Below are 72,089 nucleotides of genomic sequence, written 5' to 3'. Positions count from 1 at the left end.
GATAACCCCTGAGTAAGCGAACGTTTAACACTTTTTTTAATGGTACCCGCATCTGAAACAGTTGATGTTGATTCGCTTTTATGACAAATATCCAAAAACCTCAAACAAGAATCAACACACTTTTGACCAATACATTAGCAGCTTTTTGGCAAAATAACTTTATCTCCATTTAACGAATAGGAACCAGGTTCATGAGTAAAACCAATATATTAAGAATTTTTTCGCAAATTAACTTCATCCACACCTCCATTCAAACCATGAAACCAACATCTCTCGGTAAATTAATTTCCTCCACACCTCCATTCAATTCAGATTAACTTTATACTTCTCGGTAAATTAAAGATAGTGAGTTGTCTAGTTTGCCGATCATTAAATAAGGAATTCTAATTAATTATTGTAGTTGCTATATTAATTATGATTCCAATTTTAAAAAGCATATAAATATAGAAACTTAGGTATTATTTTGAGTAAAAGATATTAGCTAGCTCCGTCGCAACCTCCGTTGCATAACATGTGTTTAAAATTATATCTTGGGTTTTACCATATCAAATATCCATTTTGTGTTTCTAAAGCAATAAAAAGAGATTTTGGTGAAGAAAGATCATATTTGACTGGTGAAAACTAAAGTTAATGAAAATTCTGTAAATTAAAAGTAAACACTTATAATGAGATGGTGATACAAATTATTTATAGGACGGACTATAAAATGTCAAATTCATATTTAGTTGCACAAAACTTACATATATATAGTTAAATATATTAAAATACTAGCCTTTAAGAGCCTGTGCGTTGCACGGTGACCCTAATAAGACTAAGTATAAAATCAATACGAACTTATCAACATTATCGAAGCCACATAAATATAAGACATCATACTTGATAATAAAACAAACAATGTTTTTCATTCAACTAATGCATTTAAGTTTTAGTAAGGATTGTGCTAAACATTTATATAGATAGAAAGCACGTTCATTAAAGTTGCTTGAAAGACGATGAGGGTTATATGCATTACAAAATTTAAAACAGTCACAAATCATAGTATCATGTTATCATATACATAGATACATACACATGTCACAGTTTTTAGACATATACTAAGATATATAGTGAAATTGTGATCTGGAGTATCACCAAGCAAATCACATGAATGATTTATTGTGAAAGTTGGAATGATTTTATGAGGAAAACAGTAACCATAATAGAAATTTCATTAATAATTAGCAACCAGGCTATATAGTTAGTTAACAGACAGATTTTGAACAGAACTTAAAAAGCACATTATGAAGCAAATTTGAAAACAAAATCGATCGATAAAGGAACACTAAGAATTTATTAAGTAGATTCCGCCACTGATAACCAAGCTATCATGAACTTTATTATTATCCATTCCTCAACCAAAATAGAGGATTTCATTTATCATCATGAACTTTATTATTATCCATTCTCTTATGTGTAAATAATTTTACGTTTACTCTCACTTATTCCAAGAGCATAAAAAATATTACTTCATAAACCTTCGGTAGATCCGTAGATCACCCCTTTGATTAAGGTGATCCCATTAGACTAAATTGGCTTCTCTTTTCTTTTAATGCAAGCAAATTAATTGCTTTCTTAAACCCTAGGTTGATCACAAACGTGTAGATCGATTTTCTTCATGTGACTTTAGAGAAAGTATATCCATCTAGTGAAGCAAGGGATATTTAAGCAATACATACACATAACAATCAAGCAGAGCAATGAGCAAAGATAGAAACAAACATACATACTCTATATGCTTTAAGCAACCCCAAAAACAATATTATTAACAAAACCAAAACCTGACGCTTCAGACTTGTTGGCATGACGCAACAGCCCAATTAATTGCAATACCAACATCTATCGATTCAACTTAACCACCACAAGCGTCGACCCCCACCAGCCAACGCTTGATAAAAACAAAAACATTCCATAAAAAACGGGACAATATTCACCAACATTATCATTATTTAATTTTAATTTTCACAAGACGTGTATGTTTATGGTCTTCAACGTAGTCTGGTTGAACATAAGCCCGATAAGTCAACATAGTTTTAATTGCGAAACTTACGGATGCCTTCTGATCGCCAGGAAAAATATTTCTAACTCACCAATCAATAAGTGAACAATCTTGAATGATGTTGGATTTATTGATTCTGTTAATGACAGTTATGTGCATATTTAAAAAGAGACCACATAAATATGATAAATCTTACAAATAGGATCTTAGAGTATTTGATGGTTACCAGCATCAAAGTTAATAGTCATCACCAACTCATCAAGAAACACTTCAATAGGCCAAAAAATAATGTTAATCCAATGACGTATTGTAATTAGAAGGGACATGGAAATGGGAGATTGACTTTATAGCACCAAGAGCAAAGAAGAGGCATGATAATCTGAAACAACAATACGACAATGAGAGTTAAAAAAAATAATCACCCCCACTCATATGCCGAGACCACCTAATCATTACCAAAGGTGACAATTTTGACCCATTTTCTCATAGAAGGATCAATTTGGGTTTCCTTTTATCTCTAACAGTTGATCAGCCAAAAGAGGACCATGCTGAAAGTTGGCTGAAGTCTATTTTATCTATAACGCTTTAAACATTTATTCTAAGATTCATATAGCATTAATTTATATAATGAAAAATATTAATAATATGTATTGTTGGATCAAATTGCTTAAAACCCTAATTCATAAAATTCTGAAGCTTTACATTTTGCACCATAAACTTTTTTGTGCAAACCCATTAACGTAACTCATTACCTATCCTTAAGGATAGTAGCAACAATCTAAGGACCATTAATTGGTGGATTTGAGTACATGGGCCTTATCACAAGATGAGGTATCAAATAACTCAATATCATCTAAAACCCACCTGATATGCAATATCAAAAAAGGTAAGTCTTTTGGATCTAATTAAACTATAGTGTGTAAAGCATGAATCAAAAACTATGGTAGCTGATATTTAATATCATATATACACAAATATATTTCCAAATCAATGTTACCTGTTGACAATATTGTTTGCAGAGTTATTGTCACTTTGATCTTTTCTTATACTGTCATTAGGCTTCGTCTCCTTATCGTCACTCTCCTGAACCACCTAAGTTACTGACGAAAAATAATTAGGATGAAATACACATTTTCAAAGTTGAAAAACATACAACAAAAATCGAGCCAGACAAATAATAAATAAGAAATAAATAATAATAGTCAAACAGCAACAAAATGTCTTACCTATAAAATTCTGGAAGCCCTTCATGCTTTAGTAGGCTTTTAAGCGACTGGTATGCTCCAATTGAACTAAAGCCCTGAGTTCGTGTCTGAACAATCTAAAATTACAGTGTATTGGATTTGAAACTATATAACTTGAACATTTAAACTCATAAAAAAAGATTAAGTTTCAATCAGCAATATAACCTTAAGAAGATTATGATAGCACCATTTTAGTGAGTGTTCTTCTTTGTGCTTCTTCATGTTGATAAGCTTTTCACTATAATACATATCGTACTGCAAAATGATCGAAAATATCAATATCACTGAATAGAGAATAAGGAAACAATGAAATAAAAAAATCAAAAAAACAGACATGTCTAGAATCATTTTGACACTACTTGCCAAAAATTTCAGAAAATAGTTGATAACTGTTTTTTCATATCTGACTTTTCGGAATGACCCAAAATCATTCCACAGCAGCGAAATAACATTCTAAAACAATTGGTAAGTTCAATTTCCCAAAAGTTACTCAAATATGTCAAAATGTACAACACTATCTAATTTAAATGGGTCAAAATTACTCCTTTAACCGATATAAACCCACAACTCCTTTTCAAAGAACTAAACCTGAAAATATTCTTAATATGACATAGCTGATGTGTAAAAAGTGATCGTTCCCCAGTTTGAGACCAAACGGGTCAAATGGTCAAAATGAACAATTTTAAGTCACTAATTATATAATCATCAAACGGCAACTATTTCATGTCAAAAGGAATTGTACCAAACTACAACATTTCATGTTACCGAATCATTGTCAAAGAAAGTACCGTTTATTGATGGCTTGTTATTTATAAGTGACTCCTTTTCAAACGATGACAACTGTATGGTAGGGGGTCGGCCTCATCTTTAAGAAGGAACAACAGCAGCTGTATGGTACTGACTTAATGAATCAGTTTACTCCAAACAAAAAACGGGAATGAAATCATTAAAAGTAACGTATAATTTACCAAAAATTAAAAAAAATAAAAAAATAAAAAAAAAACTGGTGAAATTAAGCTTAATATATTAATCAACATCAGTGATATCAACATATCGGAATACATCTAGAAATCATTTAACGAAATTCAAGGAACACCTATAAAAATAACACTGATCCAATTGTAATGCAGGATCGTTTTTGGTCATTAATATAAAACTTTCGTACCTGGTATGCTACCGCAAGGGATCGTAAACCACGCTCAGCAAATTTATCTATCACATGATGAACTCTACGCTCAATGTCTGATTTATTATGTGCAAGGTTCAAAATCTGACCACCATAAACCACATGCAACAGGTCAGTCACTTATTATGACATAAAACTGTATGCACAACGCACTCCACTTGATTTACCTGTTCAGGGGCACCCTTACTGACACGATGCATTTTATTTTCACCATCGATATACGTCAATGCAGTCCTCTTATCAGTAGGGTTGAATGGAAGGAAATGGATCTCATGAATGCCAGACCTTGCCTATATGCAACATATGATATTACTTGACACCAGATTAATATAACCCTTAATTAATATTAATATATATATATATAGTTTAAAGTGACACATTAATTAATGACTCAAGATATAAAACTCCTACCTCCTTTGGATCAGCCAATTCCCTTACAATTGCAGCATCTAAATACACAGCAACAAATGAACTAAGAGAATCTAGTTAAAAAGAAAATATAGTTTTTGTTGTTGCTTACCTTCCACTCTTTGTTCATAAGAATTTTTTCACGCATCAAAAGAGTAGCAGCTTATCCATTAAACAGCTCTGAAGCATTTGGGTACAACAAAAGTTGTCGAAGGATCATCTCAAACACGTTCACCAAGTCTATAAACGTATAACAACGACATATCACTTACTTTTGCTTCAGAAATAAGAATTCCATGTTCAAAAAAAAGAATATAATTATGTATTACCGAACATTGGCTCCCCATCTGATTGATCACATCCAAGCAAACTGAACCAGTCTTGACAATGAAAACTTGTGAGATATACGTGATAAGATAAAAAATTATTTGGGTTTTTTTTTTCAGCTAACCGGTTCAAGATCATACACTTAAACTCACATTTCATCCACATTTGGGTGGTAAAGTTTATTAAAGAAATTGATAGTTGGAGATTTATAAGGGTATGCATCTTGAAGTACTACTCTTAGCTTCCACATACCTCCATCGTACACACCTGCATCATAAATAAATCTTACCAAGTTCATATGTGAATCTATCTAAGAAACACCAAACGTGACAAAAGAAAAATTTGGAAATAAAAAAAAATAAAACTTAAAAACCATGTTCCAAGAATTAGACAAAGTTAAAATCTCATATCTATCTAAGAAACACCAAACGTCACAAAAGAAAAATTTGGAAAAAAAATAAATAAATAAGACTTAAAAGCCATGTTCCAAGAATTAGACAGTTAAAATCTCATAATATCATCTTCAAATCAGTAAGATAACCATCAAAAGGTTAAAGAAAGTTAAAGATCATATAAACAAAAATCAGTATAAAAATAATTATAGATATGATGAACAAAATAACTAAGATAACTTACTGTGAGCGGGTCCATGAAAACGTACATAAAATTTATGCATCTCAGCGTTGATCATCTCTACTTTGTAATCACCCATCATCCTAATCAATTCATCTTCCAAGCACGATCCTGTAGTTGAGTGATACTATGAGACAAATATATCAGAATGTATCAAAGTTCAAAATTTTGGTATTATGTGGGTACTATACTAACTTGAAAGTTAATTGCATAATATTAAAACCTGAAACCAACCTTGGTCACATCCATAAATCCCCTTAAAATGTATGAATTAGAAAGGCTACAGTTAACTAATTTTCAAACTCACCAAAGCCATTTTATAAACATCTTTATCTCTGTCCGATTGTAGCATCATGTTTTATGCATGTTCCCAACCATAATATATAATCAGACTCCTGCATATTTGAATCACTTTAGCTAATTTCCAACTTATAATATTGCAAAACACAATGACTTTTGAGCATATCATCAAGAAGTTGTGAAACATAAAACATAAAAGCTAAAGCAAAAAAACCTTATATGAACGCGAAATCACGAATACCGCAATAAATTAGGTTTTATCAAACATAAAACTGATTTTTTTTATAAACAATCGAATTCAAAAAATAAAATCTAAAACTTAAGATTACAGAAAGAATGAAGAACGAATACTTACACTGTTAATCGGTTCATAACGCAGAAGATATTATCCGTCATAAATGTAAACAATTTGTAATGGGATCCCAAAATATTGGAAACCCTAATTGTAGATTAAGCCATAAACGATTATTTGATCGTGATATTGGAAAACATAATTGAATTGTTGAAACAACTATTAAAGTTTCGATTTCGTTTTGATTATTGGAGTATGAAATCAGAACCCTAATTGAGTTGAAGAAGGTGAGCGTATGAATGACAGATTACGAAATCAGAACCCTATTTTTAACAATTTATCGACTGAAGAAATCGCTTGAATAAATCGATTAACAAAACGATTGAACACATCGATTACTGAAACGATTAAGAAAAGAGAATCAGTTAACAAATCGATTGATGATTACAATCAGAGGGTGATTTAGGGTTGTAAATGAACTAGATGACTGAATCGAAAATAGCGGATTGTAGTTAGGGTTGTAACGTAAAGGATGTAGAAGACAGATCGATCGGTTTTAAGTTTTTATTGGATTTGACCAATAATGAAGCGACAAATGTCGCGATGTCAGACCCTGCTGACACATTTTGAATAGCCAATCACGGTGTGACACGTGGATTGATTGGTTGGACGGAAGTAGGAGCTGTTGACACGTGGACGTGACCCTTGTGCTTTATACTATGTAATAGATAGATAGATAGATAGATAGATAGAAATGTGAATCATAGATTTCCTTTTCCAAAAACATATGTTTCGGCAGGGATATGCAAGCCCTGTGTTGACATTTGTCAACCCATCCAGCGGTCCCCCGTAGCCCCCTGGAGCCTAGCAAAACACCATCACCATAAACCCCTACAGCTTGCCAGAACTCGGATTCGAGCCTGCATGGTTTTCCTTTTCCATCTTTGCAAACGTGGGGCCTAGGATCATATGGGCCGAGTTGCTTCGTTGGTGAATCATAGATTTAATGAAGATTTTGATGGCCTAAATATTTAATTTATCATCCTCATATAGTAGACTTTGATTATAAAATGTAATAGTCAACTTTGCAGTTAAAGCATCCTAATCTCTCCAGCTAATTGCATACCAATTAGATCTACAGTAACATTTTATAATTCATAGCCTCACATATACACAGCGTGTTCCAGCTCTAATTTCAAAATTTCTATCTTCACATATCAACTTAATCAATTTATTACTCCAGTAAGATTACAATTTAATTTATTAATTAACTGGTAAGATTAGTAGTTAGTATTATATATGAATGTAAGCACTTATAATAATACAAAATCAATTAACTAGGATATTGATATATATGAGTGAGGTGGCTCGTATCTAATCTTCACATTCATTTGTAATCCAATTTTAATAGTTTCTTTTGAAAAAGCAGAAACTTGAAATATATCCTGAGTTTTGTACTTCTCTTTCATTTGACAAATAGAAATATGGAATCAACAATTATGAAGTTTAGTCACTTACAAATCCCACTGAAAGACGTACTAGAAGCAACCAACAACTTTGATGATAAAAATATAATCGGGCGTGGTGGATTAGGCAAGGTTTATAGAGGTCGGCTCTCTCTGTTGGGGAAGAGGGTGAAGATTGCTGCGAGAAGATTAGACAGTAAACATAAACGAGGCATCGAGTTCTGGACAGAGATTTCGGCACTTTCTAGTCTCAAGCATGAAAATATAGTCTCCCTCATCGGGTTTTGTGATGAACAAAACGAGAAGGTCATCATAAACAAGCATGAGGCCAAGGGAAGTCTCGTGATGTATCTGGGCAGCCCGAAGCTTACGTGGATTCATAGGCTGAAGATAAGTGTTGGTATTGCGAGTGCTTTAAATTACATCCATAATGAGGACGGACGCAATTATTCTGTAATACATCGTAATATCAGCAGCTCGACGATATTATTAGATAATAAGTGTGAGCCCAAGTTATCCGGTTTTGAATATTCCATCAACCATTCTGTACTTCGAATGGACGATGTTCAATTTTCAGAAGCTATCGGAACAAGAGGGTATATGGACCCAGAAGTTGTGAAGACTAGTGGTGTAACCCACAAATCGGACATCTACTCATTTGGTGTTGTTTTATTAGAGATATTTTGCGGGAGGAAAGCGTTTATACCAAATGAGGTTGATAGGTTTCTAGTTTCACTAGCCAAAATCAAATATGAAACTCAAGATATTATGGATTTAATCCTACCTAGCCTACGTTATCAAGTAGGTCGTGAATCAAAAGAAATCTTCACATCAGTAGCAGTCCTTTGCGAAAAAGATGAGCGTTTACAGCGACCAGATATGAAGTATATTGTGGGTGAACTTAAGAAAGCATTGGAACTTCAGCTGCCATATCAATGTATTATAATTGTAAGACCCGGCCTACTCTTTCTTGTTTTCTTATCATTAATCATCATTTTCTCTATTAATTACTCAGATCCGTCCCCGTCCCCGTCAAAGTGTTCAATTTGACTTATCATAATTAGGATTTCTCACTAACTTAATTTATTCTGCGCACCATTAGAATCTCTTTTGTATCAACTAAATGTCTATTTCAATGGAACAATCCAAAATAATAATGTGGACATTATATACTTTATCGTCTCAATTTAATAGTCATGTTTTTTTTCTTTTTGAGATATCTCAAATTAATAGTTCACTTTCAAAAATAAATAAAATTAATGAGTTTAATTACTTTTATGCCCTTACTTTTGCATGTAAAACAAAAATGTGATAAAATTGTAAAATAAATAATAACTACAATGTTATGATATTTCTTAAAATGTGTGTTTTTTTGTCTAGGGACTATCAAATTGAGATGGATGAAGTATTATATACCAATAATTATTTTTACCATTGTTAAATTGTGTCTAAACAAATTAATTTCAGACAGTCATTTTAGGGGCTTTTTCTTTCTTATGACCCAATCTTGTTTCAAGCGAAAGACTTTAGTTTTTCCCTCCTTGTTTACAGAGAGCCAGCTTAGAAGACTTGACGTCACAACTCAATCACCTGAAGATTAGGCTTGATGATATAATTTTGGCCACAAATAACTTTTCTGACACGTACCACATAATGAGAAATCAGTTCTATAACATATACAGAGCAGAAAGTAATGTCTTTGTAGAAGACAAGAATAAAAGTGAATGTCCCAAGAGACACATCACCACTGTCTTTATAAAACGCATGCGGCCTATGGAAGAGAATATTAGAGAAGAAGTATTCCGTACAGATATTGAAATGCTTACAACTTGTAAGCATCGCAGCATAGTCACTCTACTTGGAATTTGTAATGAAGATCTCGAAAAGATCCTTATCGTTGAGGATGTTTCTAACAGTTACCTTGTTTATTATTTGGATAATTACGAAACGTCTGAATATATGTCTTGATGTTGCATATGGATTAAGGTACCTACACCATGAGATGGAAGACCAAAAGACGGTGATATATCGTTTTTTCTCTACAATATCAATTGCGTTAGATGAGAATTTTGGGGCAAAGATTGTCGACTTTGGAAAATCGATCTTCCTTCCACCAAACCACGATATTCATTATTTCGGTACAATTTTTGGCTCTACAATGTACACTGATCCAGAATATCTTTTCTATGGTACATTAAAAAGAGAATCAGATGTATATGCTTTTGGAGTAGTTTTGTTCGAAATTTTCTGTGGAAGGCTAGCTATCGATAAAATGTACTTGTCGGATGTTGGACTGGCATATGTGGCACGTCGATGCTTCCGCAAAGGAACGATAATGGAAATGATAGATCCTCGAATTAAGGAAGAAGGACCCAACAAAGATTCTATAGACACATTTTTGAAAATTGCATATTGGTGTTTAGCTGAAACCCAAGACCAACGTCCAACAATGAAAGACGTCGTTAAAGAGCTTGAGAAAGCATTCCCACTTCAAGTAAGTCAATAATATTCGGTTTTGTCTTCAATTTGTTGAGTAACAATACCGATTCTTATCATTTTAGGAATGTAAAGTTCTTGTTTTTGTTATTTTAATATGCATGAATCACAATTTGTGAGTTTTATACGTGTCTTAGTATATAAAAATGTGCAAACCTGATAAATAATACATATGAAAATCAAGCAAGTCCTCTCAGTTAGTTTCGTTATTTATCTTGAAAAAAAGAGTGCAAGGAATTCATATTTTTAAGGGATTTTTCCAAATTTTGGTGTGAATCAAACTCTTCTTTTGACTATGATTTAGCCCTATAGTGGTAGAACCTGGTAAACCGGGCGTGCTACTTTTAAACCTTTTGTGAACTTTTCTTCTCTTATTGTTGTTGCTGCTTTGTTTAGTTTAGTGATTAATATATTATAAAAGAACGTTCCTAGGTTTTCTTTTAAAAAAAAGGAAATTCTATACTTAAGCAGATGAAAGTACAACTGACTCATTTGTGTTTTACAAACTCTTAAAGAGAGGCAGACCACTATCATATGAACTATAACACAAGTTAGGTACACTAAATTTTAGATAGAGAATTATGAATAACACCTAGTAAACTATAGTTGATGTGAGGTACGAATTCGATCAATGATTCATGGTTTTTTTATTTTTAACATGATGATTTTTGAACTGTATTCCATCCTTTTAATCATATCAATTGTTTTAGCTTTCTTCAACTATTTAAATCTGAACGTAAACATTACAACATAATTCGGACGCATAGGGTGTGTGCATGTAATAAGGTGTGCTCTGTGTGTAATTTTGACAAAGGTTAACAAAAGGTTACTTTTTTTTAATTGCAAGGGAGCCAGGGAGGAGGGTAGTATATATAGCCATATACAATTTGATATAAACATCACTACACACCATTTTCTAATGTTGATATTTTCCCCTTCAGCGTGGGTTGCGAATGTATATCTTCGATCTTCTTGGTTCTTTGCTTAGAGGACTTGAATTTAAACTGGATCACTGAGCAGTGAGCACGGTCTTGGTCTTCAGAGTTTGAATGTTAAAAAAACAAAAAACTTTGAAGCTCGGGTGTTGATTTAAAACTTCTAACATTCTCCCCTTAGATTTAGATCTTGATAAATCGAGAAAAAGTTTTCTCGGTAAAATGTGATGCCGAGAAAAAACACCAAACACACTAGTTTCCCAAGAAATTTCGGATCAAACAAGTTCTATACCAAAATGAAATAAACGCCAAGAACAAACAATGAACACGAAGAACAAAATTCCTTATTTCAGTCAAAACTTCGAATAAATTGAAATACACCGTTAAATCTCTTCTCTAAACACTTACAGAATCAATGGAAATCTAAATCAATCACTAAATCACGGAGAACAGAACGAGGAACACCAAAACTTATCTCTTCGATTTTGTTCAGTTTCAGCTTAATACTAACTGAATTCAGCCTGCAGATTAGTTCTAAATCAAAAACCAAAGCTATTGATTCTAATTCATCAACTAATTCACCTAATCACATTAAAAGTCAACTCACATAAAATATCAAACCAGAACTGAATTTTCAACTTTAAGCTCTAAACAGTGAATCTAATAGCACCTAGCAAAATAGAGTTAAAAGACTACAAATTGAAGTTTAATATCGAAGCGTATGTCTTGCAACTATGAAAAATATAACCTTGAGATTTTGCTGATTACTAATCTATAAATATGGGAGGAGATTTCATTTAAGTTGTGTAAGGTGTGAGAGTTGTGAGGAAGTAGAGAAGAAGTAAGGTGAAGAAGTAAAAGAAGAGTGTGAGTTAGTTCATAATATTGTAATTGTTTCTTTGTAATTATAAAAGCGTTCTTCGTTAAGTTTCCCATTTAAGCCTCAGTTTGTATTTAAGTTCTTAGTGCACTTGTGTTGTATCTATTATATGGTCGGCTCTGCCGCCTAAGTGATATATGGTCGGTTATACCGCCTGAATGATATATGGGTGACACTGTCGCCTAAACATTATTGTGCACTAAGGATTCATAAAATTAAAGGCTAACCAACGTCAAGTGTTGGTGTAGTGAGTGTAGTATAATCTAGGACCTCTGTAGTGGGTGTGTTGGGCTCGTCGAAGCTTCCAACAATTAGTATCAGAGCAGGTCGTTCGGGACCATTTCTAGTGGAGGAAATCGGTAAACATTGGAAGTTTACATCGGCTTGTTTTCACCAAGGCTCTAAGGGAGATTCTGTCGGAGCACAGTTAGGAACTGTGAAAGCTCATCGGTCAGGGACCAAGCTTATTGGACGTTGGACGTCATGATGGCAGATCTTGCAAGTACGAGCAGTGGAATCAAGAGTCTCAATAACCACAACTATGGTTATTGGCGGACTTGTATAGAATCCTACTTACAAGGACAGGATTTATGGAAAATAGTTGCTGGCAGTGACACAACGCCTCCACCGAAAGAAAATGCCAAAGCCTTGAGAAAATGGAACATCAAGGCTGGGAAGGCTTTATTTATACTGAAGACTACAATCGAGGAGGATCTATTGGAGCACATCCGTGACGAGAAAACACCAAAGGCAGCTTGGGAAACTTTTGAAAAATTATTTTCAAAGAAGAATGAAGCACGCCTCCAGCTCTTGGAAAATGAGCTCGCAGGTATCTCACAAGAAAGTCTATCTATTTCTCAGTATTTCACCAAGGTGAAATCTATTTGTCGTGAGATATCTCAACTTGCTCCTGAAGAGAAAGTGAGTGATGCAAGGATGAAGAGAATTATCATCCATGGCTTAAGATCCGAGTATAATGGATTTATAGCCGCTGTGAGAGGATGGCCTACTCAACCATCATTAATAGAGCTGGAGAATTTATTGGCTAATCAAGAGGCATTAGCCAAGCAGATGAATGAAGTAACCATAAAAGACGGAGAAGATGTACTCTTCACTAATAAGAAGAAAGCAACATCTCGAAGACAAGAGGTGATAAAAGAAAGTAAGACATATGGGTGGAAAGGTCACCCAAAATCAAAAGGCAACGCTTCAGGGGGAGCTCAACAAAGAAGAAGAGATCATCGCCAACAATACGGGAAAAATGATAAGAGAAAGAATGGTGAATGCTTCAATTGTGGCAAGAAGGGTCATTTTGCTCGAGATTGTAGATTCCCCAGAAGGCGAACTTTCGAAGGAAATGTGTCCGCCACAAGAGATAAGAAGAAAGAGGTCACATTCGAAGCAACCATTAATGAGGAAACATGGGATGCAGAAGCTGAACTCTCTGTTGAAGCTGACATAAATGATCAAGCTCTTACAACAACTTTAAAGTCAAAAATAAACTACAAAGATGATTGGATCATCGATTCTGGGTGCTCAAATCATATGACCAATGATGAGACGAAGCTGCAAGAAATGGATGATTACAAAGGAAAGAGAGTCGTGTTGACAGCCGACAATTCAAGGTTGTCTATTTCTCACATTGGAAAGACAATAATTCCAAATGAAGGCGGCTCTCATAAGCTCCAACCCGAGAAAGTGTATCTTTTGCCTGGCCTAAAGAAGAATTTACTGTCAATACCACAATTGACAGCAGAAGGGAATTATGTGCTCTTTGGACCAGAAGATGTGTCCGTATTCAAGAGAGTGAAGGTGGTTGGCAATCCAATTATGCAATGAAGAAGAATAGAGTCGGTCTATGTACTATCTGCTGAAACAGCTTACGTGGATAAGACTCGAAAGAATGAGACGGCTGATCTGTGGCATGAACGTCTTGGGCATGTGGGCTACAATAAGTTAAAGGAGATGATGGTGAAATGCATAGTAAATGGGCTTCCTCAAATTGATATCCGAACAGATACAATATGTGCTGGATGTCAATTTGGAAAAGCTCACCAATTGCCATTCAAGGAGTCAGCGCATCAGTCCAAGACACCACTAGAGCTCATACACTCAGATGTCTTCGGCCCAGTGAAACAAACATCACTTGGAGGTATGAAGTATATGGTGACATTCATTGATGACTTCTCAAGGTATGTATGGGTTTACTTCATGAAGGAAAAGTCGGAGACTTTTCAGAAGTTTAAAGAGTTCAAGAACAAGGTAGAAAGTGAGCTCAATACTAAGATTCGATGCTTACGCACAGATAATGGAGGAGAATATTTATCAATCGAGTTCAATATCTATCTTGAGAAGCACAAGATCAGAAGGCAATTAACTTGCCCCAATACTCCACAGCAGAATGGAGTGGCGGAACGCAAGAATCGCCACCTTTCCGAAACTTGTCGAAGTATGCTTCATGGTAAGAATGTACCAGGAAGATTTTGGGCCGAATGTATGAGGACGGCTTCATACGTGATTAACAGACTCCCACAAACAAAGTTGGGATATATTTCACCATATGAAAGATTATGGAAGATCAAGCCAACCGTCAATCATCTCAAGGTTTTTGGATGTGTATGCTATGTCTTCGTGCCAGATCATCTAAGAAGCAAATTTGATAAAAAAAGGCAATTCGGTGCATTTTTGTCGGTTATGATGAATTAAGAAAAGGATGGAGATGTTGTGATCCAAATACTGGAAAGTGTCATACTTCAAGAAATGTGGTATTTGATGAAGCTTCTTCATGGTGGTCACCTCAAAAGATAGAGCTTCCAGAATCTCATGGATTAGAAGAAGTTCCAAAAGAGAAAGAAGAACATAAAGAGCACATAACGGATCCAATTAAAGAAGGAGATGGATCGTACTCTAAGGAAACGAGTCCATGGAAAACTGGGGTACATCAATCTACATCCGAAGAGGTTCGTCCAAGCCAAATGGATGCCGAGGAGCATGTGCAAGAATTACGGAGATCAACAAGGCCGAGGCAACCTAATCCGAGGTATGCCAATGCTGCTCATGTGGATGAATCAATACCTATTGAGCCTTCCACTTATGAAGTAGCAGCACAAAGTCAAGAATGGCAGAAAGCGATGGAAGAAGAAATTAATGCACTAAAAGAAAACCAGACATGGAGTTTAGTTCCAAAGCCAAAAGATGTAAAACCAATATCTTGTAAATGGGTTTACAAGGTGAAGACTCGATCAGATGGCTCCATTGAAAGGTATAAAGCTCGACTTGTTGCTAGAGGTTTTTCTCAACAATATGGGCTGGATTATGAAGAAACGTTTAGTCCAGTGGCAAAGATCACAACAATTCGAGCTCTACTAGCTTTAGCTGCCAGCAAATCTTGGAAGCTGTGGCAGATGGATGTCAAGAACGCTTTCTTACATGGAGAACTTGACAAAAACATTTATATGGAGCAACCAAGAGGCTTTGAGAACAAGATCCATCCTGAGCATGTCTGCAAATTAAAGAAGGCACTATATGGCTTGAAGCAGGCTCCAAGAGCTTGGTATGGGAAAATTGGTGAGTTCTTGGTACAAAGTGGTTTTACAGTTGCTACTTCAGATTCTAGTTTATTTGTGAAACAAAATCATGGAAAACTAGCCATAGTGCTAGTATATGTGGATGACTTAATCATCACGGGAGATCACTATGAGGAGATCCAAAGAACAAGAGAGAATCTGTCTACCAGATTTCATATGAAGGAGCTTGGAGAACTCAAACATTTTCTTAGACTCGAAATAGAGCAGAAAAGAGAAGGATTATTTCTGGGACAACAGAAATATGCGCGAGATCTTTTACAAAAGTACGGGATGCTTAATTGCAAACCTATCTCAACTCCGATGGATCCGAATACAAAACTACGAGCAGATGAAGGAAAAAGTCTTCAAGATGTTACCATGTATCGAAAGATGGTCGGAAGTCTTATTTATCTCACACTAAGCCGGCCAGACATATCTTATGCAGTTGGAGTGGTTAGTCGATACATGAGCAATCCGAAGAAGCCTCACCTTGATGTTGTACGACGCATCTTAAGGTATGTTAAAGACACTATTAACTTTGGCATTTTATATAAGAGAACAAAAGAATGTCGGGTGACTGGATACTGTGACGCTGATTATGCTGGAGACTATGATACACGACGATCAACAACTGGATACATGTTTAGTCTTGGATCGGGAGTAATATCATGGTGCAACAAGAGACAACCAACTGTATCCTTATCAAGCACCGAAGCAGAATATTGATCGGCAGCATCAGCAACACAAGAAATTACTTGGTTGAAGCAACTAATGGAAGATCTTCATCAATCAACAGATTATCAAGTAAAGCTTTTCTGCGATAACTTATCAGCTATACGTCTAGCAGAAAATCCAGTCTTTCATGCGAGAACAAAACATATAGAAGTGCACTATCACTATGTTCGCGAGAAGATCCTTGAAGGGGAGATCAAGATGGTGCCAACAAAGTCAGATGAACAGGTTGCAGATATATTCACCAAGAGCCTAAGTAAACCGAAGTTTACAAAATTCAGAGAAGCACTTGGAATGGTCTGTAAGACATCGTTGGAAGAAAATTTGCATTGAGGGAGAGTGTTAAAATACAATGCAAATTTGGTATTATAAAATAATATGGAATTAGTAGATGTATATATGTAAAATATCTAGATATTAATATGTATAAGAAAATATCTAGATATTAGAATATGAGAGAAAAATCTAGAAATTGAAATGTAAAAGAAAAATCTAGATATTTGTAGGTTATAGAAATATCTAGATATTTATATATCCATGGAAATATGTAGGTTCTAGAATGTTCCATGGAGTAGTATAAATATGGGAGGAGATTTCATTTAAGTTGTGTAAGGTGTGAGAGTTGTGAGGAAGTAGAGAAGAAGTAAGGTGAAGAAGTAAAAGAAGAGTGTGAGTTAGTTCATAATATTGTAATTGTTTCTTTGTAATTATAAAAGCGTTCTTCGTTAAGTTTCCCATTTAAGCCTCAGTTTGTATTTAAGTTCTTAGTGCACTTGTGTTGTATCTATTATATGGTCGGCTCTGCCGCCTAAGTGATATATGGTCGGTTATACCGCCTGAATGATATATGGTCGACACTGTCGCCTAAACATTATTGTGCACTAAGGATTCATAAAATTAAAGGCTAACCAACGTCAAGTGTTGGTGTAGTGAGTGTAGTATAATCTAGGTCCTCTGTAGTGGGTGTGTTGGGCTCGTCGAAGCTTCCAACATAATCATTATTTTTTCGTGTTATTGATAATGGAGAAGCAAGTACAATGCCAAGATTCTGAACAAGTTGTTGCTGTTGATGAATATGATTATGATAAACCATTAGAATTGATATTGACACATGAAAATCTTGTAAGACTCTTCTTCTATTTTTGTTTTCTTTTTTTCTCTTAATATCGAATTATTGATTGTCATTTTGTGAGTATCAAAAATTACGACTCGAATAGATGACTTATCTGTTGCCGTTGAATTTGATATCAAAGGAACATTCAAATTATGCACCTGAAAGGCCTAAATGGGAGAATCTGAAGGTAATCTTTCAAACATTTTATCTTCTATTAATTTAATTCATAGATTTCTCTATATCATATAGTAATAGGAAGGGTTCTAATTATGAAAACAATGAAATGAAAAATAAATGGTAAAACACTTTTTCCCGCTGATCAAATGAGGGAGTAAAAAGGGAGAAAATATTACGGAGTAATACAACTATACTCAATTAGAAAAACTAAATTGGTACTGTTCATCCAGCGTCCTTGACTTTTCTTTGTATTTCGAATTTTTGACGAATTAAATATTTTACAACGTATTTCAAACATATATGAAGAAGGGGTTATATTTTTCACAATAACTTTTTAACTTTCACAACTCTCCTTCATATATCCTCTTTAACATACGAGTGAGTCATCAAAATCTCCATCAGTAACTCTTTCATCTTCAAATTTTCCCTCTATTCCACCCAAAATCCCAAAACACCACCTCCGACAACCATTTCTGCCCCAACTCTTCCATTCATAACCTCTGTCCACCGCTTCCGGACCACCGTTTCTGCCTCATCACCTCCGGCGCACCACCTCCATTCCCTTTATTCTGGAAGAAAGTCAATAGTAGGCGGTTGAAAAAAAGAATTCCGGCGAGGTCCCGACCAGAGTGCGTGGCAGCGCGTCAACGGTCCGATGCCGGTAAAATTTAGTTCGGGTAAAAGGAGATGTTTAGTAAAAAAGTAAATTAAAAAGTAATATAGCCATTAACAAATAGGGAAGAGGTATTTAATGTAGTGGTTGAGTTTGGGAAATCAAGAGGAATTTGACGAAAAAGCTCACACAAAGCTTTGGAGAAATTTTGACTTTTGTTTACACGGTAAATTTAGCAATTCCCTATATGAAATAGTGGAGCAATAGTCTGTGGTGCTCTTTAATGCCCAGCAGCCCCGAGTTCTCAAATCTTGGGCGCTCGCTGCTATTTAAACCATTTACATTTTTATTTAATCTCTTTCAACTTTTTTTTTATCAATATTCCTTCCACCATTTTACAATGTTTTTTTCACAATTTTTTTTTATTTTCTCTACAAAAGTAATAAAATTATGTCAGTTTTAATTAGTTTAATTATTAAACATGTTTTTGGTATGTTGAGTCGGTATTAGGACCTAAAAAGCACATTAACATTTAAATCTACATATAAAAATCCCACATATTCAATATACACCATATATCTTCAGGTATAAGTTTTATTATTATGGATATATGAAACATTTTTTTTTTTAATTTAAAAGTTGCTCTTTGTATATGCCTAAGATTTTGTTTGCTATTGATTTTTCCCCTTAAATATTTAACTATTGATTTCTCGATAATGTTAAACTCATTAACGTTAAATCATTTCAATGACGAACATATCATTATGTACGAAAAATACTTGCGCATACATTTAGTAGCAATATTCGTTAGAAGCTCTTACATGGTCAACCGCACTTCGACTGCAGCAAAGCGTGGTGACCCCAAAACTTGTTAGATTTAAAAAGGAATGGAGGGGCATGATGGTAATTATTTTATTTATGAGTTAAAAAAGAGGAGTGATATTTGTAAATAATGGCACGATGTCATTTTTGTAATTACTTTTAACATTTTCTAGCGCGGTGGGAATTTTGTAATTACCACCAACTTATGACGGGGTAGTATTTTCTTGTAGGGGTGTATATTAAATGATTTCGATCGAGAAACCGATCAAACTAAATTAATTTGGTTTAAGTGGGTTGGTTTATTTAGTTTTTAGTTCGGTTTATTGGTTTCACCCGAAAATATTTACGGTTTTCAGTTTGAATTTTGTTTGTAAAATTAACATTTGGTTATAAACTGAAAAACCAAAATATACTTTTATTTATGGTATATATATTAAATATTAAATATTTAATTTAATTTAATTATATTTAGAATTGAAGTATAGGTTATCTTTTATTTTTTTTTCTTGTTTGAGTTTAATGTGTTTAATAGTTCGGTCTTTACAATTGAATTTGTTTATTAACTACTCTGTATTATGAATTTTTTATACGTCATGTTTTTATTTTTATGGTACTTAGTACATTGATATAGTTTAGATTGTAAATATGAGTTGTATACTCTCGGGTTGCTTCTCATATTGCATGCTTGGAAGAAAATATTGTATCATTTGTATACTTATAGTTTAAACAATAACATATGTTTGCTTAAAAAAAAAAAAAAAAAAAAAAAAAAAAAAAAAAAAAAAAAACTACATACTTTTTATCTAAAAGTTTTAATTTCGTTTAAGCAAAACCAATCCATGTAAACTGATTTCTTATTTGGTTGGTTTGGTTTGATTTTGTCAAATTTTGTTCGATTATTGGTCCTCAAAAATATTCTTGAAAACCGAATAAACCAAACCAAATAAACCACGTAAACCATAAACTAACCGAACGAACACGCCTATTTTCTTGTATTGGGTGTAGGGATGGCAATGGCCACCCGATCCGGTGGATATCCACCCGATCCACCCACTTCGAGATCGATATGGATGAACCTAAATGGATATGGATACGGATATGGATGAACCTAAATGGATATGGATATGGACATGGATGAAAATTTTCATCAATGGATATATCCATTACCACCCGAAATGAAAGGACCCTTTCATATACATTATAAACGATTCACAATAGTTGATTTCATCGCGAGGTATTTGACCTCTATATGATACATTTTACAAACATTGCATTCGTTTCTAAAAGACAAACTTTCTTTACAACGAAAGTTGACGGCATGCATACTATTTCATAATACATCCAACTATAATTGACTTAATAATAATCTTGATGAATTTCAACGACTCGAATGCAATGTCTTTCAAAATATGCCATGAATGACTCCAAGTAATATCTCTAAAATGAGCAAATGCACAGCGGAAGATTTCTTTAACACCTGAGAATAAACATGCTTTAAAGTGTCAACCAAAAGGTTGGTGAGTTCATTAGTTTATCATAATCATTCATTCCCATTATTTTAATAGACCACAAGAATTTCATTTCCAGTTCTCATAAATATACGTCCTATGCATAGAGACAAAAATCATTCATATGGTGAACACCTGGTAACCGACATTAACAAGATGCATATAAGAATATCCCCTATCATTCCGAGAAATCCTTCGGACATGATAAAAACGAATTCGAAGTACTAAAGCATCCGGTACTTTGGATGGGGTTCGTTAGGCCCAATAGATATATTTTTAGGATTCGCGTCAATTAGTAGATCAGTTTACTAATTCTTAGGTTACCAAGCAAAAAAGGCATATTCGGCCTCGATCATTCACCCATATAATGTAGTTTCAATTACTTGTGTCTATTTCGTAAAACATTTATAAAAATTGCGCATGTATTCTCAGCCCAAAAATATAAAGGGTAAAAAGGCAAATGAAACTCACCATACTGTATTTCGTAGTAAAAATACATATAACGTCATTGAACAAGTGCAAGGTTGGCCTCGGATTCACGAACCTAAATTAATTATATATATTTATGTGGTGGTCAATATTTGTCTAACAAATTAGGTCAAGTCATAGTGTATCACAATCCTAAGGCTCGAGAATAATATGTAAAGGTCAACAAAAGTCAATTTGACTCAAAATAATTTCCAAAATCTATACATGATTAATATATAGTTTAAATATCGTCGTTTTATATTTTTAAATATTTTTAAAAGATTTATTAGAGTAAATAATATAATTCATTTATTAATAAATAAAATTTTATATTAAAATTTATATAATAAAATATACTTATATATATATTAAGTAATAAAATTTATAGAGTTCATTTAATATCATAAAGATAATATGATAGGTATTATTAAATGATTTTATTACACGTAGTAAAATATGTTTGTATCACATATTTATTTGATAAAATAATATCTATAATAATGGTAAGTAAAAGTTATATTATTTTGTAATAATAATTATTATTATTCTATTAATAAAAATATCAATATTTATAATTACTAAAAATGACATTATGATAAAATGATAATTCTAATTATGATAACTTTAATAATTACGATATTTTTTAATATTAACTTTAAAATAATAATTCTATTTAAAATGATAATAATAATGATATTTTATAATAACAATGACATTTCTATTAAAATGATAATTTTTGTTAAAATGATAGTTTTTAAAACTAACGATACTTTTAATAATAATAGTAATGATAAAAATAATAAGAACGATAATTTTATCTAAATCAATATCTTATAATATTTTAATTTCATCATGATACTCATACTCATTATTTCCTAATCGTTTCGTTTAATAGCTTTTAATAGTCTTTTATATCATGTTCATAACAATGATAATAATAGTAATCAAAATAATTAGGTGTTACTAATATTAGTTTTAATTACAATAATACTAATAATGATAATTACTATGATATTATTAACGATAATACTAATAACTATTTTAATGATAATAATTAATAATAATAATAAAAACAATAACAATAACCATTTTTAAATAATGATATATATATTAATAATGATAATGATAATAATAATAATAATAATAATAATAATAATAATAATAATAATAATAATAATAATAATAATAATAATAATAAATAGATAATAATAATAATAATAATAGTACTAATTATAATTTAACGATAATAACGATAGTAATAATAATAAAAATAACAATTTTAAAGATAATTCTTTTTATTGATAATGATAATAGTAATAATAATATAAAACTAGAACGACGATAATAACGACGATAATAATAATCATTTTAATAATAATACAAAAATTCAATTGACTATAACTTCAAATCCGTTCATCGAAACCATTCGATATCTAAATGAAAAGTTCTTAATTTTTCGCTAGCTTTCCAACGACATGCATATCTTATGCCTTATCTCAACTGCATACGTAACTAATTCATGATTCAACATATCCTGTCTAATGGAAATATCAAAAGTACAAGCATGCATAATCCTATATTCTCGAGTACTAGTCAAGGATACACTATTAATATATAAAAATTAAATTATGAGTACTCACGTATCAATATTGAGATTCAATATTGCAGGAAAAGTACGTAGACGCAACGGAGATGATAAACACTAGTTTGACTTACGAGCAATACTCCCGAACCATACCCATAACCTCCATAGCTATAACCCATAATTTCCTTAGCTCTATCCCGCTCGAAAAACAATTTCAAAATCACTCGGACAGCACTCCGTCGTAACATTTTATGTATACTAATAATATCTTGAAATAATACGGAGTAAATATATAAATGTAAATCGATTGAGAGAGTTTAGAGAAAATATTTTCAAGTTTTTATGAAATAATGAAACCTATTGAATTCTATTTATAATAGATTTTTGAATTATTAAAGTGAATTATTAAAGTATGAATTATTAAAGTGAATTATTAAAGTATGAATTATTAAAGTAAATTATTAAAGTATGAATTATTAAAGTAAATTATTAAAGTATGAATTATTAAAGTGAATTATTAAAGTTAAAGTAAAGTAAAAATAAAGTAAATCTAAAGTTTAAGTATAGTAAAAGTATAAAACTATGTACGTATAATACGCGTATAAATATATATAATATTAATTTAAATCGTTATATATACTTAATAAAATAAAATATAAATATCATTATTTTATCATACTGGTTAAGTAATGAGTTGTCAAAAGTGGTTCTAGATATTTATAAATGTTATATACGTTTTAATAATAAAGTTCTTTTTAAACTGAGAACGTTTTTGTACGTTTGAAAATAAATCAAATAAATATGATAATTTTGTTTTACAAAACTAAATATAATTAAGAATTATTTTGTTTAAAGGTTAAAATAATGGAAATCGTTATATCATAAAACGTTTTAAAAAAGTAGAATCATATATATTCATAATATGTTTCAAGTTTTTAAATTACAGTCTGTTGGTGAAGCATGGGATAAAGTCCAAAGGTTAAATAAACGTATAAAATCATCTTAATGAAAAATGTCGAGTTACTTAACTTGTCGATATCCAACATCTAAGTTATTTACACTCCACGTTCTTACTTATAAATCACTTTACCATTTTTCGAATGTTGTCAAAAAGAATATATTTCTTAAATCACAGTGGACCTCAGAACATAGACCCGTAATCATATCACAATGTATCTGATAAATCAGTCATTTGATATTATCTTCTAATTCCGTTGATAACTATTAGAATATATTTTGAAAAAAATACGTTTATATAAAGTATTATACGCCTAATACTTTGTTAATGTTTTTAAGTTATAATATATACACATATACATATATAATCATGTTCGTTCAATTTAATGGTTCGTGAATCGTTGGAACTTGGTCGAGGTTTAAATAAATGTATGGACACAGTTTAAAATTCTTGAGATTCAACTTAACAAACTTTGCTTATCGTGTCAGAATAATATAAAGATAAAGTTTTAATTTGGTTGGAAATTTCCGGGTTGTCACAGTACCTACCCGTTAAAGAAATTTCGTCCTGAAATTTGAATGGGATGGTCATGGCTGACAATAAGTATGTTTTCATGACGTACACGAGTTGAAAATTAGAGTTTTATTATCATCAAGTAATATAGATAAAGCAATTTGATTTTTGTGAAGAGTATGAGTGAAGTTATCACAAAAGAATGAAATGAGTAAATGCACGTTCTTTTTAACCAATGACATAGTCACGGTTGATTTCCGGAATTCAAGGAATTTAGAGAAAATCTTCGTAATAAGATTTGGTTCTTTGGTAATTAAGGAAGTTAGGATCCGCTTGATTAAATGCGATAATCTGTTTTGATTGCTCTGTCGGATATTTTACTATATATACACCCCCTTCGTTTCCTTATTTCCACAACTCACACCTTTTATTCTTTCTCCCTTAATTCATACTTTATAGCATTCGCTAATATGCTCCATCCTATTCTGATTCTTGATATACTTCTAACTTTTATATCTGTCATTCTTCTTTTTCATCTGCCGCCGGAAGAATCTATTTACTTCTACTATACTCTTGGTTTTATAGTGTTTTTAGTTCTCCCGTATCTTTATATTGCTATATGCATCGATATATATGGTTTGTAATTTCTGGGTTGTTGTTAGGTTTTATATCTTCCCTTATATTTCAATGTCCTTGCTTCTGTCTTCTATAATTATTATCATCTCCAATTAATGCTCTCTTTTATTTGCTGCGATTTATATCCAAATTTCTGTTTCGGAGTTTTGTCCTTTTGTTTCTTCTTCTTGTGAGTAAGTACCGCTTATAATGGTCCATAATTCGCAGATAAAAATTTCGGAATAAACATTGTTAATGTTCTAAGAAGGAAATCGTAATGGCATGATCTTGATTTGTCAAATTATCAGAATACCTCGGAAAATATCGAATCATCAAGAAAATATTTTCTTGATATTTTTAGAGATTAAGTAGAATACATGAGTCGTATAACATGGCACATGATGATGTTATGATCTGTGAATCATCATGTTCCATTTAAAAACTCAGCATGACTTACTGTAATATAATCACGTTGATCAAGTGTCATTATATTATACTAACTCATGCTTCAGCTCCCAACACAACTTCAAAAGTATTCCTATTTTAAACTCGAATGTTTTAGAATTTAGAAACAAAAATAGTTTGTTTTATGATGTAATACAGATAGCGCGAAGAGGTAAATAATTTTAGATAAGAATAATTATGAAAATATCTTCAGAAATATGGAGGATATTTATAATGAAAGATACGATGATATCTTATAATTTCTAATATCAGAGGATGATGAAGAATATTGTCTGCAGGGGTTTAGAGTCAGGAGCAAGGTATTCGTTAATGACATCAGCAGGTACTGAATCATTTGGATTCTTTAAAGTCAGGTTCAGTCTTTGTGATTCGTCCACAGCCTCCTTCATACTTTGCTCAATCCGGTTTCCAGTTCCAAGACTTCTCTTTTTCTGCGCTTTGCCAGCACACTTATTTATTATCATCAAACTTTTACTGTTAAATTCGTTTATAGTTTTTGCTGCTTCATCAACATTTTTTCCATTTTCGGAGAACCAATTCGTAGTTCGGAGTGTTTTTCAGAAACTTCACATTCAAATTAAGTCCAGAAGATAGACGTTATATATACACATATAACTGTTGGTGTAGACATACTGCGTGATTTTAAAATACTGATTGCTAATTCCCGATGATTCGTATGGCAATTCTCGTTACAAGATGCGAATGATTAAATGATGGGGTTTCGGTAAATATAATGATTCTTCGGAAGGTCAAAGATCAGTGAAGTTGTGAATAAGTTTATTGCTAATGTGGTGGAACATGAAAGGTTCTCTGGTAACAAAAGGGTAATCATATATATCAAGATTATGATAAGACTACTCCGAATGAAAAATAGAAGTTGTCTTGCTGGAGCTGTGATAGAATTTGCTACTTTGAAAAGGAATTGCAAAATTATTTTTGCTAATAAATGCCAAATGATCTGACACAGATATGTGTTGAATTATGACTTTGGTTTCGAGAGCTTTTTAAGTACATAACTGTGGGTAATATGTGGTTGGATCATCATCTTGATTGCTCATTATTTGAAATGTCTTCAGAAATTTTTCGAAGGGCTTGAACAAAGATTATAATCGTTAATATACATTTAATGTTCTAACACAGTTTTGAAGTCAAAGTATAGCTCTGAAAGATGTAGGAATCTAAAAGTGATGGTACCGGTTATATCTCGAATTGAATTCTGAGGTTTCAAAATCAGAATATGTAATTGAGTTTGAATGAGTATGGTTGTTTTGATTTCTATGAAAGAATGTATATTATTGTGAAAGTAGGAAGTATAGTTGATAATTTGCTTAATCAGATTCGAAGAATGTAACATATTAATTGTGAATTTATATATCTATCAGGTATTACCTACCCGTTAAAAAAAAAATTTCACAATTAATATTTTGTACAAAAGAATTTTTATTACAGTCTTTATGAAAATATATATGTATATATTCTCTTCAGATGTAACATAGATTTTAATGAGTTAATACTAAATTATACTCATTCGATATACGGTTGGAACTAGAATTGAATAATCCCTTAAAGGCTTTAGAGATTACATAAGTATTTCTTCAATAATATTGAAATTATGAATCAATACTTCATTATTTGTTGAGGCGTGATGTTGGTTTTCGTTAAATTCTTGTGAACTTCGCAAAGTACGAATGATGTTATCTGAAAAGTTTCGGGTACATCGATGATGAAAGTGTAAAATCAAATATATACTTGATTTATTATGAATTGGAATTTGTTGAATTGAGACAGAGATTGTAGTTAACGATGGTTAAGTTGCGGTGAAGGACGTACATTATTGCATATTTGTAATATGAATTAACCGAGTAGTTAATATTCACACACAATAGCTTAGCACGGAATGATTTATTTTTATTTCAATATATATATATATATATATATATATATATATATATATATATATATATATATATATATATATATATATATATATATATATATATATATATATATATATGTATATATATATATATAAAATATACATATAATTTCTTCAGAGGGAATGAGTTAATTCTTCATAAATCGTTGATAAAATATACGCGTTATTGATTCGTAATGATGTCCACAGTGATTCTTGAACTGACGGAGTTTGTGATGTTATAGGTGTTGCTGATTCTGATGCTGACTGCACTGACGATGCTGGTGACGCTGACGGTACTGTTGATGCTGTTGGTAAAACAAGTTTAGCTTGTTAACCACACACCATTTTTGTCAGGGTTTCTACTCTTCCTTCTATCATTTTGGTTTTCTTAACTGATTTATGATTAGGGCTAGATTAGATAATCTCTAAGACTTTAGAGATTACATAAGGAATGTTTCTCCAATGAAGTTATGAATTAATACTTCGTCAGTTATTGTTGTTGGTACTCCTTGGTATCTATGGTGCGTATGACGTTGATGCTCGTGGGACAGATTGTGAAGTTGAGGTTTACGACGCGGTTGTGGTTGGAGGTGGTAATGGTACTGTTGGCGTTGATGATGGTGGTACTGGTTATGATGCTGGTGCTATTGCTGGTGTTTGTAATCTTTGCACCATATTCTCCAAAGCCACTACCCGAGCGCGAAGCTCGTTGACTTCTTCTATTACACCGGGGTGATTGTCGGTTCGGACGAGCGAATAAATAAAATCTAGAATTTGATGTAGTATATAATCATGATGAGATACTCTGGAAATGAGAGAGAAAATGGTGTTTCGGATTGGTTCGCCGGTAAGTGCTTCAGGTTCTTCGTCAAGAGGGTAATGATGTAGTGGCCCGAACTTTTCCATGTTTATATATATATTAAATGAAATTGTTATTTACATGATTAAGTGTTTCCAACATGTTAAGCAATCAAACTTGTTAAGACTTGATTAATCGAAATAGGTTTCATATAGACAATTGACCACCCAAGTTGACCGGTGATTCACGAACGTTAAAACTTGTAAAAACTATACGATGATATATATATATATATATATATATATATATATATATATATATATATATATATATATATATATATATATATATATATATATAGTTAACATGATTTTATTATAAGTATGTATCTCATTAGGTATTTTAACAATGAGTTATATACATAAAAATGAGACTATTAATTTAAGAAACTCGAAAACGATATATATTATCGTTATAACGTCTTACTAGGTACATATGAATCATATTAAGATATTGATACACTTGGTTAATTATGTTAAATGATAATTAAATATATTATTAAGTGTATTAACAATGAAATACATATGTAAAAATAAGACTACTAACTTAATGATTTCAAAACGAGACATATATGTAATGATTATCGTTGTAACGACATTTAACTGTATATATATTATACTAAGATATATTATATATCATAACATCATGATAATATAACAATTTAACATCTCATTTGTTATAATAAACAATGGGTTAACAACATTCAACAAGATCGTTAACCTAAAGGTTTCAAAACAACATTTACATGTAACGACTAACGATGACTTAACGACTCAGTTAAAATGTATATACATGTAGTGTTTTAATATGTATTCATACACTTTTGAAAGACTTCAAGACACTTATAAAAATACTTCTACTTAACAAAAATGCTTACAATTACATCCTCGTTCAGTTTCATCAACAATTCTACTCGTATGCACCCGTATTCGTACTCGTACAATACACAGCTTTTAGATGTATGTACTATTGGTATATACACTCCAATGATCAGCTCTTAGCAGCCCATGTGAGTCACCTAACACATATAGGAACCATCATTTAGCAACTAGCATTAAATATCTCATAAAATTACAAAAATATGAGTAATCATTCATGACTTATTTACATGAAAACAAAATTACATATCCTTTATATCTAATCCATACACCAACGACTAAAAACACCTACAAACACTTTCATTCTTCAATTTTCTTCATCTAATTGATCTCTCTCAAGTTCTATCTTCAAGTTCTAAGTGTTCTTCATAAATTCCAAAAGTTCTAGTTTCATAAAATCAAGAATACTTCCAAGATTGCAAGTTTACTTCCAAGTTTTCTAAATCCATTCCAAGTAATCATCCAAGATCAAGAAACCTTTGTTACTTATAGTAGGTTATCTTTCTAATACAAGGTAATAATCATATTCAAACTTTAATTCAATTTCTATAACTACAACAATCTTATTTCGAGTGGAAATCTTACTTGAAATTGTTTTCGTGTCATGATTCTGCTTCAAGAACTTTCAAGCCATCCAAGGATCCTTTGAATCTAGATCTATTTTTTTCATTTCCTGTAGGTTTATCCAAGGAACTTGAGGTAGTAATGATGTTCATAACATCATTCGATTCATACATATAAAGCTATCTTATTCGAAGGTTTAAACTTGTAATCACTAGAACATAGTTTAGTTAATTCTAAATTTGTTCGCAAATAAAAGTTAATCCTTCTAACTTGACTTTTAAAATCAACTAAACACATGTTCTATATCTATATGATATGCTAACTTAATGATTTAAAACCTGGAAACACGAAAAACACCGTAAAACCGGATTTACGCCGTCGTAGTAACACCGCGGGCTGTTTTGGGTTAGTTAATTAAAAACTATGATAAACTTTGATTTAAAAGTTGTTATTCTGGGAAAATTATTTTTATTATGAACATGAAACTATATCCAAAAATTATGGTTAAACTCAAAGTGGAAGTATGTTTTCTAAAATGGTCATCTAGACGTCGTTCTTTCGACTGAAATGACTACCTTTACAAAAACGACTTGTAACTTATTTTTCCGACTATAAACCTATACTTTTTCTATTTAGATTCATAAAATAGAGTTTAATATGAAACCATATCAATTTGATTCACTCAAAACGGATTTAAAATGAAGAAGTTATGGGTAAAACAAGATTGGATAATTTTTCTCATTTTAGCTACGTGAAAATTGGTAACAAATCTATTCCAACCATAACTTAATCAACTTGTATTGTATATTATGTAATCTTGAGATACCATAGACACGTATACAATGTTTCGACCTATCATGTCGACACATCTATATATATTTCGGAACAACCATAGACACTCTATATATGAATGTTGGAGTTAGCTATACAGGGTTGAGGTTGATTCCAAAATATATATAGTTTGAGTTGTGATCAATACTGAGATATGTATACACTGGGTCGTGGATTGATTCAAGATAATATTTATCGATTTATTTCTGTACATCTAACTGTGAACAACTAGTTGTAGGTTACTAACGAGGACAGCTGACTTAATAAACTTAAAACATCAAAATATATTAAAAGTGTTGTAAATATATTTTGAACATACTTTGATATATATGTATATATTGTTATAGGTTCGTGAATCAACCAGTGGCCAAGTCTTACTTTCCGACGAAGTAAAAATCTGTGAAAGTGAGTTATAGTCCCACTTTTAAAATATAATATTTTTGGGATGAGAATACATGCAGGTTTTATAAATGATTTACAAAATAGACACAAGTACGTGAAACTACATTCTATGGTTGAATTATCGAAATCGAATATGCCCCTTTTTATTAAGTCTGGTAATCTAAGAATTAGGGAACAGACACCCTAATTGACGCGAATCCTAAAGATAGATCTATTGGGCCTAACAAACCCCATCCAAAGTACTGGATGCTTTAGTACTTCGAAATTTATATCATATCCGAAGGGTGTCCCGGAATGATGGGGATATTCTTATATATGCATCTTGTTAATGTCGGTTACCAGGTGTTCACCATATCAATGATTTTTATCTCTATGTATGGGATGTGTATTGAAATATGAAATCTTGTGGTCTATTGTTACGATTTGATATATATAGGTTAAACCTATAACTCACCAACATTTTTGTTGACGTTTAAAGCATGTTTATTCTCAGGTGAATACTAAGAGCTTCCGCTGTCGCATACTAAAATAAGGACAAGATTTGGAGTCCATGTTTGTATGATATTGTGTAAAAACTGCATTCAAAAAACTGCTTTCGATGTAACATATTTGTATTGTAAACCATTATGTAATGGTCGTGTGTAAACAGGATATTTTAGATTATCATTATTTGATAATCTACGTAAAGCTTTTTAAACCTTTATTTATGAAATAAAGGTTATGGTTTGTTTTAAAAATGAATGCAGTCTTTGAAAAACGTCTCATATAGAGGTCAAAACCTCGCAACGAAATCAATTAATATGGAACGTTTTTAATCAATAAGAACGGGACATTTCAGTTGGTATCAGAGCGTTGGTCTTAGAGAACCAGAAAATTTGTATTAGTGTGTCTTATCGAGTTTGTTAGGATGCATTAGTGAGTCTGGACTTCGACCTTGTTTTCTTTAAAAATGATTGCTTAACATTTTTGTTGGAAACTATATATTATTAACATGTATATATTATGTGATATATTATTCTCTTAACATGTTTGATATTGTGTGATAGATGTCTACCTCTAGCACAAATCCCATTGACTCACCTAATAATAACGAAGAGTCGAATATATATTGGACTGATTCACAAGTTCCCGAAGAAGAACCAGAAGAAGAATCAGAACCGGAAGAAGAATCAGAACCGGAAGAGGAGGAACCGGAGGAGGAAATAGAACCGGTGGGGGAAATAATAAAACGGTTAAGTAAAAGAAAATCCTCAACCAACCGACCAAGGTTAATTATGGTCAATGGTGTTTCCGCCAAGGAAGCAAAATATTGGGAGGATTACCAATTCTCCGATGAATCGGATTTCGACGAGAATTCCGATGATGTTATAGAAATTACCCCAACTGAATTTAAAAAGGCAAAAGAAAATAATAAGGGAAAGGGCATAAAAATAGAGAAATCTAATTCCAACCCCGATGAACTTTATATGTATCGTCAACCCCCGAAGCCCTTAAGTTGTAACAATGACCCGGGAACCTCTAAACCACCAGGTTTTTCTAAACCGTTGTGGAAAACGACAGCTCGTATTAGGGGAACATCATATATCCCTAGAAACTTGGCAAAACGAACCAAAACCGAAGAAGAAGAAACGAGCGAGTCGGAATAAGATAGTTGTATTCGTGTGGTGTAATATATGTAATATAGTGTGCTTATGCTTTATGATATATGTAAAAATTGCTTGTATTAATAAGTATTTTTTTTTATGAATCTAACTCTTGTCTATTTTACAGTATAAAAACACAAAATGGATAGACAACCCAATATTTTAAGAGACCTACCCGGAGACATGATTGATGAAATCTTGTCTAGAGTCGGTCAGAATTCTTCGGCACAACTATTTACAGCGAAATCAGTTTGTAAGACATTCGAAGAACGTTCCAAGAATGTCTTGGTTTATAAGAGAGTTTCGTTTGAAAGATGGGGGATATCACATTGGAAAACCCATAAGTTACGATGTGTTTACTTTGACGCATATATTGCGGGGAACCCAAATGCTATTTTACGCAACGGGTTAAGAAATTATTTTGACTCAATGTATCCGAATATAGGACTTCATGATTTAGAAAAAGCGACTAACATGCAACATAAAGAAGCATGCTATGCTTACGGGTTAGTAATGTTCGCTTCTCACCAAAGTGAGAAAAATAACATCGGGCTACAACTATTAAACAAAACGTTCCCACAAGTGACGGAGTCGGTAATTGGGGTAAGAAATGAGGTTTTTAGGTTATTACGAGACTGTTGGTCATTACGTAACCCTCGTCCCTTTGACGACGTTACAACACGCTGTCTTATCAACGGCCATAACGATTATGTTCCACAAGACCAAGGATGGGAAGTAGTCCTTGTAAAACCAGAATGCATGACTTGTTTCTGGACGTATGAATTACGTGTCTTTATTGCCTTTGCTGAACGACTTGTGTACTAGCTAGAATTATCTTCACAATTATCTTGTATCAAAGTTATTGTGTGCTATATTTCATGCTTTATGTAAAATAAGCGGTATTGTAAGTTTGTAAAATATTGTATAAAAGTTTGAACGCGAAATATTATTATAATCAGTTTTTCATATAGAATTGTAGTAGTTGAATTGTATATTAGCTACTAAGTATGAACTTAACGGGTAGGTACTACCCGAATTTAAACTTATAAAACGCTAATATGAAGAAAAAGCTTTTATAAATGAGTTCATATTATGCTACGAAATACTATTAACTACTCTTAATATTCTGTATGATTAACTTGTTTCATTTGACTATTTTGAAGGAAATGGCACCGACTACTCGACACACCGTGAATATGAATGAAGAGTAATTCCGTACTTTTCTAGCTTCAAACATAGCCGCAGTACAGGCTGCGCTACATACCAACAATAACCTTGGATCTAGCAGTACAGAAAATCGTGTAGGATGCACCTACAAAGAATTCACTGCCTACAAACCTTTGAAATTTGATGGAACCGAAGGACCGATCGGATTGAAACGGTGGACCGAGAAGGTCGAATCGGTGTTTACCATAAGTAAGTGTACTGAAGAGGACAAAGTGAAGTACGCTACGCATACCTTCACAGGTTCTGCGTTAACATGGTGGAATACCTATCTAGAGCAAGTGGGACAAGATGATGCGTACGCACTACCGTGGTTAGTATTCAAGCACTTGATGAACGAGAAGTACCGTCCCAGAACCGAGGTCAATAAGCTCAAGACAGAACTTAGAGGGTTACGAACCCAAGGATTTGATATTACCACATACGAAAGACGATTCACAGAATTGTGCCTATTGTGTCCTGGAGCGTTCGAAGATGAGGAAGAGAAGATCGAAGCGTTTGTGAAAGGATTACCGGAAAGAATCCAAGAAGATATAAGTTCACACGAGCCCGCCTCCATACAACAGGCATGTAGAATGGCTCACAAAGTAGTGAACCAGATTGAGGAAAGAATTAAAGAACAGACGGCTGAAGAGGCCAATGTGAAGCAAGTCAAAAGAAAGTGGGAGGAAAAAGGTGATAAGAATCACCAATACAACAACAACAGCAATTACAATAATAATCGCAACAATTATCCCAACAATCGTAACCTCATTCGCAACTACAACAAAAGGCCCAACAACAACAACAACAACTACAACAATCATCCCAACAACAATAACAACCGCAACAACAATAACAATCAGAAGCAGCTATGCCAAAGGTGTGAAAAGTATCACTCGGGGTTCTGCACCAAATTTTGCAACAAGTGTAAAAGAAATGGTCATAGCGCGGCGAAGTGTGAGGTCTACGGACCAGGGGTTAATAGAACGAAAGGAACAAATGGTGTCAGAACGAGTAATGGCGGAGCAAGTAGTGTCGGAGCAAGTTATGCCAATGTAGTTTGTTATAAATGTGGAAAACCGGGCCACATTATTAGAAATTGCCCGAACCAGGAGAACACGAATGGACAATGCCGCGGAAGAGTTTTCAATATTAATGCGGCAGAGGCACAGGAAGACCCGGAGCTTGTTACGGGTACGTTTCTTATTGACAATAAATCTGCTTACGTTTTATTTGATTCGGGTGCGGATAGAAGCTATATGAGTAGAGATTTTTGTGCTAAATTAAGTTGTCCATTGACGCCGTTGGATAGTAAATTTTTACTCGAATTAGCAAACAGTAAATTAATTTCAGCAGATAATATATGCCGGAATCGAGAAATTAAACTGGGTAGCGAAATATTTAAGATTGATTTGATACCAGTAGAGTTAGGGAGTTTTGATGTAATAGTTGGCATGGACTGGCTGAAGAAGGTGAAAGCAGAGATCGTATGTTATAAAAATGCAATTCGCATTGTACGAGAAGAAGGAGAACCCTTAATGGTGTACGGAGAAAAGGGCAACATGAAGCTACATCTTATTAGTAATTTAAAGGCACAAAAACTAATAAGAAAAGGTTGCTATGCTGTTCTAGCACACATCGAGAAAGTACAAACTGAAGAAAAGAGCATCAATGATGTTCCCGTCGCAAAAGAATTTCCCGATGTATTTCCGGAAGAATTACTGGGACTACCTCCACATCGATCTGTTAAATTTCAAATAGATCTTGTACCAGGAGCTGCACCAATAGCTCGTGCTCCTTATAGACTCGCACCCAGCGAGATGAAAGAACTGCAAAGCCAACTGCAAGAACTATTAGAACGTGGTTTCATTTGACCAAGCACATCACCATGGGGAGCTCCTGTTTTGTTTGTCAAGAAGAAGGATGGTACATTTAGGTTGTGTATTGACTACAGAGAGTTGAACAAACTTACCATCAAAAACCGTTATCCACTGCCGAGAATTGACGAATTATTTGATCAACTACAAGGCTCGTCGGTTTATTCGAAGATCGAATTACGTTCTGGATATCATCAAATGCGAGTAAAGGAGGATGATATTCCAAAAACTGCTTTTAGGACGCGTTATGGTCATTACGAGTTTATGGTTATGCCGTTTGGATTGACTAACGCACCAGCTGTGTTCATGGACCTTATGAACCGAGTGTGTGGGCCATATCTTAACAAGTTTTTCATTGTTTTCATCAATGACATACTTATTTACTCAAAGAATGATCAAGAGCACGAAGAATATTTGAGAAAAGTGCTAGAAGTATTGAGGAAAGAAAAACTGTACGCTAAGTTTTCAAAGTGTGCATTTTGGTTGGAAGAAGTTCAATTCCTCGGTCACATAGTGAACAAAGAAGGTATCCAGGTGGACCCGACAAAGATCGAAACCGTTAAAAAGTGGGAAACCCCAAAAACTCCGAAGCATATACGTTAATTTTTAGGATTGGCTGGTTACTACAGAAGATTCATCCAAGATTTCTCCAAAATAGCAAAACCCTTGACTGCATTAATGCATAAAGGGAAGAAATTTGAATGGAAGGATGAACAAGAGAAGACGTTTCAATTATTGAAGAAAAAGCTAACTACGACACCTATATTGTCATTGCCTGAAGGGAATGATGATTTTGTGATTTATTGTGACGCATCAAAGCAAGGTCTCGGTTGTGTATTAATGCAACGGACGAAGGTGATTGCTTATGCGTCTAGACAATTGAAGATTCAAGAGCAAAATTATACGACGCATGATTTGGAATTAGGCGCGGTTGTTTTTGCATTAAAGACTTGGAGACACTACTTATATGGGGTCAAAAGTATTATATATACCGACCACAAAAGTCTTCAACACATATTTAATCAGAAACAACTGAATATGAGGCAGTGTAGGTGGATTGAATTGTTGAATGATTACGACTTTGAGATTCGTTACCACCCGGGGAAGGCAAATGTGGTAGCTGACGCCTTGAGCTGAAAGGACAGAGAACCCATTCGAGTAAAATCTATGAATATAATGATTCACACTAACCTTACTACTCAAATAGAGGAGGCGCAACAAGGAGTTTTAAAAGAGGGAAATTTAAAGGATGAAATACCCAAAGGATCGAAGAAGCATCTTAATATTCGGAAAGATGGAACCCGGTATAGCGCTGAAAGAATTTGGGTACCAAAATTTGGAGATATGAGAGAAATGGTACTTAGAGAAGCTCATAAAACCAGATACTCAATACATCCTGGAACGGGAAAGATATACAAGGATCTTAAGAAACATTTTTGGTGGCCAGGTATGAAAGCCGATATTGCTAAATATGTAGGAGAATGTTTGACGTGTTCTAAGGTCAAAGCTGAACATCAGAAACCATCAGGTCTACTACAACAACCTGAAATCCCGAAATGGAAATGGGAAAACATTACCATGGATTTCATTACTAAATTGCCAAGGACTGCAAGTGGTTATGATACTATTTGGGTAATAGTTGATCGTCTCACCAAGTCAGCACACTTCCTCCCAATAAGAGAAGATGACAAGATGGAGAAGTTAGCACGACTGTATTTGAAGGAAGTCGTCTCCAGACATGGAATACCAATCTCTATTATCTCTGATAGGGATGGCAGATTTATTTCAAGATTCTGGCAGACATTACAGCAAGCATTGGGAACTCGTCTAGACATGAGTACTGCCTATCATCCACAAACTGATGGGCAGAGCGAAAGGACGATACAAACGCTTGAATACATGCTACGAGCTTGTGTTATTGATTTCGGAAACAGTTGGGATCGACATCTACTGTTAGCAGAATTTTCCTACAACAACAGCTACCATTCAAGCATTGAGATGGCGCCGTTTGAAGCACTTTATGGTAGAAAGTGCAGGTCTCCGATTTGTTGGAGTGAAGTGGGGGATAGATAGATTACGGGTCCGGAGATAATACAAGAAACTACCGAGAAAATCATCCAAATTCAACAAAGATTGAAAACCGTCCAGAGTCGACAAAAGAGCTACGCGGACAGTAAAAGAAAAGATATAGAGTTTGAAATTGGAGAAATGGTCATGCTTAAGGTTTCACCTTGGAAAGGCGTTGTTCAATTTGGTAAACGGGGGAAACTAAATCCAAGGTACATTGGACCATTCAAGATTATAGATCGCGTCGGACCAGTAGCTTACCAACTGGAGCTACCTCAACAACTCGCGGCTGTACATAACACTTTCCACATCTCAAATTTGAAGAAATATTTTGCTAAAGAAGATCTCACTATTCCATTGGACGAAATCCAAATCAATGAAAAACTTCAATTCATTGAAGAATCCGTCGAAATAATGGATCGGGAGGTTAAGAGACTTAAACAAAACAAGATACCGATTGTTAAGGTTTGATGGAATGCTCGTAGAGGACCCGAGTTCACCTGGGAGCGTGAATATTAGATGAAGAAGAAATACCCGCATTTATTTCCAGAAGATACGTCAACAACTCCAACTGCTTAAAATTTCGGGACGAAATTTATTTAACGGGTAGGTACTGTAGTGACCCGAACTTTTCCATGTTTATATATACATTAAATGAAATTGTTATTTACATGATTAAGTGTTTTCAACATGTTAAGCAATCAAACTTGTTAAGACTTGATTAATTGAAATAGGTTTCATATAGACAATTGACCACCCAAGTTGACCGGTGATTCACGAACGTTAAAACTTGTAAAAACTATACGATGACATACATATGGTTATATATATAGTTAACATGATTTTATTATAAGTATGTATCTCATTAGGTATTTTAACAATGAGTTATATACATAAAAATGAGACTATTAATTTAAGAAACTCGAAAACGATATATATAACGATTATCGTTATAACAACGTCTTACTAGGTACATATGAATCATATTAAGATATTGATACACTTGGTTAATTATGTTAAATGATAAGTAAATATATTATTAAGTGTATTAACAATGAAATACATATGTAAAAATAAGACTACTAACTTAATGATTTCGAAACGAGACATATATGTAACGATTATCGTTGTAACGACATTTAACTGTATATATATCATACTAAGATATATTATATATCATAATATCATGATAATATAACAATTTAACATCTCATTTGTTATAATAAACAATGGGTTAACAACATTCAACAAGATCGTTAACCTAAAGGTTTCAAAACAACATTTACATGTAACGACTAACGATGACTTAACGACTCAGTTAAAATGTATATACATGTAGTGTTTTAATATGTATTCATACACTTTTGAAAGACTTCAAGACACTTATCAAAATACTTCTACTTAACAAAAATGCTTACAATTACATCCTCGTTCAGTTTCATCAACAATTCTACTCGTATGCACCCGTATTCGTACTCGTACAATACATAGCTTTTAGATGTACGTACTATTGGTATATACACTCCAATGATCGGATCTTAGCAGCCCATGTGAGTCACCTAACACATGTGGGAACCATCATTTGGCAACTAGCATGAAATATCTCATAAAATTACAAAAATATGAGTAATCATTCATGACTTATTTACATGAAAACAAAATTACATATCCTTTATATCTAATCCATACACCAACAACCAAAAACACCTACAAACACTTTCATTCTTCAATTTTCTTCATCTAATTGATCTCTCTCAAGTTCTATCTTCAAGTTCTAAGTGTTCTTCATAAATTCCAAAAGTTCTAGTTTCATAAAATCAAGAATACTTCCAAGATTGCAAGTTTACTTCCAAGTTTTCTAAATCCATTCCAAGTAATCATCCAAGATCAAGAAACTTTTGTTACTTACAATAGGTTATCTTTCTAATACAAGGTAATAATCATATTCAAACTTTAATTCAATTTCTATAACTATAACAATCTTATTTCGAGTGGAAATCTTACTTGAAATTATTTTAGTGTCATGATTCTGCTTCAAGAACTTTCAAGCCATCCAAGGATCCTTTGAAGCTAGATCTATTTTTTTTTATTTCCAGTAGGTTTATCCAAGGAACTTGAGGTAGTAATGATGTTCATAACATCATTCGATTCATACATATAAAGCTATCTTATTCGAAGGTTTAAACTTGTAATCACTAGAACATAGTTTAGTTAATTCTAAACTTGTTCGCAAATAAAAGTTAATCCTTCTAACTTGACTTTTAAAATCAACTAAACACATGTTCTATATCTATATGATATGCTAACTTAATGATTTAAAACTTGAAAACACGAAAAACACTGTAAAACCGGATTTACGCCGTCGTAGTAACACCGCGGGCTGTTTTAGGTTAGTTAATTAAAAACTATGATAAACTTTGATTTAAAAGTTGTTATTCTGGGAAAATGATTTTTATTATGAACATGAAACTATATCCAAAAATTATGGTTAAACTCAAAGTGGAAGCATGTTTTCTAAAATGGTCATCTAGACGTCGTTCTTTCGACTGAAATGACTACCTTTACAAAAACGACTTCTAACTTATTTTTCCGACTATAAACCTATACTTTTTCTGTTTAGATTCATAAAATAGAGTTCAATATGAAATATTCACTCAAAACGGATTTAAAATGAAGAAGTTATGGGTAAAACAAGATTGGATAATTTTTCTCATTTTAGCTACGTGAAAATTGGTAACAAATCTATTCCAACCATAACTTAATCAACTTGTATTGTATATTATGTAATCTTGAGATACCATAGACACGTATACAATGTTTCGACCTATCATGTCGACACATCTATATATATTTCGGAACAACCATAGACACTATATATATGAATGTTGGAGTTAGCTATACAGGGTTGAGGTTGATTCCAAAATATATATAGTTTGAGTTGTGATCAATACTGAGATACGTATACACTGGGTCGTGGATTGATTCAAGATAATATTTATCGATTTATTTCTGTACATCTAACTGTGGACAACTAGTTGTAGGTTACTAACGAGGACAGCTGACTTAATAAACTTAAAACATCAAAATATATTAAAAGTGTTGTAAATATATTTTGAACATACTTTGATATATATGTATATATTGTTATAGATTCGTGAATCAACCAGTGGCCAAGTCTTACTTCCCGACGAAGTAAAAATCCGTGAAAGTGAGTTATAGTCCCACTTTTAAAATATAATATTTTTGGGATGAGAATACATGCAGGTTTTATAAATGATTTACAAAATAGACACAAGTACGTGAAACTACATTCTATGGTTGAATTATCGAAATCGAATATGCCCCTTTTTATTAAGTCTGGTAATCTAAGAATTAGGGAACAGACACCCTAATTGACGCGAATTCTAAAGATAGATCTATTGGGCCTAACAAACCCCATCCAAAGTACTGGATGCTTTAGTACTTCGAAATTTATATCATATCCGAAGGGTGTCCCGGAATAATGGGGATATTCTTATATATGCATCTTGTTAATGTCGGTTACCAGGTGTTCACCATATGAATGATTTTTATCTCTATGTATGGGATGTGTATTGAAATATGAAATCTTGTGGTGTATTGTTACGATTTGATATATATAGGTTAAACCTATAACTCACCAACATTTTTGTTGACGTTTAAAGCATGTTTATTCTCAGGTGAATACTAAGAGCTTCCGCTGTTGCATACTAAAATAAGGACAAGATTTGGAGTCCATGTTTGTATGATATTGTGTAAAAACTGCATTCAAAAAACTGCTTTCGATGTAACATATTTGTATTGTAAACCATTATGTAATGGTCGTGTGTAAACAGGATATTTTAGATTATCATTATTTGATAATCTACGTAAAGCTTTTTAAACCTTTATTTATGAAATAAAGGTTATGGTTTGTTTTAAAAATGAATGCAGTCTTTGAAAAACGTCTCATATAGAGGTCAAAACCTCGCAACGAAATCAATTAATATGGAACGTTTTTAATCAATAAGAACGGGACATTTCAAATGAGGTGGATGGAAGGGATCACCTTCTTTTTGTCTCCAATGATTGAGGATGTAGTGACCCGTCCTAATCCATCTGGACGAAGTCTTCAACAGTTGGTCCCATTGCGAGGTTCTGACCTCTATATGCCTTGAACGACTCTATGTAATATGAGCAAATGCACAGCGGAAGATTTCTTTCATACCTGAGAATAAACATGCTTTAAAGTGTCAACCAAAAGGTTGGTGAGTTCATAAGTTTATCATAAAATAATAAAATTCATCATTTTGATAGACCACAAGATTTAAATTCTGCATGGTACAAATGGGTCCGAATCCTATACCCACCTGTAATGTACATGCGATATCTTTTAAATACAGTACACCTTTCTCGTGTACGAAATCATCTTTCTTAAATCTTAGTAACCGTACACATATCTTGTGCACAAAAATAACATACACATAACCTGTGTATAAAATCATTCTCTCGATACATAACATTCACTTTTCATTGCTTTCATAGCTTGGCTTGGTAACCGACCTTAACATATAATGCGCATAATAATATCCCCAAAACAGAACATCTCGTCTGTATAATAATCATATAAACTTCGAAGTACTAAACACCACACCCACTAGCTCTTTCGTCTAGTGAACATTCTGGGTGGGGGTGTTAAACCCGGTAGCTACCTTTAGGATTCGCATGAATTAGGGCCATACCCGTTTCTAATTCTTAGGTTACCAAGAAATAATAATCAGTGGATAATATTCACATCAATTGGTGACAATTATCATGTCCACATAATTCAATAATAATCCACAGAACTTCTGTCTGCATAATAATTCATTCGAGGAATGTTTTGCTTGTGTCATATCGCGTCAAACATTTATAAAAGCATTTCATGTATTCTCATTTCAAAATATATTTCAAAAGCATTTAATAAAGCAGTTATAAAATCAGCGCATGTATTCTCAGTCCCAAAAATGTAAAGAGTAAAAGGGAGCAAATGAAACTCACTATACTGTATTTTGTAGAAAAAATACATATGACGATATTGAACAATGCAGGGTTGTCCTCGGATTCACGAACCTATATCATTTGTATATTTATATTAACACATATATTGAACATGTAATAATAATTCCAACCAGTTTATTTAATTTAGTAATATATTTATTATTTTAAAGTTATATATATTTACTTTGTATATTAATATTTGTACATATAGTTATATTAATATATATATATATATATATATATATATATATATATATATATATATATATATATATATATATATATATATATATATAGCATTATTTTGTAAATCAAAAATAATACTAATAATAATAATAATAATAATAATAATAATAATAATAATAATAATAATAATAATAATAATAATAATAATAATAATAATAATAATAATAATAATGATAATGATAATCATATTATAATAAGGATAATACCAATAATGATTTTATTAGTTATAATAATACTAATAATGTTTAATAATAATAATAATAATAATAATAATAATAATAATAATAATAATAATAATAATAATAATAATAATAATAATAATAATAATAATAATAATAATAATAATAATAATAATAATAATAATAATAAGTATACTACCTTAAAAATAGCTTCCTAAAAAGATGTCGAATCCCAGGATCAAACCCGTGACCCTTCGTTCCATGCAAACACCCCTAAACCGTTCCTCCATTTCATCCTTTCGATTTTAATTCCGAATTAAATCCTTTTACCCAGTATTCGACTATTTTCATTTTTTATATCCTAACTTCATCATCTTATTATGTATCATTCAGCCCAACAAGCAATTTAATCTCGGCTCAACCAACAATATCATGCTTAATTCATCTACAAGCCCAACTGTAAACTGGTTACATCTCGGCCCAATAAATTTCTAGCCCAACAATAGACCCAGCAGGTTGTTTAATTAAAAAAAAAATCTTGCTGCAGCCTAGGTTTGAACACAGGATCTCTCGTTTACACACAAACAACCAGAACCACTTCACCATTATCGCTTTTCTATTAATATTAGTATCATAATTAAATTTAACCCGATACATTCTGTTTTCATATTTCTTCTCCTTCTTTACAAACCCAGAACTATTCATCCTCAATATATTATCATCGTTACTTATCATATTCGATTCATCATAATTACCATCTCATCATCACGGTTTCATTATCATTGCATCATTTCATGATTAACATTCCTAACCGTAACAATTATCTATTTCATTAATATCGATGATTATCATCAATCTATCTTCTTTTTCACATATTCCCTCACCATAACCCGTTGTAATAAAATCATTGTAGCAGCTGTAGTAGGCACTCTCGAACAATAAAAGATAAATATTGTTGGTGGTTTCGCGAGATTTGAAACAGAAAAGCAAGGAAAAAGAAATAACCAATCACGACGGTGAAGGTATCAATATGGCAGCGGTTGTGTAGTTGTAGCTCGTTGGACTGATCAAGGAAACAAGGTTGGCCAGAACAAAAGAGAAAGAAGGTTGGTGTTGTGTGGTGTTTTCCAAACAACAATAGGGAACCACAGCTGTAACGTCACAGGTTATAGAGGTTGTCGAATAGTGGCAGCAAACAGATACGTAACAGTAGTAATATCCAAGTTGTTGGGTTGCTAACAGCTCGATATGATGGTGATTGTGTGTGATATGGGTCTGATCGATACCGAAGTCAAAACATTAGCAGGTTTATATGTGATGTTCGATGGTGATGATAACTAATGTTTCGTTGGTGATAATGACAAAACAGTAGCAGTAGCAACCCGAAGCAAAAGTGATGGTGTTCATGTTGGTTGTTGTTATGGTTGTAGTCATTGGTTCGAGAGGAAACAGAAAAACGCAAGTAGTGTGGTTAGAGGTGGTTGTGATGATCATTGAGTTTAGATAAAGATGGTGGTAAGTTCTTTGACTTGTTGACACCAAATGTAAAGAAAATAATTTACAAAAAGGTATATGATTAAAGCTATAAATTTGGTTACCAACTTCATATGAATATGAATGTTGTCCATACATATTTATATTATAAAGTAGTAGTAATCTTCCACTAGTATTGATTAAAAAAAAAAAAAAAAAAAAAAACGTGCACTAATAGTATAAAATAGGATTTCAGCCGTGTATTATTGAGTTATTCCCTTTCACGGATTGGATTTTGTGCCCGTTGTTAATCAGTGGCAGATAAAAGTCTTCCAAAAAATTTCATATTTTTTTTAAATTAAATATCTTTATTTATTTTTGTCATTATGATATAAAATTCGAGCATTATCTATTAAATAAAAATGATATTAATTATTCATTCCCAACCCAAGTAAAATATAAAAAGTTTTAAAATTCAACATATAGTTTCTAAATATATTTTTAAGAAAGCTATAATTCGTATAACTTATTTTCGGATCACCGTTTATCTTGAAATTTCATAAATTTGAATTAAACTTCTCTAAATAATAATTGAAACGTCTAACAAGTATTACAATTATTAATTAATTATATTTGATATACTCCCTTTATATATATATATATATATATATATATATATATATATATATATATATATATATATATATAGATTTATTTTAATAACAATTTAATTATATCGTATATTATTTTATATTTTCAGTTCTAACAATTAAATCGTATATTATTATATATATATATACATATATTTATATTTATCTATGTATTTATATGTATACACATTTATTTACAATTAATAGTTCGTGAATCGTCAGAGATAGTCAAAGGTTAATTGAATATATGAAACAGTTAAAACTTTTTTGAGACTCAACATTACAGACTTTGCTTATCGTATCGAAATTATATGAAGATTAAGTTTAAATTTGGTCGGAAATTTCCGGGTCGTCACAACACCTACCCGTTAAAGAAATTTCGTCCCGAAATTTGAGTGAGGTTGTCATGACTAACAGTAAAAATGTTTTCATGACGAATATGAGTTGATAGATAGATTTTTATCATTATTGATTAATATAAATAAAACGATTCGATTATGCAGAGCGTACGAGTGAAGCTATCACAAAATAGTGAAATGACAGAATAAAGATTTGTCTTAGCTTTTGACAGAGTCAGGGTTGAATATAGAAAATAAGATGCGTCTTAACTTTTGATGTTGTCTTGGTTGAATTCCGGAATTCGAGGAATTTAAAGAAAATCTTCGAAATCTATATAAGATTTGATTTTTCGATAAATAAAGAAATTAGGATCCTCTTTGATTAAACGTGATAATTTGTCTCGATTGTTCTGTCGGGTATTTTACTATATCTCCACTCTCTTCATTTCCTTTATATTTTGGAGTTCAATACTTTTGTTTTCTCTTCCCGACTATAAGTCAAGCGAATAATGATCCCGAGTTCGTAGGTATGAAGTTTTCAGATGAACATGACTAATGTTCTAAGAGAGAGATTGTAATAGCACGATCTTGATTGGTTAAATTACCAGAATTCAAAAGAAAAATAGAACTATCAAGATAATATGTTCTTGATACGTTTATAGATTAGATAGAATGTAAGAATCGTGTAACATGGCACATGATGACGTTATGATCTGTGAATCATCACATTCCATTAGAAACTCAGCATGACTTACTGTAATATAATCACGTTGATCAAGTATCATTATATTATACTAACTCATGCATCAGTCCCCCAACACTACTTCAAAATCATACATAGTTCAAACTCGAATTTTAAAGAAATTTAGAAACTAAAGTAGTTTCCTTTATGATTTAATATAGATATCACGAAGAGATAAATAATTTCAGATGAGAATATTTATGAAAATATCTTCTGAAATATCGAAGATATTTATGATGATATTTTGGAATTTCTAAGTTCGAAGGTTGATGAAGAAAATTTGTCCGCAAGAGTTTAGAGTCAGAAGTAAGGTATTCGTTAATGACTTCAGTAGATACTGAATCATTTGGATTCTTTGAAGGCTGATTTATTCTTTGTGATTTGTCTACAGTCTCCTTCATAGTTTCGCATAATCCGCTTTTCGGTATTAAACACTACTACATTCCGAGACAATTAGACGTGTGGAAAAACCTTTTTAGACGTGTTGAACAACACGTCTACATGTGACGGCTTCAATTGAGTGGTGACATATAGTGTGGTTCAAGGAACCGCTCTAAAAACTCTCAAGTAGACGTGTTGTTAAATCGTTAAATTAGGCTGTTTTGTTATGTCTTTTAGACGTGTTCCGTTATTTACAATTAGACGTGTTCCGTTAGTTGCAATTAAAGGTGTTCCGTTAGTTGCAATTAAAGGTACCATTTAAACGTGTTCCTCCTTTTTTGTCTATTAGACGTGTTATCAATTAAAACGTGTTATCAATTAGACGTGTTCCAGTAAATGTTAACCATGATTAAAATCATATATTTTAAATAATACATGCCAACTACCAGATATTTCTCCTCTCAAATATTTCAAATAATACCCGCAAAATACCAAATGCACATAATATAACAAATTAATTTTCTACAAAACCAAATTATATATATATAAATATATTTAAAGTATTTACAAAAAAAAAGCTATAGATTTAAATTACAATGGAGGAAATTCTAAACTAAAAAAATACTAATATAAAGTCGTTACAGCTGGTTCTTTGAGCACTCATCTAACTTGTCATCCCTCTTCGTGCCTCTTGCCTCCCTCTGCCAACAACATTTAAATTAATTAATACAAAATTGGTATGCTAAAATGATGAGTACTTGAGATTGTAACTGTTGTAACTGAGATTATAACTCAAACTGTGATGATCTACCTGAGATGAGATCAAATAGGACACGACAAATGCCATCTTTCAATAATATCGTCTAGCTCGATTGTAGATAAACAACGTTCATACCTATATATATATATATATATATATCATATAAAATATAATATGAGTTAGTTATATATTCGAAGTAGGCAACGAATAAGATGCATTGCTAATCTTATACAGTCATTCATAGTAGTATTACATCGATATCAACACTTCAGATTAACTATGTAAACATGAATTCGTATATCATTAGGCGACCATGTGACCAAAAGCAACTATCAGATACATAGTAGTATTACATAGATACCATAACTGCTGCTACATATACAACTGAACAATAGCAAGAATCTCTCAAATTGTATAAAGAAAATTGCAGAATCTTGTTAATTTATATAAGCACAACATCTTTGAAAATAAAATAATAAAGTTACTGACAAATACTATATGTACCAGTAGTAACACCTCAATACAATCAATAGTCTTGTTAGTAAAAACAAAACAAAGAAAGTATACTACAAAAAAAAATACAAAAGACAAATAAGGATATAAATCTAAGTTGGGAATCACATCAGCTAAACCATATGAATGTTGCATATACAAATACATAACTTTAAATACGAATTGATAACCAAATGTTATCGAGCAAAACATAAAACTTAAGCATCTATTAAACTGAATTAGCAACACCAATACCATGAAACAAACAACAGCCACTATCTCTAAAACTACAAAAATTACAGCATGAGGCAAGAATAACAAAGAATGTAGGTTGTAGTTGTTAAGAAAAGTACGACAAGTAACATATTTAAAAAAATCCAAGGTACATGCAAACCAACAAACAAAATATACTATCTTAAACAAAACATATAAAAACCAAATAAGTTATAATCCGTCTCAGTTAAACTCATGTTGATAATCATTTGTTATTCAAACATGAAGCATTTCATGTGACTAAAGTATTGTAACTGAAACAGTACCAAAATACTAAGATAAACATCCATGTTTCAAACATAAGTCTTTAGATAACTAATACATGCTCACAAATAATAACAATAACATAAACAAAAGAAAGCAAAAAAATGAAACAAACAAATGGTATCATATAACATAGCAAACAGAACATAATGTAAGCATTGATTGAATAAATACCTTATATTCATCTAGCGTAGAAAGTTTGGCATGGTAACTGCTGATGAGTGTGTGACTACAAACATCAAGATTATGAAACTGATAGATCCCAAAGTACCTAGTGCAAGTAACCCAACAATGAAAAAGCACCTTTGAAATGTTAATGAACAATCATGTGGCAAAACCAATATAAGATCACTAAAAAGATAACAATTTATTACGTCACTACAAAAACACACAAAAAAAAAAAAAAAAAAAACAGAGATTACTTCAATATTGAACCTGAAAACAACAAAATCAGTTTGTACATCAAGTTATATATCCTTCATTAAAGAAAACTCACTGAGACATTTTAACAAACAGTTGGTGTGCAACAAAAAATATTATAATTTTCTAGTCAACAGATGTTTTAAACTCTCGCCACATGAAGAGTGCAACAAAAAACATATAGACAAACACATATTAATGAACAAACAGTTGCAATCAAATATTGTCCAATAATGATAAAAAGTAAAAAAAATAAAAAAAAAAAACAAAAAAAAAAAAACGAAATCACTTACAGTGGCGTCAGTGCCATTAGGGCTTAAAATCAAAACAACTTCATCTTTATGCCTCTAGTGTATCGCGAAACCCTGAAAATAAACCACTGAATCTAAGAAAGTAAAAACTCTATGGTTTAACACAACCAATAATTTTATTGGTACGGGCATGTCGATGAAAACACAAGAGCAGGAAAGACGTGAATATATATTCAATAATTTCATGGTACGGGCATGTCGATGAAAACACATGAGCAGGAAGGGAAAACCCTAAACAGCCATGGAAGAAAATGAATGAAGGGGTGGGAAAAATTGATAGTCAGAGAAATAAAGAGAGAGATAGATAAAAGACAAGTGAGGTGTATTAGTTAGGTGGGTGAAGGGTACTTGGGAGAATACACACGTTTTAAACGGAGCTGGTTGACTTATATAACCTGCTAACTTATTTAAACTTATTTAGACAAGTTCCAATTAAAAGGCGTTTATTGCAAACTAATTAGACGTGTTTTTTTGTAATTTATTAGACGTGTTCGTCATTTAGACGTGTTCCTGGCAAAACTTATTAGACGTGTTTTCAATTAGACGTGTTGTTTTTTCATTCTGACGTGTTCCTGGTAAAAGTTATTAGACGTGTTGTTAATTAGACGTGTTCCTTGAAATACATGTTAGACGTGTTGTCAATTAGAGGTGTTCCTGGTAAAAGTTATTAGACGTGTTGTTAATTAGACGTGTTCCTTAAAATACATGTTAGACGTGTTGTCAATTAGAGGTGTTCCTGGTAAAAGTTATTAGACGTGTTGTTAATTAGACGTGTTCCTTGAAATACATGTTAGACGTGTTGTCAATTAGAGGTGTTCCTGGTAAAAGTTATTAGACGTGATTACCAATTAGAGGTGTTATACTTATTTAGACGTGTTGCAGGTTTCTAATTAGACGTGTTGCGACTATTATTTAGACGTGTTCCATGTTTTTTTTTTTTTTGCAAAAACCTTAATTAGACGTGTTCCGTTTGATAAATTGGACGTGTTATGTAGTGAACACGTCTAAATGAAGGGCTCTAAATGATCCGAAATGTAGTAGTGAAATTTTCTATTGAGCGTTTCCAATAATCCCTTCTTTATTATCATACTTTCGACGGTTAAAGTCGTTTACAGTTTTTGTTGCTTCCTTCAACTTTTTCAAAGTTCGGAGTATTGATTCGTAGACTGGGTGCTTTTCAGAATTTCAGAATGGAAGATCATATAAGAGATCAATGTTATACATATAACTGTTGATGTAGACATGCTATGAGTTTTCAAAGTACTGATTGCTAATTCCTGATGATTCATATGGTAATTCTTGTTATAGGATATGAATGAATATATGATAAGGTTTTGATGAACAAATATAATGGTTCTTTGGAGAGACTTAAGCCAATGAGTAATGAATTTGCTGGTAAGTTTACTGCTAATGTGTGGAATATAAACGGTTCTCTGGTAACGATGACGAAAGGAAACTTATATATATCGAGGTTATAATAAGGCTAATTCGAATGAAAAGTCGAATTTGTCTTGCTGGAGCTGTGACAAAATTTGCTATTCTGAAAAGGGATTGCAAAGTTATTTTCAGTAATAACAACGCCAAAGGAGCTAGCACAGATACGTGTTAAACGTTTACTCAGGTTTCGAGTGTTTTTAGGTGTATCACTATATGTATCAATCTTTTCTTCCGTAGATGAAGTGTGGTTGATTTATCCTCTCAATTGAGGTGTTTTCAAGAATCATGAATGGTTTAAACGCAGAATGTAATTGTGAAGATACAAATGAGGTTTAAGATGAAGTCAAGTGGCAAACTTGAAGAAATGTTTAGTTTCATATGTTATAATCAATATTTTAATTCATTTTAATTATCCAATGTCATTAGTCCACAGTCGATAGTCCACAGTTAACAGTCCAATAATTCATATATAATTTAATATATAATATTCGAATTAATTAATACGTATCGTGACCCGTGTACATGTCTCAGACTCGATCACAACTCAAACTATATATATTATTGTAGAATCAACCTCAACCCTGTATAGCTAACTCCAGCATTACTGCATATAGAGTGTCTATGGTTATTCCAAATAATATATATAGATGTGTCGATATGATATGTCAAAACCTTGTATACGTGTCCCGATATTTAAAGTGCGTAAAATAAATAACAGAAATTAAATGACGAAAAAATAAAATTGCGAGAATTAAAATTGCGATAAATAAAATGCGATAAATAAATTGCGATTAATAAATTGAAATAAATAAAAATGTAATCAGTTAGCTAGGAACAGTTAGCGTGGATTCTTAACAAAATTTCTCATAATTAATTTGTTTGTTTCTAACAAGTTTTATTTTTGTCCAACGTTTTCTTCATTATGCCACTTGTTGGATTCTGATAGGTAAAAATCCGAATATGAAATTGAGTGAAAATGGTTATTCTGTGATGAACGGATACGTATATCGGTGGTTGTAAATAGGATCGTAAATGACTGTTGAATTAGATTTGAAAGAATGTACAGTGTACTTATTAATGTGAAATCTGAATATTCCTCGGGTATTACCTACCCGTTAAAATATTTTCACCATTAACAGTTTGTACAAAAGAATTTTTAACTACAATCTTTATGAAAATATACTTACATATATATTTTCTTCAGATATAATCATGGATTTAATGAGTTAATATAATATTAAACTCATTTGATTTACCGTTAAAACAAGAATATATAATCTCTAAAATATTATAGATTACATAATTGCCACGTCGAACGAAGATAAATAATGTAGAACGATACGTAGAACGATGATTATACTCGAGATACAGAATGAGATGTTGAGTCATGGATTGTTGATGGTACTGGTGCTGTTACTGATGGTACTGTTGGTGCCCGTGATGTTGCTGAAGCTGGTAAATTTTGCACCATATTCTCCAAATTGATTACTCGAGCCCGAAGTTCGTTGACTTCTTCTATTATTCCAAAATGATTTGTCGGTTGGAACGAGCGAATGAATAAGGTTTTGAATTTTAGATAGAATATAATCTTGGCGAGATATTCGGGAAATGAGAGAGAATATAGTATTACGAATAGGTTCGCCGGTAAGTGCTTCAGGTTCATCACCAAGAGGTAAATTCGGTTGGTGGAAGGGATCGCCTTCTTCGCGTCTCCATTGATTAAGTCGACTACGAACCCATCAGATGAATTGGGGATGGATGATTGGTTGATTCATTCTGGTGACGCTGCTTTCGGAGCTTAGGTAAATATCCATGTCGAAATAGCTGTCGGAATAACTATAGGAATAGCTATCGGAATCGGAGGGACTCGAACTGGTTGAAGGATTCATCCCGTACGATCAGATGAAGGATTTTTCGATAAGAAATAGATTATAGGATGTAGATTAGTATCCTGCAATACATAATTTACATATGCATATATAATACTAAAATCCCATAAGTTACGGAGGAATATACGGAAGCTGTCAGGCAAAGGTAACAATAACAGATACGCTAAGATATGAATTTATCTATACACTGTCTATGCAATAGAGGCAGTAAGACATGTCCAGACTAAGAATAATAAGCAGGTAATTTCCTAAGGATGATAAGCAGATGATTTTCGACTAGAAATGATAAGCAAAACTTTTGACATGCAGACAGGGTCGAAGTCCAGACTCACTAATGCATCCTAACGACTTATCAGTTAGACACACTAATACAGACCTGGTTCGCTAAGACCACAGCTCTGATACCACCTGTAGAGACCCGTCCTAATCCATCTGGACGAAGTCTTCAACAGTTGGTCCCATTGCGAAGTTCTGACCTCTATATGCCTTGAACGACTCCATGTAATATGTGCAAATGCACAGCGGAAGATTTCTTTCATACCTGAGAATAAATATGCTTTAAAGTGTCAACCAAAAGGTTGGTGAGTTCATAAGTTTAGCATAAAACAATAAAATTCATCATTTTGATAGACCACAATATTTAAATTCTGCATGGTACAAATGGGCCCGAATCCTATACCCACCTGTAATGTACATGCGATATCTTTTAAATACAGTACACCTTTCTCGTGTACGAAATCATCTTTCATAAATCTTAGTAACCGTACATATATCTTGTGCACAAAAATAACATACACATAACCTGTGTATAAAATCATTCTCTCGATACATAACATTCACTTTTCATTGCTTTCATAGCTTGGCTTGGTAACCGACCTTAACATATAATACGCATAATAATATCCCCAAAACAGAACATCTCGTCTGTATAATAATCATATAAACTTCGAAGTACTAAACACCACGCCCACTAGTTCTTCCGTCTAGTGAACATTCTGGGTGGGGGTGTTAAACCCGGTAGCTACCTTTAGGATTCGCGTGAATTAGGGCCATACCCGTTTCTAATTTTTAGGTTACCAAGCAATAATAATCAGGGGAAAATATTCACATCAATTGGTGGCAATTATCATGTCCACATAATTCAATAATAATCCACAGAACTTCTGTCTGCATAATAATTCATTCGAGGAATGTTTTGCTTGTGTCATATCGCGTCAAACATTTATAAAAGCATTTCATGTATTCTCATTTCAAAATATATTTCAAAAGCATTTAATAAAGCAGTTATAAAATCAGCGCATGTATTCTCAGTCCCAAAAATGTAAAGAGTAACAGAGAGTAAATGAAACTCACTATAATGTATTTTGTAGAAAAAATACATATGACGATATTGAACAATGCAGGGTTGTCCTCGGATTCACGAACCTATATCATTTGTATATTTATATTAACACATATATTAAACATGTAATAATAATCAAACCAGTTTATTTAATTTAGTAATATATTTATTATTTTAAAGTTATATATATTTACTTTGTATATTAATATTTGTACATATAGTTATATTAATACACACACACACACACACACACACACACACATATATATATATATATATATATATATATATATATATATATATATATATATATATATATATATATATATATATAGCATTATTTTGTAAATCAAAAATAATACTAATACTAATAATAATAATAATAATAATAATAATAATAATAATAATCATATTATAATAAGGATAATACCAATAATGATTTTGTTAGTTATAATAATACTAATAATGTTTAATAATAATAATAATAATAATAATAATAATAATAATAATAATAATAAATAATAATGATAATAATAATAATAATAAGTATACTACCTTAAAAATAGCTTCCTAAAAAGATGTCGCAACCCAGGATCAAACCCGTGACCCTTCGTTCCATTCAAACACCCCTAAACCGTTCCTCCATTTCATCCTTTCGATTTTAATTCCGAATTAAATCCTTTTACCCAGTATTCGACTATTTTCATTTTCTATATCCTAACTTCATCATCTTATTATGTATCATTCAGCCCAACAAGCAATTTAATCTCGGCCCAACCAACAATATCATGCTTAATTCATCTACAAGCCTAACTGTAAACTAGTTGCGTCTCGGCCCAATAAATTTCTAGCCCAACAATAGACCCAGCAGGTTGTTTAATTAAAAAAAAAATCTTGCTGCAGCCTAGGATTGAACACAGGATCTCTCATTTACACACAAACAACCAGAACCACTCCACCATTATCGCTTTTCTGTTAATATTAGTATCATAATTAAATTTAACCCGATACATTCTGTTTTCATATTTCTTCTCCTTCTTTACAAACCCAGAACTATTCATCCTCAACATATTATCATCGTTACTTATCATATTCGATTCATCATAATTACCATCTCATCATCACGGTTTCATTATCATTGCATCATTTCATGATCAACATTCCTAACCGTAACAATTATCTATTTCATTAATATCGATGATTATCATCAATCTATCTTCTTTTTCACATATTCCCTCACCATAACCCGTTGTAATAAAATCATTGTAGCAGCTGCAGTAGGTACTCTCGAACAACAAAAGATAAATATTGATGGTGGTTTCGCGAGATTTGAAACAGAAAAGCAAGGAAAAAGAAATAACCAATCACGACGGTGAAGGTATCAATATGGCAGCGGTTGTGTAGTTGTAGCTCGTTGGACTGATCAGGGAAACAAGGTTGGCCGGAACAAAAGAGAAAGAAGGTTGGTGTTGTGTGGTGTTTTCCGAACAACAATAGGGAACCACAGCAATAACGTCACAGGTTATAGAGGTTGTCGAATAGTGGCAGCAAACAGATACGTAACAGTAGTAATATCCAAGTTGTTGGGTTGCTAACAGCTCGATATGATGGTGATTGTGTGTGATATGGGTCTGATCGATACAGAAGTCAAAACATTAGCAGGTTTATATGTGATGTTCGATGGTGATGATAACTAATGTTTCGTTGGTGATAATGACAAAACAGTAGCAGTAGCAACCCGAAGCAAAAGTGATGGTGTTCATGTTGGTTGTTGTTATGGTTGTAGTCGTTGGTTCGAGAGGAAACAGAAAAACGCAAGTAGTGTGGTTAGAGGTTGTTGTGATGATCATTGAGTTTAGATAAAGATGGTGGTAAGTTCTTTGACTTGTTGACACCAAATGTAAAGAAAATAATTCGCAAAAAGGTATATGATTAAAGCTATAAATTTGGTTACCAACTTCATATGTATATGAATGTTGTCCATACATATTACATATTTATATTATAAAGTAGTAGTAATCTTCCACTAGTATTGATTAAAAAAAAACGTGCACTAATAGTATAAAATAGGATAGCAGCCGTGTATTATTGAGTTATTCCCTTTCACGGATTGGATTTTGTGCCCGTTGTTAATCAGTGGCGGATAAAAGTCTTCCAAAAAATTTCATATTTTTTTTAAATTAAATATCTTTATTTATTGTTGTCATTATGATATAAAATTCGAGCATTATCTATTAAACAAAAATGATATTAGTTATTCATTCCCAACCCAAGTAAAATATAAAAAGTTTTAAAATTCAACATATAGTTTCTAAATATATTTTTAAGAAAGCTATAATTCGTATAACTTATTTTTGGATCACCGTTTATCTTGAAATTTCATAAGTTTGAATTAAACTTCTCTAAATAATAATTGAAACGTCTAACAAGTATTATAATTATTAATTAATTATATTTGATATACTCCCTTTATATATATATATATAGATTTATTTTAATAACAATTTAATTATATCGTATATTATTTTATATTTTCAGTTCTAACAATTAAATCGTATATTATATATATATATATATATATATATATATATATATATATATATATATATATACACATATATTTATATTTATCTATGTATTTATATGTATACACATTTATTTACAATTAATAGTTCGTGAATCGTCGGAGATAGTCAAAGGTTAATTGAATATATGAAATAGTTCAAACTTTTTTGAGACTCAACATTACAGACTTTGCTTATCGTATCGAAATTATATGAAGATTAAGTTTAAATTTGGTCGGAAATTTCCGGGTCGTCACAGAGGAGGCTACGAACCCATCCCCAATTCATCCAGAATAGATGATGGCTGATTGGTTGATCCATTCAGGTCACACTGCTTTCAGAGCTGGAGTGGGATTCCATTTCGGAATCCGAGGAACTTGAATTAATGATGAATTCCATTTCGTACGATTGAATAAGGATTTTTCGATATGAAATGATTTTTAGTTATCGGATGGTATTCTAATTACATAGAATATCTATAGATATAGAACAAAAGATTTCGTAGATTACGGAGGAATTTGCGGGATATGTCAGGTAAAGTTTAAATTAACAGATACGATAAGATATGATTTAGCAGATACGCTAAGATATGAATTTTGTCTATACACTACTCATGCAATTAATGTAGTAAGACGTGTATAGACTAGTAATGATAAGCAGGTAAATTCCTAAGAATGATAAGTAGATGATTTTCGACTAAAAATGATAAGCAAAACTTTTGACATGCAGATACGGTCGAAGTCCAGGCTCACTAATGCATCCTAACGACTTATCAGTTAGACACACTAATGCAGACCTGGTTCGCTAAGACCACCGCTCTGATACCAACTGAAAGGACCCGTTCATATACATTATAAACGATTCACAATAGTTGATTTCATCGCGAGGTATTTGACCTCTATATGATACATTTTACAAACATTGCATTCGTTTCTAAAAGACAAACTTTCTTTACAACGAAAGTTGACGGCATGCATACCATTTCATAATACATCCAACTACAATTGACTTAATAATAATCTTGATGAATTTCAACGACTCAAATGCAACGTCTTTCAAAATATGCCATGAATGACTCCAAGTAATATCTCTAAAATGAGCAAATGCACAGCGGAAGATTTCTTTAACACCTGAGAATAAACGTGCTTTAAAGTGTCAACCAAAAGGTTGGTGAGTTCATTAGTTTATCATAATCATTCATTCCCATTATTTTAATAGACCACAAGAATTTCATTTCCAGTTCTCATAAATATACGTCCCATGCATAGAGACAAAAATCATTCATATGGTGAACACCTGGTAACCGACATTAACAAGATGCATATAAGAATATCCCCTATCATTCCGGGAAATACTTCGGACATGATAAAAATAAATTCGAAGTACTAAAGCATCCGGTACTTTGGATGGGGTTCGTTAGGCCCAATAGATATATCTTTAGGATTCGCGTCAATTAGTAGATCGGTTTACTAATTCTTAGGTTACCAAGCAAAAGGGACATATTCGGCTTCGATCATTCACCCATATAATATAGTTTCAATTACTTGTGTCTATTTCGTAAAACATTTATAAAAATTGAACATGTATTCTCAGCCCAAAAATATAAAGGGTAAAAAGGCAAATGAAACTCACCATACTGTATTTCGTAGTAAAAATACATATAACGTCATTGAACAAGTGCAAGGTTGGCCTCGGATTCACGAACCTAAATTAATTATATATATTTATGTGTTGGTCAATATTTGTCTAACAAATTAGGTCAAGTCATAGTGTATCACAATCCTAAGGCTCGAGAATAATATGTAAAGGTCAACAAAAGTCAATTTGACTCAAAATAATTTCCAAAATCTATACATGATTAATATATAGTTTAAATATCGTCATTTTATATTTTTAAAAGATTTATTAGAGTAAATAATATAATTCATTTATTAATAAATAAAATTTTATATTAAAATTTATATAATAAAATATACTTTTATATATATTAAGTAATAAAATTTATAGAGTTTATTTAGTATCATAAAGATAATATGATAGGTATTATTAAAGTAATTTTATTACACGTAGTAAAATATGTTTGTATCACATATTTATTTGATTAAATAATATCTATAATAATAGTAAGTAAAAGTTATATTATTTTGTAATAATAATTATTATTATTCTATTAATAAAAATATCAATATTTATAATTACTAAAAATGACATTATGATAAAATGATAATTCTAATTATGATAACTTTAATAATTACGATACTTTTTAATATTAACTTTAAAATAATAATTCTATTTAAAATAATAATAATAATAATAATAATTATATTTTATAATAACAATGACATTTCTATTAAAATGATAATTTTTATTAAAATGATAGTTTTTAATACTAACGATACTTTTAATAATAATAGTAATGATAAAAATAATAAGAATGATAATTTTATCTAAATCAATATCTTATAATATTTTAATTTCATCATAATACTCATACTCATTATTTCCTAATCGTTTCGTTTAATAGCTTTTAATCGTCTTTTATATCATGTTCATAATAATGATAATAATAGTAATCAAAATAATTAGGTGTTACTAATATTAGTTTTAATTACAATAATACTAATAATGATAATTACTATGATATTATTAACGATAATACTAATAACTATTTTAATGATAATAATTAATAATAATAATAATAACAACAACAATAACCATTTTTAAATAATGATATATATATATATATATTAATAATGATGATAATAATAATAATAATAATAATAATAATAATAATAATAATAATAATAATAATAATAATTAGATAATAATAATAATAATAGTACTAATTATAACTTTAACGATAATAACGATAGTAATAATAATAAAAATAACAATTTTAATGATAATTCCTTTTATTGATAATGATAATAGTAATAATAATATAAAACTAGAACGACGATAATAACGATGATAATAATAATCATTTTTAATAATAATACAAAAATTCAATTGACTATAACTTCAAATCCGTTCATCGAAACCATTCGATATCTAAATGAAAAGTTCTTAATTTTTCGCTAGCTTTTCAACGACATGCATATCTTATGCCTTATCTCAACCGCATACGTAACTAATTCATGATTCAACATATCCTATCTAATGGCAATATCAAAAGTACAAGCATGCATAATCCTATATTCTCGAGCACTAGTCAGGGATACACTATTAATATATAAAAATTAAATTATGAGTACTCACGTATCAATATTGAGATTCAATATTGTAGGAAAAGTACGTAGACGCAACGGAGATGATAAACACTAGTTTGACTTACGAGCAATACTCCCGAACCATACCCATAACCTCCATAGCTATAACCCATAATTTTCTTAGCTCTATCCCCCTCGAAAAACAATTTCGAAATCACTCGAACAGCACTCCATCGTAATATTTTATGTATACTAATAATATCTTGAAATAATACGGAGTAAATATATATATGTAAATCGATTGAGAGAGTTTAGAGAAAATATTTTCAAGTTTCTATGAAATAATGAAACCTATTGAATTCTATTTATAATAGATTTTTGAATTATTAAAGTGAATTATTAAAGTATGAATTATTAAAGTGAATTATTAAAGTATGAATTATTAAAGTAAATTATTAAAGTATGAATTATTAAAGTGAATTATTAAAGTATGAATTATTAAAGTGGATTATTAAAGTTAAAGTAAAGTAAAAATAAAGTAAAGGTAAAGTTTAAGTTTAAGTATAGTAAAAGTATAAAACTATGTACGTATAATACGCGTATAAATATATATAATATTAATTTAAATTGTTATATATACTTAATAAAATAAAATATAAATATCGTTATCTTTATCATACTGGTTAAGTAATGAGTTGTCAAAAATGGTTCTAGATATTTATAAAAGTTATATACGTTTTAATAATAAAGTTCTTTTTAAACTGAAAACGTTTTTGTACGTTTGAAACTAAATCAAATAAATATGATAATTTTGTTTTCCAAAACTAAATATATTTAAGAATTATTTTATTTAAAGGTTAAAATAATGGAAATCATTATATCATAAAACGTTTTAGAAAAGTAGAATCATATATATTCATAATAGGTTTCAAGTTTTTAAATTACAGTCTGTTGGTGAAGCATGGGATAAAGTCCAAAGGTTAAATAAACGTATGAAATCATCTTAATGAAAAATGTCGAGTTACTTAACTTGTCGATATCCAACATCTAAGTTATTTACACTCCACGTTCTTACTTATAAATCACTTTACCATTTTCCGAATGTTGTCAAAAAGAATAGATTTCTTAAATCACAGTGGACCTCATAACATAGACCCGTAATCATATCACAATGTATCTGATAAATCAGTCATTTGATATTATCTTCTAATTCCGTTGATAACTATTAGAATATATTTTGAAACAAATACGTTTATATAAAGTATTATACGCCTAATACTTTGTTAATGTTTTCAAGTTATAATATATACACATATACATATATAATCATGTTCGTTCAATTTAATGGTTCATGAATCGTTGGAACTTGGTCGATGTTTAAATAAATGTATGGACACAGTTTAAAATTCTTGAGATTCAACTTAACAAACTTTGCTTATCGTGTCAGAATAATATAAAGATAAAGTTTAAATTTGGTTGGAAATTTCTGGGTTGTCACACGAAATACATATATACAAATACATAAATATAGATATATGATTACATATTTACCATTACAAGTTCATTTACCACTAGATTTACATGTTGCTTTCAACCGTATAATGAAATAACAATAATTTATTACCATAAAACACGTAAATCTAACAAACTAAACTTACAAAATTCATATTTAATTATATGTAATCTATTCTATATAGTAAATTTAACAAATTGTGTTATAGCTTCGACCAAGATTGCATATTTTTATGGCTAGATTTTAATTATGTCATCTTATATTTATTTTTGCTATATTACGTTATTATTTTGATCGAATATAAGAAAATATTATAACATTTTTTAAAATCCACTAGATATCCATTAACCTGCTTAATTCACTGGATATGGATATGGATGGATGACCTGAAACTAAATGGATATATATATGGATATGGATGAACAAAAAATAAATAAATATGGATATGGATACAGCATCATCCGATCCATTGACATTATCTCTAATTGGGTGTTGTCGTATTATATAACTCTTGAGGAATCAACAAAATGTCACGTGCATATTCTTCTCAATTACCCCGTATGTGTTTGTTCGTTTTGCAAAATTTCTGACTCAATTTTAAAGCACCTAAAAATTCGACTCAGTGATATCATATTTGCCACCGATAGCTTTTCAAAGGCAAACCTTCTTTGGACTGAAGGTCACCATCAGGTATACAAAGCAGAACTTGAGCATTTCGATCAAGAAACTTTTACCTTAGTAGAAGAGAACAATAAAAGCGAAGTAACTAAGAGACGCACCACTGTATGTATAAAACGCCTTATCATTAGAGAAGACCAAGAAAGAGAAGAATTATTCTTTAACTAAATTGAAATGCTTACCACTTGTAAGCATCATAACATAGTTACTCTACTTGGATTTTGTGATGAAGATTTCGAGTTGATCCTTGTTTTTGAGAATACTAGTAATAAACTTTCTAGTTATCTGAAGGACACTGAGAAACCTATTCTTACTTGGGCAGAATGTTTGAGAATATGTCTTGATGTAGCATATGGATTAAGGTACCTACACTACGGGATGGAAGCCCAAAAGGTGATAATTCATCGTGATATAAGTAGCGACACAATTGCTTTAGATGGGAATTTGGGGGCACAAATTGCCAAGTTTGGTAAGTCGGTATTTCTTCCTTCGTATCTAGATGACCATACTCTTTATCCCGATACGATTATTGGTTGTTTTGGTTACGGATATCCGGAATATATGAACATTGGTAAGTTAAATAGAGAATCGAATGTATATAGTTTCGGAGTAATTTTGTATGAAATTTTATGTGGTAAAGTAATCGATCTATCACACTATACGGAGAATGAGGAAGAGTGGGTACATGAGGTGCGAAGATGCTTCCATGACGGAACTATAAAGGATATGGTTGATCCTATAATTAAGGAGGAAAGTGGTGACATTTTTGCCCTGAGTAAAGGACCAAACAAAAATTCAATGGACGCATTTTTGAAAATAGTAGATGCGTGTTTGGTAGAAATTCAAGACAAACGGCCAACAATAAATGTTGTTATCGAGGAGCTCGAGAAAGCCTTAATGTTTCAAGTAAGTCACGGTTTAAAATCAAATCTCTTTTTTCCTTTACATATATCTTTTACTCCTACTCCTATTCATAAGTTGTCACGTAATTAAAACCCTACTAGTTAATGGACCCGTGATTTCACGAGTGTGTTAAAATAATATATAAAAAGAGACCTATATAACTCTGAGACATAAGAGTCCTGATCGTAATACTTTGTGTTCCTTTTCTAATTGCAATATTCATTTTCTGAACAGGCGAAGCAAAATGAGACAAACAAAATACATTTAATAAATTCTTTTAGAAGTATGAAGATAATAACCTAATATACAAACTTGACACTTCACATTTACATGGGACTCCCATATACTTAGATAAAGGATCCAAATAAATTAGGCCAAAGTTATGTAACCAACACTTCCTAACTTGTATCAAGTCTTTTGCAGATTCTTCAAAATTATTGTAGTTTACACTAAGGAGGTCATTCATAATGCTCTCTAGTAGAGCAAGTGCAACCCTTGAAGTTACTATTGCTTTCCATTACTTACACGTAGGCATAGAACACAAAACAATGTCAAATTAGTATAATTCTTCATTCAACAATAAAGCATAACCTAATCATGGAACTAATAAGTATTTACCAAGTACCAAAAAAACTTGTAATGCATTTTAAACACTACATAAATAACCACATTAGTTAGAGCAATGGACATAGGTATAACAGTGGTTAGAACCAGGGATTTTATTTACTGAAAATATAGAACGTACAATGACTGGAGCAACTCATTATAGTAGTGAGTGCTGTCGTTGTTTTTTATAAGTCTAATTATAGATTCAAGAAAACTAATAAAATTCATAATCTAAATCAAGATATCAGGATATGAAATAAAAATAAAACATTGACATCTTTAAATGACAAGAGATGGCTACCTGAAAAACGTCTGCAACTAAATTCATCGTTGTCACTTCAAGAAACATACGATGTGCGTCCAATAAATATTCATATCAACTAAATTCATATCCAAAACAAAAGTTCATTTATTCACCAATTCAGTTCATTTTTAAATAAACCTTAGCCTTGGACTTAATGTAATCTAAATCAAGATATCAAGATATGAAATTTTACGCTTATGATAAAAATTTGAAATTTATTCCAAGCTAAAGACACTGATGTAAACCTCCCAAAAGATACAGAATCTCTAAGACCATGTACATGGTTTCCCAACAACAATGTGTTCCCTACAACACTACCCAACACCCGTTTGTGCAATCAAATTAGGTAATTCGTTTACAAACCCAACTGTTTCTACATAACCCATTGGTTGATATCCATTTATAACTTGAACAACTAATGAAAATTATAATTACAACATGTCATACTTGAAATTATCCGAATGAAAGTAAATAATGAGAGATGGAAAACAGGAGCTATAAAATGCAAATCGTATTGACAATCACCTTTCATTTGTAGTAAATGCTAGGTATTGACCCGCAAACAATCCGTTACTTTCATTGGTGTAACTTTCCTCTTGAGGAGTAAACACGCGGAAGCTGCATAGAAGAAATCACACAAGCACAGAAAATTGATACTGCACAAAAATTAGAAAGCTACACATGATTTAATGGATTCTCTGGTAACAAAAAATTAAGGCTACGCATGATTATAGATAAATAGGCTGTATATACATGGTGATGTCCAAACAAAAATCATCAAATTATCCAACAACAACAACAACAACAACAACAACAACAACAACAATACCCAATCCCACAAAAGTGGGGTATGAGAGAGGTGGGTGTAGACAATCATTCCTCGTACCCTAGATTAGAAGGAAGTCACTACTCCACCCGAGGGTATGGAACCCGCGCCTAGATAAGGTCGTCCCTTCCTCTACTCTAGAGCAAAAGAGATTGCTTTCAAACGGACCTCCGGCCAGAAGTGCTCATAAAAACGAAATAGATAGGGCAAAAGATACGTACCTGTAAGAGTTATGTGCTCCTAGCAAGAAGCAACCATACACAGTAACCAAAAAAGAGAACACATAAAGCAGTAATGCACAACAGTAGGGCAAATAGCATAGATCATACAGAGCACAAAACCATCAAATTATCCCACTAAACTTTAAATAAGAAACTTAATAATAACAATTTAATCAAACTATTTAATTTAAATTAAAACATGATTTGGCTAAATAAATCGAAAAACCATCAAATTATCCCACTAAACTTTAAATAAGAAACTTAATAATAACAATTTAATCAAACTATTTAATTTAAATTAAAACATGATTTGGCTAAATAAATCGACATTCCAACCAAAGTTAATATAAAACAAAAAAATTTAAAATATGATATAGGAAAGAAGGATACCATAAGAAGTAATCAAAGTTAGTTGTTACTTAACATATATCATTCAAATTCTAATAAAAGCTTGCATCTGATGTTGTACCTCAAGATCAGCCAAGCACCTTGTGTGCATCATGTTGATTGCTATAAAAGAAACAAACTGGCTCTTCAAATACCTTGCAAACTGTAAATGAAAAATCTTTCTCAAATATTATATACCTCGAAGATTAAAATTCAGTGTTAGTTGCTCATGTGAAGATGACATCTTCATGAAGACAACACTGACAAAAACTCTGAAAGATGCAAGCTGAAGAAAATGAAAAATCATATATGATGCGAAGCAAGATGCAAATCCAATTTTATATAGATCACTCATCCATGTATTTGAAGATGGAGTGATAATATAGATGAGAGGAAGTAGAATAAGATAAATACGGTCTATATCTTTTACTACTCCCTCCGTCCCAGATTAATTGTCCACAGACAAAAAACACACAGTTTAAGAAATGTCATTATCACACTGTACTTTTTCCTTACTTTACTGTTTTACCCTCAACTAATTAATTAGAAATCTCTCTCACCTTTGTAATTTAATTAATTCATTAGGGACAATATTGTAAACATCATCAAATTTACTTTCCATATTTGGAAGTGGACAATTAATTTGGGACGTCCAAAAAGGAATACTGGACAATTAATTCAGGACGGAGGGAGTATATCTTTTATGAGAAGAAGCTTTATGGTTTGAATTTTAAACACGTAAAAAGATTACTGGATATTTTAAAAGCGTAATTTTGTGAGCTCCAAAAAGAAAATCCTGACACCTTGATAACATAAAAAGCCTCCATTGTAATTCAAATTTAAAATCAAATTAATATTAAATTATTTGATGTAATTAATTTAAGTTTAAATTCAAATAAATTATTATTAAATATAATTAAATAATTGATGACATCATGAAGATGGCTTAAGTTTTTTTAATTTATTATTGAATTTTTGTTAACCTTAGAAAATAGTTATTTATGACATCATGTTTTTAGTCTTTTACAGGAATAGAATAGAAATAGAATAGATTCACTTCAAAATACGTTATGGAAATTTCAACTATTTAGAATAAAATTCTTCCCAATATCACTACTATACGCATAACTGTCATTTGGTATATAATTTTTTAATATTCTCTTGTTATAATGCATGTATCTTACTTATTTATTCAGTCTCTCATATATGGTTGACAGGTAAACAACAAAGACACCCTCAGGTTTCACTTGAAGACATAGAATTAGCAACCAAAAATTTCCATGTTGAAAATTGTGTTGGTGGAGGAGGGTTTGGGAAAGTTTATAAAGGAAAAATTCCACATAGTGATAACATAATTGTTGCAAAACAATTGGATACGACAGGTGGTCAAGGGGATAAGCAATTTCGGAATGAGCTCCAAATTCTTGTTAACTATAAGCATGACAATATCATTAGTCTTGTAGACTATTGTGATGAAAAAGATGCAAAAATCATTGTCTATGAGTATGCAATAAGAGGAAGTCTTGATAGGCACTTGAATGATAGTCATCTTACTTGGACGAAACGACTTAGCATATGCATTGATGTTGCATCCGCATTGGATTTTCTTCATGGGGGTGACAAAACACTAGCAACGGTTATACATAGAGACATCAAACCCGATAACATTTTGCTAACCGGTGACTGGAAAGCAAAACTTGGTGATTTTGGACTTTCCTTGACAAGTGCAATAAATAATGAAACCGACTTCGTCATTGATCATGCGTGTGGGACAGAGGGCTATGTGGATCCACTTTACATGAAATCGCGTTTCTTAACCAAAGAATCTGATATATATTTGTTTGGTGTAGTTTTATTTGAAATCTTGTGTGGAAGATCAACGTTCGATTGCAAAAGACAGGAACATGTGCATCTATCAGTTTTCATTAAAGACGTATTTGAAAAAGGAAAAGGAGATCATGATGAAATTGTATTTGAGAAAATTAAAAAAGAGATTATCCCTGAAGCATTGAGTGTATTCCAAATGATAGCCTACCAGTGCTTAAATGAGAACAGCGAAAAACGACCAAAAGCAAAAGAAGTTGTGCAACAACTTAAGAAGGCTTTGGAATTGCAGATAAGTTATCATACCTTTTCTTATTAGGTAGGGTTTGAATTAAATATATATAGTTACATAATTTAAATTAAAGGCATAGGTTAGAAAAAAAACTCAATCAACTAATTACAGTAGTACTTTATTATATTTATTACTCGTATTACAATTGATGATTGATTTTGTTCCTCACTTAAAGCTTTAACCATAACATAGGAGCAGACGACTCTACATTCAACTGTATAAAAAATCATGATAAGTGACGATTTATCATATCGATTCACATTATTTTCAAAGGTCTATCAAATATTCAAAGATATATCAGTGCAAGGGTGAGAAAAGTTCCACTGACTGAAAGTAAAACGTTGTCCTCGGATACTGCAGGTCGTGTTGTGTAACACAGTGTTAAAATATACAATCTATCACTTGATGTAAGTGTGTGCCATTTGCTTATGTTTATGATTGGTTAAGTGCAGGTTGTTAAATTGAGGGTCTAAATGGTTCTGGACTGTGAGGAGCTAATTAAGTGTAAATGTTTGATGATTGTTCGTGGCTAAAGTTTCAAGAAGTAAAGTCAGGGGACCAAAGTGCAAGATTGGTGTTACAAATATAAATACCATTTATTTTTCTGTTTTAGTTGTGAATTTGTTCTCATAATTTTCATACACATTTGTTCATATACTCTGTTTTAGTTTGAAGTTGGAGGTCTAGAGGTTGATGATGTTATCTGTTATTGTTTTCTATTACTCTTTTGATCACAAACTCGGTGTTTGTTGACCGTTATAATTCTTAGCATTGACAGACTTGTTTCTTTTGCGTATGAAATTTGTAAGCTTCTGAAAATTAAATCATTTGATTAGAGTATTAAGATTCGTACTTGTTCATATATTCTTTCTGAAAAATTGCGTTATCAGGTTAACAAATGGAAGTTGTTATGTGGAATGTTAACTCAAATCATAAGCTTAAAAGTGTGTGTGTGTTTTTTTTCTTTTTTGAGTTTGAAATTGCATTATCAGGTCAATGCATAAAAATGGTGGTTCTACCAATTTTAGTGTTGAATTTAATAACACCATTAATTTTATATATTAAAGAGTCAATTTCATGTTATTGATAGTTAGAATGGGCTTAAATTTTCATATTTTTATCAGTTGTCAGTTTATTTGGCATTTGAGATTGTTTCATTAGGTTGTTTGATATTGTTTTCATGGTGTCTAGGTATTTAGACCACTTATGCGGGTTTCAATGGGCGTCATTGGCTGAGGTGTCACTCGGAAACGTCCATAACAACAATTCTTTCAACAATAATTTAATGGAATAAATATTTTTAAAGGATAAATCAAAGTGATATGCTCTACTACTAGTTGGTGATGACCAAGACGATGACAAGGAAGACATTTTCAATGACAACCTCCTAATTCCACTGATTGATTTTTCCGATGACCTCTCAACTAATGGAAACGAGTTTTTTATGGCCGGCCTGATTCAACGACTACTTAGACAAAAGTGGCCGGCCTGATTCAACGACTACTTAGACAAGAGTAAGTGTTAGATCAAATGTATGTGATGTGCATTAAACCATTATAAACATTGTAAGAGTGATGGTGAAAGTATAAATATCATCACTTACTCATTCTTGTCTAAGCTTTTGACACAATCCTCGCACACAATAAGTGTGATCACCTCTCCCTCTCCCTCTCCCTCTTACCCCAAACACATGTACATCATGAGACCCAATCCAATCCAATTACTATAATTAACTCACACCCCCAACAACCCAATCCAATTACTATAAATCCCTAATATTAAATGGATACCCCTTTACATAACCAAAACTCTAATATATCAACACACCCGGAACCCAATCCTCTCCCGGATTTAAGGTCCGGTCATTTTTCTCCGGTGGTTAGGTCTTCCGGCAACGGTTTTAATGCTGATGCTATTGGTACTGTGGGCGATGGGCAGACTGCTAAACGTAATTGCTCAGTTTTCATAGGAAGAATTCCCAATTCTGTAACTCGTCAAGACATCATTAACACGCTTAATTAATTACAAACAAGTTCAAATTTGAATACTAGTATGCTTTGTGATTAAAGTGATTTTGTGTCATCAATGACATGTTGACCAACCAATAGAGATTTAGCAATTGTGTTAATTACAAATAAAGGATTATGACAAAACTAAGATTGCCTCAAATGATTATCATGACTTGTATCCAAGAATGTTAGACATTCTACTTTGAGCATAATAAGTCAATATCAAGGCAATACATCCAAGGTAAATGGACATTTAATGCATATAATACTTGTATAGGATGTTGAGTATCTTTTGCAGGTGTTAAATGAAGTAAAGTGTCCAAAGAGTAATGTCCAAAACTGATTCAAACGGCTATACAACGGATAGATTTTTTTGGACTGGACCGCGTAAGGTTGGTGTGTGCGAGGTGGTGTACAAAATAGTTATATTTTTACAAGGAAATACTATTAAATACGATACAATTTTACACAAGTTATTTATTTATTTATAGAGTGGAAATACCTAAACCTTGCTACAACACAATAGACAGTGTACCTAATCGTAGAGTAGTATAGTTTTTAGTAAGTCCGGTTCGTTTCACAGGGAGACGACTTATTTTACACTATATTTTTAAACAATTATATTTGTACAAAATATATTATATATAGTAATAATATATAAAAGGGGGTTTACCGTTTAATGACCGGTTTGTCGATTTTAAAACTTAAGCGTAAATATAAATGACAATAATTAAAGTGCGTAAAATAAATAACAATATAATAATTATGCTTATTTAAACTTTCGTAACCATGATGTTTGACGTTTTGATTATTTATTACCATGGGTTAATTGTCCTTTGTCCTGGATGTATTTGAAACCTATCTGGTTTTTGTCCATAATAGTTCATCGGTCATAATTATAAAATGCTCGGCAAATTTAACCTTATATCCGAAGTCAAATATTCCAACTAATTGGGGATTCGAACTGTAATAAGGTCTTAATACTTTGTTTAATGAATACACCAGGTTATCGACTGTGTGTAAACCAAGGTTTTAATACTTTGTTAACAATTACACCAATTACCCTTGATTGTAATCCACCCCTGTTTTAATGAGTCCATTGACTATTAATCCATCTCCGTGTCCGGTCAAATGAACAATAATTTGTATTTATAAATATCCCGCCCATCGTATCCGATTAAGCGTATGTGGTTATATATAGATACGTCAAATTGTAACCTTTATATTAAATTAACGAGGTATCGTTAATTTAATATAAAGCCCATTAATAGCCCATAGTCTAATTTCCACAAGTGTCGTTCTTTTGTCCAAACCCCAATTATGGTCCAAAGCCCAATTACCGCATCTTAATATTTACCCTAACATCACGATTACTTCGGCTCAAATATGCATAATAATAACTTAAGTACGAGACATTAATTTAAAAAGGAGAACATAGCTTACATTGATTATTTATCGCGTAGTGTTACATGGACAGAGCTTCGATTTCAAAACCCGTAAAATAACCTTTACATAACCCAAACTAATCTAATATAAAACTAACTTATACTATATATATATATATATATATATATATATATATATATATATATATATATATATATATATATATATATATATATATATATATATATATATATATATATATTACAGAGGGAGTATGATAAAAATTGATGTGTTTAAACTGGCCAAACTCGTTGCCTTTTATAGACGTGGCCTGATTTCTGAAGCCATGCGATCGCATGGAATTTGCTCTTCCAGGCCATGGGATCGCATGGCCAGCTGAATCCAGCCACATTGCTTTGTTTTCTTCTTTGTCGACGTTATTTAATATAATATATAATATATAAATAATTTATATAATTATTTAAATATTATATTATATTCTTGTGCATAGTAGACTTGTAATTTTTGGTCCGTTGAGTCGGGCGTTGATAGTTGGCTCAGGTCCCGGTTCCGGATTTTTGAACGTCCTTTCGCACTATTTAATATCTTGTACTTTGCGTTTTGCAATTTGCACAAAAAATTATTTTCCTTAACTCCCAAAATCCGCGCAAGTCTTTAACTCACTTTTAGTGGCACTTTTTAGTGCACTATGGCTTTAGTGGCACTTTTCAGGCTTTAGTGGCACTTTTTCTTCAATTCTTTAATCTTCGTACTTTGTCTTCACATTTATTTATTTAAACGATTACAACTTAAAAATAGAATAATTACAACTAAAAACTTTACATATTGGGATGATATTGCGACTAAATATATGTTCATTTGGAGCACTATCAAATATCCCCACACTTGAGCGTTGCTTGTCCTCAAGCAATACAGAACTTGAAATTAAATCACACGAATCACTTCTTTATTCTTCACACTTTATACATTAGTGATTTTGATACGGCGGTATAAACAATGACAGTAACGATGTGGTTTACAGTCCCACATGACTATAAAAATTTAGATCCTTAAGGAAATTGGATCTTTATGAAAACATTTGATCTTTCTAGATTTTACCCTAGATAAGTTTTTCAGAATAACCCTTCACCGGTGTTTGCAAAATGTTTTTGTGGGTTTGGTGGGTTTCAGATTTGAAAATTTTAGCTCAAAACTTATGGTTTTGTGTCACCCACTTGCTAACCTTGTATTAGAAAAGCAACACATCCAGTATACTTGCTCCGTATATTACCTTTCGGTAAACTACCGTCCGGTTGTAAAGGAAAGCGTTGAACAAGCAACTGTTAAGTCGATGTCTAATGACATGCAGATGTTCATGGTCTAAAACGTGTCGGATGCAGTTACTATCCTTTGTAGGAGCAATAGTAAAGATCACCCTATAATTTTTCGGTCTGGCATAAGGTCCTGTCTTCGACCATGCTATGCAACCACCTTTCTTACGATTAACACCCGATTTGGTTCAGGTGACCTAATGAATTCCAGGTGAATTC

At 31.8% G+C, this 72,089-nt stretch overlaps 2 protein-coding genes and 1 long non-coding RNA gene across 3 annotated transcripts; 2 read left to right on the top strand and 1 right to left on the bottom strand.

Moving 5' to 3' along the window:
• Positions 1 to 1,746: 1,746 nt before the first annotated feature.
• On the bottom strand, positions 1,747 to 3,399 carry LOC139843589 (uncharacterized). The gene is made up of 3 exons (XR_011757633.1): positions 3,262 to 3,399; positions 3,033 to 3,135; positions 1,747 to 2,414 (listed from the first exon to the last, which is right to left on the bottom strand). It is a non-coding gene; the product is annotated as an uncharacterized lncRNA (long non-coding RNA).
• Positions 3,400 to 9,893: 6,494 nt separating this feature from the next.
• Positions 9,894 to 11,403, top strand: LOC139841107 (receptor-like protein kinase ANXUR2). The gene is made up of 2 exons (XM_071831340.1): positions 9,894 to 10,385; positions 11,329 to 11,403. The coding sequence occupies exons 1-2, from the start codon at positions 9,894 to 9,896 to the stop codon at positions 11,401 to 11,403; spliced, it is 567 nt and encodes a 188-aa protein (XP_071687441.1).
• Positions 11,404 to 17,520: 6,117 nt separating this feature from the next.
• On the top strand, positions 17,521 to 67,171 carry LOC139841106 (uncharacterized). Its single transcript, XM_071831339.1, has 6 exons — positions 17,521 to 17,622; positions 17,718 to 17,801; positions 61,707 to 61,886; positions 61,974 to 62,687; positions 62,919 to 62,967; positions 66,246 to 67,171. Exons 1-6 carry the CDS (start codon positions 17,521 to 17,523, stop codon positions 67,169 to 67,171), a joined length of 2,055 nt encoding a protein of 684 aa, XP_071687440.1.
• Positions 67,172 to 72,089: the final 4,918 nt, after the last annotated feature.

The sequence above is a fragment of the Rutidosis leptorrhynchoides genome, chromosome 4 (genome assembly GCF_046630445.1).
Source record: "Rutidosis leptorrhynchoides isolate AG116_Rl617_1_P2 chromosome 4, CSIRO_AGI_Rlap_v1, whole genome shotgun sequence".
Lineage (NCBI taxonomy): Eukaryota > Viridiplantae > Streptophyta > Magnoliopsida > Asterales > Asteraceae > Rutidosis > Rutidosis leptorrhynchoides.
The sequence above is the reverse complement of the archived record's forward strand: the minus strand, read 5'-3'. Positions and strand labels throughout refer to the sequence as shown.

What these genes read in the sequence shown, in the direction of transcription:
- LOC139841107 (XM_071831340.1), top strand. Translation starts at nt 9,894, where the DNA reads ATGGAAGACCAAAAGACGGTGATATATCGTTTTTTCTCTACAATATCA. An exon ending in AGAAAGCATTCCCACTTCAA is followed by an intron (nt 10,386 to 11,328) that starts GTAAGTCAATAA and finishes TTTCCCCTTCAG; the next exon opens with CGTGGGTTGCGAATGTATAT.
- LOC139841106 (XM_071831339.1), top strand. Translation starts at nt 17,521, where the DNA reads ATGGAGAAGCAAGTACAATGCCAAGATTCTGAACAAGTTGTTGCTGTT. An exon ending in TAACTAAGAGACGCACCACT is followed by an intron (nt 61,887 to 61,973) that starts GTATGTATAAAA and finishes ACCACTTGTAAG; the next exon opens with CATCATAACATAGTTACTCT. An exon ending in AGAAAGCCTTAATGTTTCAA is followed by an intron (nt 62,688 to 62,918) that starts GTAAGTCACGGT and finishes TTTTCTGAACAG; the next exon opens with GCGAAGCAAAATGAGACAAA.